The sequence below is a fragment of the Ranitomeya imitator genome, chromosome 1 (assembly GCF_032444005.1).
Source record: "Ranitomeya imitator isolate aRanImi1 chromosome 1, aRanImi1.pri, whole genome shotgun sequence".
Classification (NCBI taxonomy): domain Eukaryota; kingdom Metazoa; phylum Chordata; class Amphibia; order Anura; family Dendrobatidae; genus Ranitomeya; species Ranitomeya imitator.
Genome location: NC_091282.1, coordinates 737,008,911 through 737,070,182, shown reverse-complemented (window position 1 = coordinate 737,070,182; position 61,272 = coordinate 737,008,911). Strand labels below are relative to the sequence as shown.

Here is a 61,272-nt window from a genome sequence, read left to right as displayed (position 1 = left end):
CGGTCAGTATTAAAAATCCTTCCAAAAATATCCACAGCAGAAAATACAAAAACTCCATCTAACTAAAGATGTGGAGCGTATATCTGCAACTCCAGAGAATCCAACAAGACTGAGAAAACACTGACACAGTCTAAGCTGGACAAGAGAAAAACAAATGAATAGCACAGAATATAAGCACACTGCATGTGTGCCACAGAAAAAGGAACAGACACTTATCTTTGCTGAATTGGCAGCTAAGCAGGAGAAGCCAGAAAGTGATCCAACACTTCACAAGAAACATTGACAACTGGCAAGGACTAAAGAATCCTGCACACCTAAATATCCCAGTCAGAACAGCAATCAGCAGATACACCTGGCCAGGACTGCGACTCAGAGACAACTGCATTCCCACCTACAACCACTGGAGGGAATCCAAAAGCAGAATTCACAACAGGACTACAGGTGTGACTGTTCACCCTGTATCCCTCCAGAAAAAACCTGAAAGAAAACGACATACATTGAGGTAGATAAGGGTCTAATGAAAGACCCGTGTCCACCTCCTACTGACACTAAGCTAAACTGAAGTGCATAATGCCAGTCGGTGGGGTGTACACTGCAGAGGAGGAGCTAACTTTTTGATTTGCATAGTGTCAGCCTCCTAGTGGCAGCAGCATACACCCATGGTTCCTGTGTCCCCCAATGAGAGGCGATAGAGAAAAGTGATTGCGTTCGGCAATCCCGCTAGTACAGATGCACGATCTGCGCTAGCGAGGAACGGACCGTGCACGCTGCAAGCAGCGTTCGAGGTCCGTCCGAAACTAACGGCACATCGCAGACGCATGCCAAAAATGGCATACGTTTGCGATGCGTTAGGGATCCGTTAGCACATTGCAGTCAATGGGTGCGCTAACGGATCCGTTACATAGCGTTGTTACAATTGCGCCATGTAACGGAGTCCGCTAGCGGACACCCATTAACGCAATGAGAACCTAGCCTAATGCAGGCCAGTGCCAGACCTCATGTGGCTGGAGTGTGTCAGCAGTTCCTGCAAGATGAAGGCATTGAAGATATGGACTGGCCCGCCCGTTCCCCAGACCTGAATCCGATTGAACACATCTTGGACATCATGTCTCGCACCATCCACCACAGACTGTCCAGGAGTTGGCGGATGCTTTAGTCCAGGTCTGGGAGGAGATCCCTCAGGAGACCATCCACCGCCTCATCAGGACAATGCCCAGGCGTTGTAGGAAGGTCATACAGGCATGTGGAGGTCACACACTACTGAGCATCATTTCCTTGTCTTGAGGCATTTCCAATGAAGTTGGATCACCCTGTAACTTCATTTTCCACTTTTGATTTTAAGCATCATTCCAACTCCAGAGCTCCGTGGGATATTAGTTGTGATATACGTTGATAATTTTTAGGTTTTATTGTTCTCAACACATTCCACTATGTAATGAATAAAGATTTACAACTGAAATATTTAATTCACTGATATCTAAAATGTGGGATTTTAGTGTTCCCTTTATTTTTTTGAGCAGTGTATAATCCACACATCAGACCCTAAACTAACAGACCGCAGTCCAGACCCCTAAACTAATATAAACTACAGACCAGACCCCTAAACTAATAGACCGCAGACCTGACCCCTGAACTAATATAGACCGCAGACCTGACCCCTAAACTATTATAGACCACAGACCAGACCCTAAACTAATATAATCCGCACATCAGACCCCTAAACTGATAGACTGCAGACCAGACCCCTAAACTAATGTAGACCGCAGACCAGACCCCTAATCTAATGAAGACCGCAGACCAGACCCATTAATATAGACACAAGACCCCTAAACTAATATAATCCACACATCAGACCCTAAACTAACAGGCCGCAGTCCAGACCCCAAAACTAAAACTACAGACCAGACCCCTAAACTAATATAAACCGCAGACGAGAACCCTAAACTAATATAAACTGACCAGACCCCTAAATTATTAGACACAAGACCCCTAAACTAATATAATCTGCACATCAGATTCTAAACATAGGTCGCAGTCCAGACCCCTAATCTAATATAAACCGCAGACAAGACCCCTAAACTAATACAGACTGCAGACCGGATCCCTAAACTATTGTAGACCGCAGACCAGACCCCTAAACTAATGTAGACCGCAGACCAGACCCCTAAACTAATGTAGACTGCAGACCAGACCCCTAAACTTTTATAGACCACAGAACAGACCCTAAACTAATATAATCCCCGTACATCAGACCCCTAAACTGATATAGACTGCAGACCAGAGCCCTAAACTAATATAGACCGCAGACCTGACCCCTGAACGAATATAGACCGCATACTTGACCCCTAAACTAATGTAGACTGCAGACCTGACCCCTAAACGAATACAGGCCACAGATCTGACTGCTAAACTAAAGCCTTAGGCCTCTGTTTCATGGGGTCCATTTCAGATGCCTCCCTTTCTCCCTGGAGTCACTGAGATTCTGGGTGTGTTGGTAAGGATGATTATTAAAGTTGGTGCATGTGTCTCAATACATTTGCGCAGACTATGATTAGTTCCTTGAATTGTATGCAAGATTGGCGATCCAGCAAGTTATTAGCAATAACGCACTGTACACCTCACACTGAACCGACTGATCAACACCCCCGAGTTATTGATCAAGTGTCTATCACTCAATGGCATCGTTCCTACATCTTGTCCTAGCTAATTGGTGTCGCTAGTTTTCTGTGCGCCCACGTAGACAGTGCTGCTCTTGGATGACACTTTGTTTTAGTGGCTCTTTGTTTTGGCTAATAGAGGGGGTTTTATAATCCTAATGTCTCTGTTACATCTGTCTGCCCTTATAGTGTATAGGGCTTGTCCCATATAAAGGGGTGGTCTCATTAAAGACAATACTGTAGTGTGGGAGCCATTGAGACCCCCACCAAACAGTTGATACTGATGGAGAAAGCCATGGCCAGCTGGACATGGGTGCTTGAGTGATGTACAGCCATTAATATCATATATGGACAATTCGTACTGACGAGAGCGGCTGCCCATTAGCAGCGATCTATTCTGGCTCAAAGAGGGGATCTTCCTATATGATGCTCCCCCAATTTATCTCCTCTCTGCACCCATATTCTTCCATCTATGGAGTTGGATCAGTGCTTGTTTTTTTCGTGGTGAGCTGACATTTTTGGGATAGAAGCGATGGGCCCCAGAATTGCAGCTTTTTGTTTTACAGCGTTTGCTGTATAGGTTAGTAATTTTAAATTTGGATCAGAGTTTGGACGGGCGTAACCGTGGATGTTCTGAACTTTAAAAAACAAAAAAGTTTGATTTAGGTACCAGAACGGTACTCAAACTCGAACCCCATTCCAATGAATGGGGTGCCCGAACATCCGGCATTTTACCACGCTGTCATCTGCATCCAGTCATAGCTCTGCGGTTCCCACACTGTCACACAGATGACAGCGTGTGAGCCAGCAACTGTGATCGGTGGGGAAAAGGTTACTGCTGATAGCAGAGAGAAGGCGTACGCTGATGAGTATTCACCAGATGGCACCTGTCTGTTTAGCGAATAAATAGATAAAAGAAAAAAACAGCATGTCGTCCCCTCTATTTTTGATAGCCAGCGCAGGTAAAGCTGCAGTCTGCAAACTTCAGTTGTCTGCTTTATCTTGGCTGGCTATCAAAAGTGGAAGGGTCCCCACGCTGTTTTTAAATTATTGAAATACCGTATATACTCGAGTATAAGCCGACCCGAGTATAAGCTGACCCCCCTAATTTTGCCACAAAAAACTGGGAAAACTTAATGACTCAAGTATAAGCCTAGGGTGGGAAATGCAGCAGCTACCAGTAAATGTCAAAAGTAAAAATAGATACCAATAAAAGTAAAATTGAGACATCAGTAGGTTAAGTGTTTTTGAATATCCATATTGAATCAGGAGCCCCATATAATGATCCATAAAGTTTATGATGGGCCCCATAAGATGCTCCATATTAAAATATGCCCCATATAATCCTGCATAAAGGTTAATAATGGCCCCATAAGATGCTCCATAAAGATATTTGCCCCATATAGTGCTGCACAAACCTTGATTATGGCCCTATAAGATGCTCCAGACACTTGCCCAATATAATGCTGCACAAACGTTAATTATGGCTCCATACAGACACTTGCCCCATATAGTGCTGCACAAACGTTATGGCCCCATATAGTGTTGCACAAATGTTATGGCCCCATAGATGCTCCATACAGACACTTGCCCTATTTGCTGTTGCTGCGATAAAAAAATAAATCACATACTCACCTCTCTGTCGCTCAGGCCCCCAGCACTTTCAATATTTACCTACTCCTTGTTCCGGTGCCGCTCCATCTTCCGCGTCTTCTGCACTGACGTTCAGGCAGACAGCGTGCACTATCCACGTCACAGCGCCCTCTGACCTGAGCGTCACTGCTGAAGACGGAGCGGCGCTCAGAACGGGGACCAGGTGAATATCGCGCAGCGCTCCCCCTCCCCATTATACTCACCTGCTCCTGGCGCTGTGCAGTCCCTGCTTCCCCGATGCCGCAGCTTCATCCTGTACTGAGCGGTCACTGTTACCGCTCATTACAGTAATGAACATGCCGCATATTCATTACTGTAATGAGCGGTACCATGTGACCGCTCAGTACAGGAAAAAGCTGCCGGCGCTGGGGAAGCCAGGGACCGCGCCAGGAGTAGGTGAGTATAATTACACAGCCCCCGCTCCCCCTCCCCTGCCGACCCCTGGATATGACTCGAGTAAAAGCCGAGAGGGGGACTTTCAGCCCAAAATAGTGGTCCAAAAATCCCGGCTTATACTCGAGTATATACGGTAATTTAAAAAAGGTTGTTTCGGTCCCCCCCCCCCATTTTTGATAACCAGCCAAGCTAAAGCAGACAGCTGGGGCTGGTATTCTCAGACTGGGAAGGAGTCTGTGTGTTTATTTAAATTAATTTAATCTGTCTTTATTACATTCAACTATGGGGTTAGTAATGGAGATCTCTAATAGATGCCTTTCCATTACTAATCCTTGGGCAGAAGAAAAAAAAAAACCTGACATCAACCCCAACCCCCTTGGCTGGTTACCAGCCATGTCAAGTATTGACATGGTTGTGATTGGCAGCAACACTGAGTAAAAACAAGAAAAAAATACGTGGTGCCTCGCTGATTTTTGAGAACTAGCACAGTCCCCAGCTGTCAGCCTGATGTTGGCTGGTTATCAAAAATGGGGGGGACCCCAAACCATTTTTTTAAATTAAATCATTTTTTAAAAACGGCGTGGGGACCCCTTAATTTTTGATAACCAGCCAAGATCAGGCTGACAGCTGGAGACTGTGCTAGTTCTCAAAAATCGTCGAGGCCCCACATCTTTTTTCTTGTTTTTACTCAGTGTGGCTGCCAATCACAACCATGCCAATACTTGACATGGCTGTGATTTAACCACAAGTGCTTGCACAGGAAAGCTTGTTGATTGGCTGCGCTGCCGCCTTTCAACAAGCTTTGTTCGCTCTGCCGAAAACTAACAGTAACAAGGACTTCCAGGAGAAGTCCTCTTTCAGTGTCTGTGCACGGACATTTGGTGTCAGGTACGGACCCCGAACATTATCAATCCTTTTCGCATATCTCTACAGACAAGTTGAGACCAAATATGCTATTTTTTTATTTTTAAATCTAACAAGTGCATATGCCACCTATTTATAAAGACTCTTTCAGCAGCTTTTTGCTATGTGAGAGCAGCATGATGTAGGGGCAGAGATTCCGATTCCAGCGATATGTCACTTACTGGGATGCTTGCTGAATTTTGAAGCAATCACACGTTTTTCTGCTAGAGATCTTGTAGTTTCCAATGATAAGGAAACATTAGTGACTCCTAGCGCCTCTCGAAGGTGCCGCGTTTGCCAATATGCCTGTCTAGCAAACAGTTGACTAAAATGTAACAACCCTTTTATATGTAAACCCCCCCCCCCATTTTTTTTAATTAATTCAAAATATCTTTCCAACAAGCATATGCAGCTCCTATGCAGTCCCATGGGTCTCCATGGTTAGAAAACATTGTAGTTTCCTGCTGCAGTCATGTGTTTCCTTTAGATCGCAGAGACAGGAATAAAAAGGGGTAGACATAGGAAAGTAACATAAGACTTTGTAGGACTCCCTGACGAAGCGGTAGCAAAACGCGCGTTGGAGTGCAGTGAGGGGGCAGTGTGTGCCGTCTAGGTCAGTATTTCAATATGTATTGATTTTTTATCATCTCTCTATTCTTTTGTGGTTATTGTTGCTTACATCTAATGATATTACATCATGTATACTATGCACTTTTACTTCTAATCGTTATTTTTTATACAGTTAGGGCCAGAAATATTTGGACAGTGACACAATTTTCGTGAGTTGGGCTCTGCATGCCACCACATTGGATTTGAAATGAAACCTCTACAACAGAATTCAAGTGCAGATTGTAACGTTTAATTTGAAGGGTTGAACAAAAATATCTGATAGAAAATGTAGGAATTGTACACATTTCTTTACAAACACTCCACATTTTAGGAGGTCAAAAGTAATTGGTCAAATAAACATAACCCAAACAAAATATTTTTATTTTCAATATTTTGTTGCAAATCCTTTGGAGGCAATCACTGCCTTAAGTCTGGAACCCATGGACATCACCAAACGCTGGGTTTCCTCCTTCTTAATGCTTTGCCAGGCCTTTACAGCCGCAGCCTTCAGGTCTTGCTTGTTTGTGGGTCTTTCCGTCTTAAGTCTGGATTTGAGCAAGTGAAATGCATGCTCAATTGGGTTTAGATCTGGAGATTGACTTGGCCATTGCAGAATGTTCCACTTTTTGGCACTCATGAACTCCTGGGTAGCTTTGGCTGTATGCTTGGGGTCATTGTCCATCTGTACTATGAAGCGCCGTCCAATCAACTTTGCAGCATTTGGCTGAATCTGGGCTGAAAGTATATCCCGGTACACTTCAGAATTCATCCGGCTACTCTTGTCTGCTCTTATGTCATCAATAAACACAAGTGACCCAGTGCCATTGAAAGCCATGCATGCCCATGCCATCACGTTGCCTCCACCATGTTTTACAGAGGATGTGGTGTGCCTTGGATCATGTGCCGTTCCCTTTCTTCTCCAAACTTTTTTCTTCCCATCATTCTGGTACAGGTTGATCTTTGTCTCATCTGTCCATAGAATACTTTTCCAGAACTGAGCTGGCTTCTTGAGGTGTTTTTCTGCAAATTTAACTCTGGCCTGTCTATTTTTGGTATTGATGAATGGTTTGCATCTAGATGTGAACCCTTTGTATTTACTGTCATGGAGTCTTCTCTTTACTGTTGACTTAGAGACAGATACACCTACTTCACTGAGAGTGTTCTGGACTTCAGTTGATCTTGTGAACGGGTTCTTCTTCACCAAATTAAGTATGCGGCGATCATCCACCACTGTTGTCATCCGTGGACGCCCAGGCCTTTTTGAGTTCCCAAGCTCACCAGTCAATTCCTTTTTTCTCAGAATGTACCCAACTGTTGATTTTGCTACTCCAAGCATGTCTGCTATCTCTCTGATGGATTTTTTCTTTTTTTTCAGCCTCAGGATGTTCTGCTTCACCTCAATTGAGAGTTCCTTTGACCGCATGTTGTCTGCTCACAGCAACAGCTTCCAAATGCAAAACCACACACCTGGAATCCACCCCTGACCTTTTAACTACTTCATTGATTACAGGTTAACGAGGGAGACGCCTTCAGAGTTAATTGCAGCCCTTAGAGTCCATTGTCCAATTACTTTTGGTCCCTTGAAAAAGAGGACGCTATGCATTACAGAGCTATGATTCCTAAACCCTTTCTCCGATTTGGATGTGGAAACTATCATATTGCAGCTGGGAGTGTGCACTTTCAGCCCATAATCTAATATATAATTGCCTAGAATACTACTTCCTGCAATTTGTGCCAACTTCCGTGGCTTTGTCCGGAGCTAATGTCCGGAGCTAATGTCCGGAGATAAGTGACGTCAACAGTGTCCAGTGTCTGATTGGTTGCCGCCTGCTGCGAGCGACCAATCAGAAACGTGCCGTACTGTGACACACTCCGCCCGCCATTTTGGTGTGATTTTTGAATTTTTACCTCACAGCAAGTTTCTACTGCGTGGAGGCGGGCCCAGTGACGTTGCTCTTCAAGCTCCTGCCGAATTTCGTCAAAAAAATGATAATACCATTTACCAAAACTATATATATTTAGTTGTGAAGTGGTTCAGTGACATTTTCACACCAATTTTGAACTTTTGTTTGGTGTTTTCTCCATATACTGCCTATTATTTTTGTTCTTTCTTACTATTATTTATTAATTGTATTATTCTTACATTTGAATAAATAAAGTATATATGGATTCTAGACTCCCGATTCTTTAGAATCGGGCTGCCATCTAGTATATATATAATTGTATTTCTGAACATGTTTTTGTAAACAGCTAAAATAACAAAACTTGTGTCACTGTCCAAATATTTCTGGCCCTAACTGTATAACAAAGATAATTATATATATATATATATATACACATACACACACGTATACACACGTAAACGGATGGATTTTTATAATTAAACTAGATGGCAGCCCGATTCTAAAGAATCGGGAGTCTAGAATCCATATATACTTTTATTTATTAATTGTATTATTCTTACATTTCAATAAATATAGTAAGAAAGAACAAAAATAATAGGCAGTATATGGAGAAAACACCAAACAAAAGTTCAAAATTGGTGTGAAAATGTCACTGAACCACTTCACAACTAAATATATATAGTTTTGGTAAATGGTATTATCATTTTTTTGACGAAATTCGGCAGGAGCTTGAAGAGCAACGTCACTGGGCCCGCCTCCACGCAGTAGAAACTTGCTGTGAGGTAAAAATTCAAAAATCACACCAAAATGGCGGGCGGAGTGTGTCACAGTACGGCACGTTTCTGATTGGTCGCTCGCAGCAGGCGGCAACCAATCAGACACTGGACACTGTTGACGTCACTTATCTCCGGACATTAGCTCCGGACATTATCTCCGGACATTAGCTCCGGACAAAGCCACGGAAGTTGGCACAAATTGCAGGAAGTAGTATTCTAGGCAATTATATATTAGATACCTGTGCTGGCTGCCCCCTCACTTTGTCATCTTTATGTTCTAATCACCTTTGTCTTCTTATGATTTTTTATGTTGTTGTACAATTATGTTTTTAATTGTTACCCAATAAAGTTTATGTATGTGATATTTGGCATGTTGGATACTTTTTTTTTTCTTTTTGGATTTGTCTGTGCTTTGTAGTATCCAATTTTCATAATCATTAGTACATTTGGAATTTCTTTTCTATATAGGTTGGTTTGTAGGACTTTGGTCTGGCCGGTGACCACATCGGTACTAGGGCAGAGCACACTTCCTCGGCTGGCGTCCTACCCCAGCCTCCTGGGCGCCTGCACCAGGCATTATGTGACAAAAGGGACCTTGTAATCGCAGGGGTGCAGGCATTCACGTACTGGCTGAGGAAAGTTGCACTCCGTTTACTTTTTTCTGGTGGTGTTAAATGAGCATAAAAACAAAGCAGACTCGTCCTGCATCCTGGAGCGGTAAATGGCGCTAAGATACAGTACCAGACATGCCCCATTGAGAACAGTGGCCTTATTTTTGTAAGCTCAGACATTTTATGAGCTCCTATTTTGCAGTTCATGATCTTGCTCTTTGTCTCAGTGACCACCATTAACTGCTTGTACAGGAGTGTGTGAGATGCAGCTCTATAACACACTGCCTCTACATGCTGCACAGACTTGTTTTATTACGGAATTGTCTGAATTTTTGAAGATAGTCCAATTATTACTAAATCTTTTCGCTGTTGCTCTGGGAACATGGGATATAATATACAAGTGACTTAATATACAAGTGACTTAGTATTTATTAATAATTAACCTGACAAGATAAACAGTGACAAATATTGTGGAGAGATCAACATGAAATATTACACCTATATACAACTGTCCACGTGTCATCTTGGAGCATTCCTAACTGTATCCGCTTGGCAGCCAAGATGGAGAAGCTTCATCTTTTCTCTGTCTTTTTGAAGCTGGAACATCTGCAAAGGTGAATAAAGAAGAGCAGGGATTTTACTATAACTCCACATCTACCATCACACTACACAATATCAGAACTGATCATCATTATTTCTGGCTTCCTTCACATTGCTGATCCTCAGGATATGTCCTCTATTAGACATTTTAAACTGACAAATGGGCGTTACCATTCAGCTCATCAATAGGGTGTGTTCACAGCTTGTGGGTTAGCTGTGAACACTATCTGTGGAAAAAACAAAAGTATTTTGCAAGGAAAGGAAATAGGGATTTTTGTGTACTCACCGTAAAATCCTTTTCTCCGAGCCATTCATTGGGGGACACAGACCGTGGGTGTATGCTGCTGCCAATAGGAGGCTGACACTAAGTGATACAAAAAAAAGTTAGCTCCTCCCCTGCAGTATATACCCTCCTGCTGGCTCTCAGCTAACCAGTTCGGTGCAAAAGCAGTAGGAGATCAATAACAATATATGAGCGTATAGCATGTCATAGTCTAAAAAACAAGCATAAGCTAATAACAGGGTGGGAGCTGTGTCCCCCAATGAATGGCTCGGAGAAAAGGATTTTACGGTGAGTACACAAAAATCCCTATTTCTCCTTCGCCTCATTGGGGGACACAGACCGTGGGACGTCCCAAAGCAGTTCCTGGGTGGGGACAACAATAGATCAGGCCCTGTGTAACCGCTACTTACAAGTGCGCCACCGCGGCCTGCAGAGTCCGCCTGCCGAGACTCACATCTGTGGAAGTGTGGGAATTATAGTGCTTCAAGAATGCATGCGGACTGGACGAATCCGCAAGCTTGCAGGCGTGCCTTGCTGACGCCTGGCGCCTAGAACCCTTGATAGACAGGGAGATAGGCTGACATCTAGCACGGAAGGACTCCTGGATGGTGAAAAGAATTCACCATGTTATCATGGTCGATGAAACGGCTAAACCCTTCCTGAAAATGTCAGGAAGCCTTCCTCTACCGTCAGGAAGCCCAAATAAAATGTCCAACCTTCAGAAGGACGCTGTCCTCAAGACGTACCTACTCAGAGCACTCACTTCGTCCAGAATAAGGGGGATCTTATTCCATTTTGTGGACTGGAGCCAAAAGAGATGAGGGAAGAACTATGCCCTCATAACAGTGGTAATACAGTACCACCTTGGTAACAAGGGATGGAGATGGCCTGAGGACAACCTTGCCTCGAAGGTAATAAGGGAAAAAAGTCTGAAAGAGCAGAGAAGCTAGCTCCGAAGACTCGTCAGAGTGAGAATATCGCAGAGGAGAACGGGACGACTTTCCCTGATAGTAAAGTCTGCCCGGATGAAAAAGGAGCCTACTGTAAGGCTCCTAGGAATAATAAGATCCCAATGATCTAACGGTATGCGATAGGGAAGAACTACGTGTGAAAACTCCCTGTGAGACAGTCCCTACTTGCAGTTGTGCTGCGATAAGGCGAGAAGATACTAGCTCCGCAAACAAAAAACGGACGTGGTCAGTGCGGATCTCTGAGGATCACTGGGGCCCCTTTCTGCTTCCGAAAGGCTTTCGGAAGCAGTGGAAGCGGAGTTATGGAAACTGGTACCACGGCAGAACCAGAGCATGGAGAGCGATGGCTCTTGGATCTCGAGGCCGAACCACGAACTCGAGTACATTGGCCTTCAGTCTGGATGTCATCCCACCTGCAACTGGAGAGCTCCAGTAAGGACAGATCTGATGGAAGACTTCGGGGTGAAGTTCCCACTGACTTGAGGCGGAACCCTGACGGCTGAATTTGTTTGCCGTTCAGAGTTCTACTTCTGGGATATATACTGCCGAGATCACCGAATAATAGACTTTGCCCATCAGAGAAAGTGAGGTACCTCGGTCATGGCACCTGATCGTGGGTACCTGCTAGATGACTGACGTAAGGCACCGCCGTGGCATTATCCAATTGAATTCGGATAGGGTGACCCGCCAGAAGGCAGTGGACCTGATGTAAGACTACCGTTCGGATCTCCAGAACAATGATGGGGAGAAGAAGACTGGCATTGGTAGTTACTAATAACCATTGAACCTGGAGAAAGGCCCTGGATAAAGAAGAAGGAGCTCAGAGACTATTGTCTGAAAGTCTATTTGACTTGCTGAAAACGAGCGGAGCGAAGGAAACCGCTTCCATTGTCGTCACCATTTTTCCTCAGAACTCTCTTAGCAAATCGAATGAAATGAGGGGTGAGTAATCAAATCCTCAGAACTCTCCTTGCGCGAGCTCCCTGTTGAAGGGCCATGACCTTGTCTCAAGGAAGAATTACCATCCTTCTAGAAGTGTGCAGGATCATCCTCAAAAAGGATATCTGCTGGGCTGGAAATGAGGAGAACTTGTCTAAGTGTAGCTGCAAGCCCAGGAGAGAAGGTATCGCAAGAGATATAGACGACTCAGCGTAGTCCTGGAAGGGCGGCTAGACAGACCAAACAGGGCAGGACGAGCACGCCTCTAGAGTGCAAGAGAAACATGACATCCGCCCTGACCCGAGCGAACACTCTGGGTGCGGAAGCAAGGCCAAAGGACAAGGTTGTGACATGAAAATGCTGTTGACGAATGGAAAGGCGAAGGAATTTTTGTAGAGGGCAAGCAACCTGAATGTCGATGGATGCCGGAAACTGCACCTTTTTCTGTTGAAGTAATGGCTGAGCGGAGGAACTCCATCCAAAGAAGGAGGACCCTGTCAAAGGTTGTTAGAAGTTTGAGGTCCAGGGTCGATCTTACTTTTCGTTCCCCTGTTTGGAACCAAGATCCCTTAGATCTAGACTGTGCTGGACAATCCTTATACAATCCTTTGTCAGTCTCCCGCTCAAAGGATTTGATTGGCCAGTTGTTGCTGGTGTGAATCAAGGTAGTTAAGGTCTCCAGCCAGGAGACCATTGCTCTAGCAATCCATGCGGCCGCTAGGGAGGATAGAGCGCTGGACTCGAAGCCGCAAGACGGAACGAACCAGATTTGCTATCTGACAGTCCGTGGTATTTTTAATTGATGACCCATCAGGTAGGGATACTGGTAGGAATACCACAGGAGATTCTACCCGGTTAATCTGCCCCATGGCAGAATGTGCGGCTGCATCCAGCAGGTCATAGTCTCTTGCCATCTCCTCTTTTCACGGTGCAGAGATAAAAATTAGGCACCCTCGATCCATCAACCTCTTAACAGGGAAGTGGAGAGGAATTGTCCGCCCTCTTGCATCATCCACTAAATAGTGGTGATGCAGAGGGGGGAGCTCGTACGCCAAAAAGGGTGCCTCTATATGTCCACAGAGTACAGGTCTCCAGGTGGACAGGACAGGTTGTCTGGCGTTAGGCCTGGATGCAGAAGAGGAAAAATTGAGACGACACTCCGAGTGCTCATCTGTTGATGGTGTGGGGAGATCGGTGCCCTTTAAAGGACCCGTCGCCCTTAAAAAACAGGCCAGGCATGGCATCCCACGTAGAGGCTTCTGTCCAGTGAATCGCTTATCCGAATTGAATGGCAAATGCTCTCGAGGGAGTTTAGTCTCTGAAGCTCTGGCAAGCTCAGGCAATATCCAATCCATATTCAGAGCCTTGTTGTCATCAAATCATTGGTGAGGGAGCAGGAAACGGAAAAACTTCCGTTTTCTAGATGCCTGTATGTTTCTAGACGCCTGCACGTTTCTAGAATACTTGCGGCCCCTGCTAGTCGACGGCTCCCATGTAGGATAGGGACCATGTATATTGGTCCTGCGAGCACTCCAAACACAGAGGGTACACAAAGGTATTCAATCTCTTGGTCAGAGAACCATGGATTGGTCAGTGAAGAAGTCCACTGAGGGGAACTAGAGGATAAAGCTGGGGTCGGCGGCGGAGGGCTCCTCGGACTGATCAAGCGCCTTTAAGACCAGGAAATATTGGTCATACGCCTTTAAGACCAGGAAATACTGGTCATGCGCCTTTAAGACCAGGAAATACTGGCCATGCGCCTTTAAGACCGGGGAATACTGGTCATGCGCCTTTAAGACCAGAGCATACTGGTCATGCGCCTTTAAGACCAGAGAATACTGGTCATGCGCCTTTAAGACCAGGGAATACTGGTCATGCACCATTAAGACCAGGGAATACTGGTCATGCACCTTTAAGACCAGGGAATACTGGTCATGCACCTTTAAGACCAGGGAATACTGGTCATGCACCTTTAAGACCAGAGAATACTGGTCATGCACCTTTAAGACCAGAGAATACTGGTCATGCACCTTTAAGACCAGGGAATACTGGTCATGCGCCTTTAAGACCAGGGAATACTGGTCATGCGCCTTTAAGACCAGGGAATACTGGTCATGCGCCTTTAAGACCAGGGAATACTGGTCATGCAACTTTAAGACCAGGGAATACTGGTCATGCAACTTTAAGACTGGGAATACTGGCCATATGCTTTTAAGACCAGGCCAGGTACTTCCTTACCCGGGTACTGATGTAGAGTCGATGTGCCCCTTTAATGCAAAAATACTGTCACCCCAGTGTGAGCTGGCCGGGTGGACCAAGATGGCCACCGGGAGCTGCAGAGTTGATAAAATCTCGCAGAGAGCGAGAAGCGCCAATTTGGGGGGCGGAGCCACAGACACGATGTTGAATAGGCCCAAGCCGGGGCCTAAATTTCTGTAGCCGGCGGGCGACACCAGCGGGGCGTTCCAGGCAAGACTTCCAGGATGCGGCCTACAAATCGGCCGAAGCCGGGGACTAAATTTTTGCAGCCATCCAGAGCGTTACCTCAGAGAGGTGGGCCACAGGGAAGTGGCTGAGGCTGCCTGTCAGCATATGGATATCCCACTGAAGATGGATCCACTCACCATCGGTGCGCGTCCCGGCATGGAGCCGCCGCGGATGTGGGTTTCAGCGCTGTTCTGTGCAGCGTGGACGGTGCAGGGATAAGCCTCAATCCATCATCCCTTTGTTAGGGCGGTGGAGAGGAACCGTCCGCCTCCTTGTGCCATCCACTTTCACAGTGGTGGGACAGTGGGGGCTGCTCGGACGCCATAGAGAGGGGCCTCTGTGCAGCCACGGAGTTCAGTCCGGGTGGACAGGGCCAGTTGTCCGGCATTAGGCCTGGCTCCAGGAGAGGATACATGGAGGCGACACTCCATGTGGTCGCCTGCTGCTGGTGTGGGGAGATCGGGACCATGAAAGGAACCGTCGCCCCTGAAGTGAGCTCAGGCATGGCTTCCCACGTCGCAGGAGAGGGTACGGGGAGGTATACTCGCCGTGCTCGCCTGTTGATGGTTCGGGGGAGATCGGAACCTTGAAAGGAACCGTCGCCCCCTTCACTCCGTTAATTAAAAAATAAAAATTTACAGAAAAGTAAACAAAATAAAAACGTTGGGGTCTGAAACAGACCCATGTGCCTCCTACAGACACTAAGCAAGAACTGGTTAGCTGAGAGCCAGCAGGAGGGTGTATACTGCAGGGGAGGAGATCACTTTTTTTTGTATCACTTAGTGTCAGCCTCCTATTGGCAGCAGCATACACCCACGGTCTGTGTCCCCCAATGAGGCGAAGGAGAAAAAAAAAAAAAACATTTATATAGACATTATACTGTGCAAAAGCTTCAGACCGTTCTGGAAAAAAATTTACAAAGTAAGAAAGTTTTCTACCAGAGAAGTGTTAATAGTTTATCTTTTTATAATAAAATGCAATATGACTGAACAAAACAGAAAGCTATATCACATCAATATACAGTGTGACAGCCCGTTGGCCTCATCAGATGGTCTAGGTACTGGTACATGGTTTTTGAAGGAACTCGGCATGGAGGTTCTCCCAAACATTTTGGAGAACTAACCACAGATCTTCTGTGGATGTCACTTGTGTAAATTCTTCTGTGACTTCATGTAATCCCAGACAGACTGGATGATGCTGAGATCAGGGCTCTGTGTGGCCTGGATCATCACTTCAGGACTTCTCATTCTTCTTTATGCTGAAGACAGTTCTTAATGACATTGGTTCCAAATTTATTCTCCAAGACCCCAAACACCCAGCATGTCATTATGAACAAGAAGCCCTGAAAGAGATGATCTGGCCCCCAAAGAGCCCTGATCTCCACATCAACCAGTCTGTCTGGTATGACATGAAGGATTTTCACAAGAAGATCTGTGGTTAGTTCTCCAAGATGTTTGGAACAACCTCACTGCCGAGTTCCTGCAAAAACTGTGTACAAGTACTCCTAGAAGAACTGATAAAGTAAAAAGCAGTCAGCCAATATTTATTTGATTTAGATTTTTAAATTTTTTTTTTCAAAACGCAAACTATTAATAGAACTATTTTTAAAAGTATTTTTAGTTTGCTGATTTTTTTCCACACTTGCATCATACTTTAACCTAGCTCTCTATATATTTCCTTATACTGCTGTTCTAGAAGTGTTTTCATGCTGCTGTCAAGAGCATTATGGCACTGTTATTGCTACAAACCTGTGACTGGCTGCAGCGGTTACATGAGATGGAGGCACTGCTAGAGGTGGATAAATCAGCAGCGGGGAGTATCACGTTTTGTTTACAAAATGTTTCACTTTTATTTTTTTTCTTCTAATGCTGGACTCGTTGATTTTGCTGTGGACATGTAATTAATCCAAAGCAAAATCTGCAAAAAACAAACGTTTATTGCTGATTCTACATTAATCTCCAATTGAGAATTTGTGCAATAAATTCACAGTTAATCAAAAGCACCAATTAAGAAGCTGTGGATGAAAAAAAAAATCCACACTGAAGGTCGATTTCTGCAGGGAAAAAAAAAAGAAGTAACACATGGAGGAGAAATTATCTACTTTGCAACTATTGTAAACTTTTCAGCCCCAAAATTCCGGTTCACAGCCTTACACTGTGGGGCATTATACATCCAACATTAACCTTAAAGATATGGACCCTGATACATGTACCAGGCGTGGATGCTCAGGAGACCCCCGGCCAGTCTGTACATCAGGGTCCGAACTTGGACTGTTGAAGCCGGCTTTATTGACAAATGGATCGGTCATTGTCAATCAGTCGTAGATTTCCAGGAAAAATAACCGACCCACATTGTACATGGATCCCGGTCTCCTGACATGTCTACTTAGGCTGTACCTACCGTTTCTCAAGTTTTCTCTTATGTGGTGTTGGTGCTAACCCATCGGTTCACCCGGACTCCCACTGCTCGGTCAAAAAAACTGGTCATAAGTGCAGAGCTCTGGAATGAGCAGACACACAAAGTGCAATGCTCTCTTGTTAGATCCCCAGATACCAGATGGTCCCTGCTGAACCTGGTTTCCTTGTCTGTAATGGTGATGTTGCATACAAGTATGTGACCGCTGCAGCCAATCACTGGCCTTCGCAGTATCAAGCTGTACATTCCAGCAATAGAGCTAAATAAATAGTTATTGGCTTCAGTGGTCCTACGGATTGATGGCAGGTCATTGTTGAAAAAAAGTCTGGTGGGGATCAACAGAGAGCCAGCACAGATGCAGAGGCGGGTTTAAGAGGTGACTTTTCATCATATTATGCTTTTTCCAACTATAGCCATTTTTTAGCCTCCTGGACAATACCTTTAAATCCAAACACAAAAATGTATTACCCATGGCATCATGGGACCCCCAATATATTGGTGGCACATGGGAGCTAAGCTGACGCACCAGACACAGCCTGGGGACATGGAGGAACGTTGACAGATGCTCCTAGTGCAGTGCAGTCATGCAAATAGCTGAAAATAAAGGAGTAGTCGTATACAGTCAGAGTATATGCCGATGGTCGTACCTTCACTACTGGATGAGGAGTCCTCCTCTGGAATTACTGGCATCTTCTCAGATTTTCGCTGAGGCAATGGTGTCTGGGCTAAAAATCAAAGATATTATTGGGATGTTATTGAGAAGAATCCCATGACTACACACACTGACCAGAGATATGTTTCCTGGGGCAGCTCTAAAAAGGCTTTACGGGGGTCTCTGCACACTATATGGGCATAAACGCTTCCTAATACGATCTGCAATACATCCCAGCTTTACAAGAAGATGAGCAGCCGACAACTGTACAACAGACATGATCAACAGGAGAATGATCGCTGCCATGTGTACATGGGCTAATGATTGAGAATAAACCTTGCCTCGTTATCAGCCCATGTTAAATGGCTGAAAGCAGTAATAGAAAGCAGACGTCCCCCAGCAGATCGGTGACAGAACAAGACCCCTGAGCCTGCAATGATTGTGTATGCAGTCTAACAAGAGTATAGAAATATTTTGATATTTTGTATGCATGTGAAGGGGCTTTGGTGCCTCCGTGGTGTGGCCATGGGCTCAGTGCACCGTTGCGCCCACCCAAGTGCACACCAAGCACTTTGTCATATCTTGATTCACAGTGTTCAAGCTACAACTGCCTGAACTCAATCATCCGCTGTGCAGCTCTCTGGCTTTCTGGCAGCTGAACAGTGCTGAACGGCGGCGGCTGCAGACGGGAGCCAGGACAGTGCTGAGAGGCGGCGGCTGCAGACGGGAGCCAGGACAGTGCTGAGAGGCGGCGGCTGCAGATGGGAGCCAGAACAGTGCTGAGAGGCGGCGGCTGCACATGGGAGCCAGGACAGTGCTGAGAGGCGGCGGCTGCAGATGGGAGCCAGGACAGTGCTGAGAGGCGGCGGCTGCAGACGGGAGCCAGGACAGTGCTGGGAGGCGGCGGCTGCAGACGGGAGCCAGGACAGTGCTGGGAGGCGGCGGCTGCAGACGGGAGCCAGGACAGTGCTGGGAGGCGGCGGCTGCAGATGGGAGCCAGAACAGTGCTGAGAGGCGGCGGCTGCAGATGGGAACCAGGACAGTGCCGAGAGGCGGCGGCTGCAGACAGGAGCCAGGCCAGCGAGGAGCCAGGCCAGCGATGAGAGCCGACGGCTGCAGATGGGAGCCAGAACAGTGCTGAGAGGCGGCGGCTGCAGATGGGAGCCAGAACAGTGCTGAGAGGCGGCGACTGCAGATGGGAGCCAGGACAGTGCTGAGAGGCGGCGGCTGCAGACGGGAGCCAGGACAGTGCTGAGAGGCGGCGGCTGCAGACGGGAGCCAGGACAGTGCTGAAGGGCGGAAGCTGCAGTCGGGAGCCAGAACAGTGCTGAGCAGTGGCAGCTGCAGACGGGAGCCAGGACAGTGCTGAGCGGCGGCGGCTGCAGACGATTGAGTTCAGGCAGATGTGACCGTGCTCATTATGCAAACTGAGGGGGCGTAATGGTGCATTAACCACTCCAAGAGTTCACCGGAGCATATTCAGTTCCATACAGAATAAATATTGTTTTGTTCTGGCAACAAAATACCTATAGAAATCATACCAGTATTATAGATTTTAGTGGTAAGACCCCCTACATACCTGTAGAAGTAGTTTTAACATTTTAGAGGTAACACTAGATTGAAAAAGGAACCCTGGAAATAAGTGGTACAATACTCACCCATGCAGATTGTCAGGAAGGATGAACACCTTGGGAAGCAGTCAGCTAAATTTACTTTTATGGGGCCTCCATTTGTTATTGATTAGTGATGAGTGACTATACTCGTTACTCGAGATTTCTCGAGCACGCTCGGGTGCCCTCCGAGTATTTTTTAATGCTCGGAGATTTAGTTTTTCTTGCCGAAAGCTGAATGTTTTACATCTGACAGCCAGCTTGATTACATGTGGGGATTCCCTAGCAACCAGGCAACCCCCACATGTACTTATGCTGGCTAACAGATGTAAATCATTCAGCTGCGGCAAGAAAAACTAAATCTCCGAGCACTAAAAAATACTCGGAGGGCACCCGAGCGTGCTCGAGAAATCTCGAGTAACGAGTATATTCGCTCATCACTATTATTAATTAATCCAACCAAAACTGGCAGCTTAAGCCCTTCTCAAATCTTCAGGATTTTCTGTTGTCATTAGGCTCGATGCACGTTGGGTAATTGGTTTGCACTTTACATGCAGCTTTTTAGCAGGTAAAACAAGCAAATTGTACTGTACCAGCAAGGCATGAGAGTTTTATCTCCATGTATCTACATGAAAATCACGGCTCACATGTGCAGAAGCATCATTTTTTTTGGTGCCCTTTTTACCCATTAATTTCAAGGGGGACTTTGAAATTCACAGATTTAATTGCTGGTCTGCATTATTTTGTTGCATTTTCCACAACTAAACTGCACATAAAAACATATGATTGAGTGCAGAAATTATAACAAGATTTTTTTGTCGCAGAAGCGCTATAGATTTTTATTTAGGAATCTGCACCAAATCCACTGTTTGTGAACCCAGCCTTAAAAGGAACTTGTATCCTCCAAAACACTATTTACCTACAGATTTAGTGGTGATCTGCAGGTATATTGCATTTACATTGTGACTGACAGGAAGAGAATGAAGTTATACTGTCCCAGCAGCTGCTCACTTCCCCTCATCCAGGGAACACACTATGACTGACAGCTGCTCTGTACACACATGCTGCAGAGTAGGCTGTCAATCCATATACTGAGGAGTGAATCCAGCACGCTCCCTATATAGGAAAGGTGTCTAACGGCTCCCTGCAATGACTGGAAGTGAGCAGCTGCAGGAAGAATAGATCATCATTTTCTCCCTGTACCTACTGTTCTTCTAGTAAACTATTTTAAGCTAAATAAGAAGGAAAACTTTTACCCCAGTATAAACAAATATGTAAAAAATATTAAACAATGATCAAGTACACATAACAGATGAAAGCAAAAAACGGTTTGAAGGTATGAATGAAACCACAATATTGGGAATGATCAATAACATTTTTATTACCTTAGAGAGACCAAAAAATAGACAAACAAGATAAAAAACACAAGACTAAAAGACAGGATATAAAATATACTCAATTAAAAATGGAAACAGAACGGTATACACAGCACTATTAGTTTATAAATATATAACAATCATAGATTTATCACAAACTTAATAGTGCTGTGTATACCGCTCTGCCTCCTTTTTAAATTTTCTGTGTACATTTTATGTAATGTCTTTCAGTCTTGTGTTATCTTGTTTGTCTATTTTTTGGTGTCTCAAATATAATAAAATGTTATTGCTCATTACCAATATTGTGGTTTCATTCATACCTTTCAAGTAGTTTTTGTTATTCTAGTAAGCCTGCCAGGCATGATTACTATGCTATCTACAGGCAAAATATCACATCTGCAGGTAAATAGCGTTTTGGCGGCAACAAGTTCCCTAAAAACCCTTGAAAATAGAGAGGGTTTACTTTTCATCTCTTACATTTTTTGCTAGGAGATGACTGACAGGTGATATTTCACATTCATTTTTCACTACTGCAGATAGAGAAGATGGGGGGAGGCTCCTGCTGCAGACAGAGCAGATGGGGGAAGCTCCTGCTGCAGACCTAGCAGATGGGGTGGAGGTTCCTACTGCAAATAGAGAAGATGGGGAGGATCCTGCTGCAGATAAAGCAGATGGGGGAAGGCTCCGGTGGCAAATAGAACAGATGGGGGGATGCTCCTGTGGCAAATAGAACAGATAAGGGGAGGCTCTTGTGGCAAACAGAGCAGATGGGGGGAGGCTCCTGTGGCAAATAGAACAGATAAAGGGAGACTCTTGTGGCAAAGAGCAGATGGGGGGGAGGCTCCTGTGGCAAAGAGCAGATGGGGGGAGGCTCCTGTGGCAAATAAGGAAGGCTTCTGCTGCAGCCAGTTGTCTTACAGTATCACATAGAGCAATGAAGAAGGACTTAGTTATAAAAGGAAAGAGATAGGGATGGGACATGCACCAAAAAAAAAAAAAAAAAACCCTCAACACTTTAAAAAAAAAGTATATAAAAAGTGATTCTCATTTTGCATGACATACAGTATTAAAGGGGATGTCAACTACATAATTATCATTTGTTAAAGGGTAACTATTAAGCCTACACACTTTTTTTTTGCTAACATACCTATCACACCGGCGTTGCTCCTGTTTTCTGCTACCAGCAACCTATGCTTCTATCATATAGATGGAGTGATGACGCTGCAGTCGATCAGTGGGCGTCAGTTTGCTGCGGCAGTCAAGCAACAATCCTTGCCTAGTGGGGAACACTGGCAGCAGAATAGAGGAGCGATGCCAGTCTGGTAGGTGAATGTGGATGTTATTTAACATTTGCACCACGCGGAGGCCTTTAATAAAAGTGCTTTAACATTGTTGACGACCCTGTTTAACATTTCTCTTTTCCAGTAAAACAGAATTAAATTTTCTGCTATGTTCCCATTACCATGGTAGATGCTCAGATAGTAAGCACAATGCAGCTGGTGAGGAGGCACCAGAGCTGTCACAATCACCGTGGCCATGAATGGAGAAGAAATGGACACATGGCTCAACACCTGCACAGGATAAGTAAGAGGAGCGATTCTATGTCGTGTGATACGCGACCTACAGAACAGAACCAGAAGACGTTTCCGGCAGAGGAAAGTTTACCTTTCTTGGCTGCTTCTCGCTCAGCCCTCTTCCTGGCTCGACTTCGTCTCGTCCTTTCTGCTCTGGTGACCGGCAAACATACTCCAGCCTCGGCAGACGACGTCAGCATCTCCACCTGCCGGTGACGTCTGGATTTGACAGCCTGTATGTACGAAGTTATGGAAATCAAGACTGTGTCTAAACATCTGAAACTCTTGCTTCAACCAAATAAAGATGATTTTTTTTCCCATCAATGAGTCAGTAATTACATTTTTCGTTATGCTTTTCAAAATCTCTGCATGCTGTTATTTAATAGGAATTGTCACTGCTCACTCCCAGGGAATGAAAACCTGTCCAGGTCATGTCTCATGTATGCCTGCCTAATATTCTGTTGATCCTGCTTGTGCCACAAAAAGAGGCGTGGACTCCACAAGACCTTTGAAAATATCCTGTGCTAATGGCACCAAGCCATTAACAGCAGTAATCCTGGAGGTTGCAAGGTTAGGCCTCCCATGGATCAGGTTTGGAGACAAGTCATCACCTTGATCACTTTGTCAGGTTCTTCTAATCCGTCCTGAATAATTTTCAGTGTGACAGAGGCGTTATCCTGCGGAAGGAGGCCGTCACCATTAAGTGATAATGCTGCCATGAAGAGGGGGCACTTGGTCTGTGCAATATTGGGTAGGTGGTATATGTCAAAGTAACATCCACATGATGCCAATACCCAAAAGTTGCCCAGACCATCACACTGCCTCCATCAACTGGTCTTCTTCCCATACAGCCTTGTTGCGATCTCCTCCCCAGGTAAGTGATGCACATGTACCAGGATGTCCACATGATGTAAATGAAAATGAGATTCCCCAAGCCACCTGCTTCCACAGCTCCATGGTCCAGTTCTGCTACTCACGCACTCATCATAAGTGCTTTAGGTGCTGGGCAGGGGTCTATACGGCCTCTCTGTCCCCTGAAATAGAAATGAAAAAACGTGCTGGGATAAGGTGTTATCTGAGCATGCTCGGTCGCTAACAGTCTTCTGCGTGCTTGAGTCCCCGCGGCTGCATGTCTCATGGCTGTTAGATAGCTGCAACACATGCAAGAATTGTCTAACAAACAGGCAATCCCTGCATGTGTGGCACCTGTCGAAGTCGTGAGACATGCAGCCACAGGGAACATAGTATTCGAGCACGCTGAAGATGTTCTATCAGCACCCGAGCATGCTTACATAACTTATCTGAGCACATTAATTTATCCCTATTAATTAGCTCTTGCACAAGCATCGCCTAAGAGAGGCAGATACTAGAGATGAACAAATCTGGTGAGATTGAAATTCGGGAGAATCGCTATAATTAGACAAGTAAATTCAATTTTCCCTGAAACTATTTGATGTGAACTGAATATTCCTCATTGGGCTCTGGGTCCCCCACTGCATAATAAACATAGAATGTGTCATTTTTTTGTATTTATTTTATCCTCAGTTGCGCACATCCTCTTCCATCTGCTTGACTCTGAGCTGGGATTTATGGCACTGATTAGGCCTCTGACCGCTTCTGGAGAATCTGAACTATTGTAAAATTCAAGGAGAATAAATTTCTCTATACGAACAAGTTTTCTCATCTCTAATAGCTACCCAATAGCTCAATATCCATCGCTTTAGCCAGCATTGCAACATGACCGGTGACAAATGCCAAGCCAGAAACTCATCTAAGCAAAGCATGTTTCAGCATGTTTGCCCCTCATCAGCTGGGAGCCGAGTACAATATGGAGAAAGTCTGACTTCTCCATTACTCCTAGAAATAAATAGCTTTTCGAGGAGGGATTAGGAGAGGATCTGCTTTGTAAACACCTCCATGTGAACATCAGCTGACAGGTAATGGTGACACCAGACAGAAAATGATACTATGGTGCGTTGGGGCGTACTAGTGCAATTTCCGACATGGTGCATTAATCTCAGATATTTTCACTTACCTGTGTTACTGCAGAATAGGTTTTGGACTTTATATGTGCCAAATGCCTTGCTCTTTCTGAACCCTAAAATATCAATATAAGAAAAAAAGGGGGAATATTAGATGTTAAGTAAATGGGATAAAGGTCTCATTCAGGCAGCAAAAACAAAGATGGATGGGAACATCCGTATCACAGCCTCATTTCAAGTCTACCGACCTACACACAATATAGATCCCAGTGACGCCCTCAGTTCAGGTAACAACCCTTGCAGACATAATACGCATACTTGAATGCGCCCACATTATTGCCTTCTCAACAACAAAAAAAAAAAGGCTATGGAAAACTCGCACAGAAATTTTGTTTATGTTCAATAGCTACCTAAAAGCAAAGCAGAGCAACTTTTCTAAAGAGTCTTCATTCACATTTTCTACTGCAGTGTCCGTAAGTCCTTTGTCTGGCTGAACAATGTGCAAAAATATAACAAATCCATCAGAACTCCTGCCCCCAACAGCTTTCTCTGCTCTCCTCCTCTCTTGGTCTTAGAAGGGACAGGGAGGAATGAGTGTACAGTGTCAGTAGGGAAAAAGGGCTATACTAAAGGAGGAAAGTAAACAAAGAGGAAATAAGTGCAGGTTAGAAGCTGTGCTGATATGAGCTATTGAAGACAGCAGGACCCTGGATACACACAGTTCTCACATCCAGCCTATATTACATTGAGGGACACTGCCACTGGGAAAAAAAATGAAACTTGGATTGGGTTGCATATCAGAAGATCAGAAAACGAATGAGTATTGCAAACTGAACCTCAGTGGATACCATTAGTTAATAACATTGCAATAGCGTGACAGCGAGATCTGGGAGAGCTCCCCAAGTTGTCAGAACAATCACACAATTGACTGATGATTGATGGACTATGCAATGGCTACTATTGCTGCCAGGCAGGTTGTTGGGTGCTTTTACAGTGAACGTATAGTAAATATATATATCACCACTAGTGATGAGTGAACATGTTCGGATAACGTCTTATACGAGCATCTGGGAGTGCTTGTACATTATGTTCGAGTCCCTGCGGCTGCATGACTTGCAGCTGTTAGACAGCCTGAAAACACAAGGGGACTGCCCAACAGCCGCAAATCATGCAGCCACAGAAACTGGAACATAATAAAGGAGCAAGCCCACATGCTCACTCATCAATAATCATCGCCAATCCTGTATTACAAGCTGATTGGAAGCCCGATACTGGTAACGTTTAGCCTCACGAGGCTTCAGGGGTGCAATTTATAGAGCAAGAGGAAAGAAGCTATTAAATATATATTTAATCCAACAATTAGGCAATGCTTCTAAAAATATACAAGAGATGTTACAACGCGGACAATACAGTATATACAGTCACAAAAATAAAATGGATAAACAAAAGTAAGTTACTAGACCTGTTGTCATAAGAATGGAGCAGATCTATTTATTTCGTTTAGTAAATGGCGCAGTCCTTACAGAACTGAACATGGGTTCTAGAACAGAACCTGCTTTTATCAGGTACCAGCGGTGCCCACCTTTCTCCCCTCATGAACTTCAGATGGGGGCTGGTAAATAAGATGTGAGGTCAGGTACCAAAAATTATGAAATCCCTGATTTTGAAGGATATCTAGCCCCCTCAGGCAAGAGATATAAACGCCATACTTCCTATCAGGATTTTAGTTTTCTATACATAAGAGACATGGCATATACAATTTTATCCACCTGTCTGATATTAATTTTGGCCTAATAGGCAGGCCGCACAGTCATGCCAGTAAATTGCATTTGGTACAGTGTCACGATGCCTTAAAATATCTCTCCCATATCTATAGAACTTATTCCTGTCACAATAAAAAACAATATTCATATCTGGTACAAGGGCTGAGAAAAGTCTTCCTGGCTTCAAAAGGGACATAAAGTGTCACACAAACCTATTTCATATTCATACTGACCATGCTGGGATATAGGGATTTTTGTGTACTCACCGTAAAATCCTTTTCTCCGAGCCATTCATTGGGGGACACAGACCATGGGGTGTATGCTGCTGCCACCAGGAGGCTGACACTAAGTAATACAAAGAAAGTTAGCTCCTCCCCTGCAGTATACACCCTCCTGCTGGATCCCAGCTAACCAGTTCGGTGCAAAAGCAGTAGGAGATCAATAGCAACATATAAGCGTATAGCATGTCACATTATATATGAGAGTATAACATATCAAAAGATAAAAACAAAGCATAAGCTAATAACAGGGTGGGAGCTGTGTCCCCCAATGAATGGCTCGGAGAAAAGGATTTTACGGTGAGTACACAAAAATCCCTATTTCTCCTTCGCCTCATTGGGGGACACAGACCATGGGACGTCCCAAAGCAGTCCCTGGATGGGGACAACATCAGATCAGGCCGTGTAACCGCTACTTACAGGTACGCCACCGCGGCCTGCAAAGTCCGCCTGCCCAGACTCACATCTGTGGAAGTATGTGAATAATAGTGCTTCAAGAATGCATGCGGACTGGAGGAATTTGCAAGCTTGCGGTCGTGCTTGCCGACGTCTGGTGCCTAGAGCCCTCAGACAGGGAAATAGGCTGACATCTAGCCTGGAAGGACTCCTGGATGGAGAAAAGAATCCACCAGGCTAACATGGTCGAAGAAACGGCTAAACCCTTCCTGCGACCGTCAGGAAGCCTACTTACCATCGAGAAACCCAAGTAAAGTGTCCAACCTTTGGAAGGACACCGTCCTCGATACGTACCCACTCGGAGCACTCACTTCTTTCAGATTTTGGAGAACCCATTCCGTTTTGTGGACTGGAGCCGAAAGAGATGAGAGGACGATGCCCCTGCAACAGTGGGAATACAATACCACCTTGGCAACGAGGGAAGGGGATGGCTTGAGGGCAACCTTGCCTTGATGGTAATAAGGAAAAAAGACAAAGAACAGAACGTCGAGTTCTGAAGACTCATCAGGAGGACAAGAACGCAGAGAAAGAAGGGAAGTGACCTTCCCTGATAGTAAAGTCTGTCCGGAACAAAAAAGGAGTCCACTGTAAGATGCCCAGGACCATTAAGGTCCCACGGATCTAACGGTACGCGGTAGGGAAGAACTACAGGTTAAGGCTCCCTGCGAGAAAGACCATATTTCCAGTTTTGTCGCAATAAGACGGAAAAATACTAGAACCGCAAGCGAGAAAACCTGACATGGTCAGTGCGGGTCTCCCGGGATCACTGGGGCCCTTCCTGCTTCCGAAAAGATCTCAGACGTAGTGGAAGAGGGGTTATAGAAAATTGGTACCATGGAAGAACAGAGCATGCACTGCGATGGTCCTGGATCTCGAGGCCAAACCATGAACTGGAGTACATTGGCGTTCAGCTTGGACGCCATCTGACCTACATCTGGAGTACTCCAGTGAAGGCAGATCCGATGGAAGACTTCCGAGTGAAGTTCCCACTCACTTGAGGAGAAAACCCTGACGGCTGAATATGTCTGCCGCCCAGTGTTCTACTCCAGGGATATGTACTGTTGAGATCACCGAATGATAGAACTCGGCTCATCAGAGAGTGCGAGGTACCTTGGCCATGGCGCTTGACTGTGGGTACTTGCTAGATGGTTAACGTGTGGCACAGCCGTGGCATTATCCAACTGAAGACCCGCCTAAAGGCAGTGGACCTGCTGTAGGATTAGTCGTACCATTCAGATCTCCAGAGAAATGATCGGGAGAAGAAGACTGGCATTGGTATTCCCTACTAACCATTGGACCAGGAGAAGGCTCTGGACGAGGAAGGAGCTCAGAGACTACCCTTTGAAAGCCTGATTGACTTGCAGAAAACGAGCGCAGCGAAGGAAACTGCTTCCATTGTCGACTTTTTCCTCAGAACCCTCCTAGCGAATTGAATGAACCGAGGGAATGAGTGATCAAGTGCAGAAGCTCTCTGTTGAAGGGCCACGACCTTGACTCGAGAGAGAATAACCATCCTTCTTGGGCAGGATCATCCTCAAAGAGGATCTGCTGGACTGGGAATGAGGAAAAAAACTTGTCTAAGTTTAGCTGCAAGCCCAGTTGAGAGGGTATTGCAAGTGATATAGACGACTCAGCGTAGTCCTTGAAGAGCGGCTACAAAGTCGACCAAATAGGGCAGGACGACCATGCTTCTAGGGTGCAAGAAGCACATGACAACCGTCATGACCCTTGCGACCACTCTGGTGTGGTAGCCAGGCCGGAGGGCAAGGTCGTGACTTGAAAATGCTGTTGTTCGCGAATGGAAAGGCAAAGAGATTATTGTAGAGGGGAGAAATAGGCATGCGAGGGTAAGAATCCCGAATGTCGATGGATGCCAGAAAAGTCCACCTCTTTCTGTTGAAGTAATGGCTGAGCGGAGGAACTCCATCCGAAAAAGGGAGGACCTTGTCAAAGGTTGTTAGAAGTTTGAGGTCCAGGAATGGTGACGCTTTTCATTCCCTCCTTTTTGGAACCAAGATCCCTTAGATCTAGACTGTCCTGGACAATGCTTCCACTGCTGGTTGGGTCTCTAGAGGAGATACGATCCCTTGCTAGTCTCCCGCCCAGAAGATTTGATTGGCCAGCTATACTGTTGAAAATGAAGTAGTTAAGGTCTTTGACCAGGAGACTATTGGTCAAGCAACCCATGTGGCGGCTAAGGAATGGTAGAGCGCTGAACCCGAAACCACAAGACGGAACGAACTAGATTTGCTATCCGACCGTCTGTGGTATCTTAATTGATGATACATCGGGCAGGAATACTGGTAGGTATACCACAAGAAATTCTACCCGGATAGTCTGCCAAGTGGCAGAATGCGGGACTGCAACCAGCAGGTCTCTTGCCATCGTCGTGCAGAGTAGAAAATTAGGAACCCTCAATCCACCATCCTCTTAACAGGGACGTGGAGGGGAATCGTTCGCTTTCTTGCATCATCCGCTAAATAGTGGTGATACAAAGGGGGGGTGCTTGGACGCCAGAAATGTGTGCCTCCGTACATCCTCAGAGTTGAGGTCCCCGAGTGGACAGGGCAGGTTGTCTGGCGTTAGGCCTGGATGCAGAAGAGGATACATGGAGGCGACACTCTGTGTGCTCGTCTGTTGAAGGTGTGGGAGGAAATCGGTGCCCTTTAAAGGACCCATCGCCCATAAAAATCCGACCAGGTATGGCATCCTACTTAGAGGCTTCTGTCCAGTGCATCGCTCGTCAATTTGTTGATGGAGAGTCCCTCTTTCTCAGGAGCTCTGGCAATCCAAGGCAATATCCGATCCATATTCAGCATTGTTCTCAACAAATCATGGGGGAGAGATCAGGAAAAGAAAACTTCCATTTTCTAGAACCTGTACATTTTTCTAGAATACTGGCGGCCCCTGCTAGCCGACGGCTCCCATTATAGGAGAGGGAGCATGTTGAGTGCTCCAGAGTTCAGTTAGGGTGACCAGCTTAGGATTGATGATGTGCCCTTAAGACCAGTCAATACTGGTCATGCGCCTTTAAGACTAGGGAATACTGGTTATGTGCCTTAAAGACCAGGGAATACTGGCCTTGTGCCTTTAAGAGGAGGACATACTGTTCATGTGCCTTTAAAAGCAGGGCATGCTGGTCATGTGCCTTTAAGAACCAGGACATACTGGTCATGTGCCCTTAAAACCAGGGCATACTGGTCACGTGCCTTTAAGTCCAGGGCATACTGATCACGTGCCTCTAAGCTCAGGGCATACTTGTCGTGTTCCTTTAACCCTGCTGTTCTGTTGGTCAAAAATGACCGACTTTGAACTTCAATATTCTTTAAAATATTCAAGATGCGGCTCTGAAACCCGTGGCCGGCCGGCCGACCGACCCATCCTCATTTAAGTCAATCAACCACAAGTTTCAGAACCGCATCTTGAACACCCCAAAAAATACCAAAGTTCAAAATAGGTCTCCCCAGACCGAACAGAACAGCAGGGTTAAGACCAGGGCATACTGGTCATGTGCCTTTAAAAACCAGGGCATACTGGTCATGTGCCTTTAAAAACCAGGGCATACTGGACATGTGCCTTTAAGACCAGGGCATACTGGTCATGTGCCTTTAAAAACCAGGGCATACTGGTCATGTGCCTTTAAGACCAGGGAATACTGGTCACGTGCCTTTAACCCCTTCATGACCCAGCCTATTTTGACCTTAAAGACCTTGCCGTTTTTTGCAATTCTGACCAGTGTCCCTTTATGAGGTAATAACTCAGGAACGCTTCAATGGATCCTAGCGGTTCTGAGACTGTTTTTTCGTGACATATTGGGCTTTATGTTAGTGGTAAATTTAGGTCAATAAATTCTGTGTTTATTTGTGATAAAAACGGAAATTTGGCGAAAATTTTGAAAATTTCGCAATTTTCACATTTTGAATTTTTATTCTGTTAAACCAGAGAGTTATGTGACACAAAACATTTCCCACATGTCTACTTTACATCAGCACAATATTGGAAACAAAATTTTTTTTTGCTAGGAAGTTATAAGGGTTAAAATTTGACCAGCGATTTCTCATTTTTACAACGAAATTTACAAAACCATTATTTTTAGGGACCACCTCACATTTGAAGTCAGTTTGAGGGGTCTATATGGCTGAAAATACCCAAAAGTGACACCATTCTAAAAACTGCACCCCTCAAGGTGCACAAAACCACATTCAAGAAGTTTATTAACCCTTCAGGTGCTTCACAGCAGCCGAAGCAACATGGAAGGAAAAAATGAACATTTAACTTTTTAGTCACAAAAATGATTTTTCAGCAACAATTTTTTTATTTTCCCAATGGTAAAAGGAGAAACTGAACCACGAAAGTTGTTGTCCAATTTGTCCTGAGTACGCTGATAACTCATATGTGGGGGTAAACCACTGTTTGGGCGCACGGCAGGGCTTGGAAGGGAAGGAGCGCCATTTGACTTTTTGAATGAAAAATTGGCTGCACTCTTTAGCGGACACCATGTCACGTTTGGAGAGCCCCCGTGTGCCTAAAAATTGGAGCTCCCCCACAAGTGACCCCATTTTGGAAACTAGACGCCCCAAGGAGCTTATCTACATGCATAGTGAGCCCTTTAAACCCCCAGGTGCTTCACAAATTGATCCGTAAAAATGAAAAAGTACTTTTTTTTCACACAAAAATTCTTTTAGCCTCAATTTTTTCATTTTCACATGGACAACAGGATAAAATGGATCCTAAAATTTGTTGGGCAATTTCTCCTGAGTACATTGATACCTCACATGTGGAGGTAAACCACTGCTTGGGCACATGGTAAGGCTCAGAAGGGAAGGAGCGCCATTTGACTTTCTGAATGAAAAATTATCTCCATCGTTAGTGGACACCATGTCGCATTTGGAGAGACCCTGTGTGCCTAAACATTGGAGCTCCCCCACAAGTGACCCCATTTTGGAAACTGGACCCCCCAAGGAACTTATCTAGATGCCTAGTGAGCACTTTAAACCCTCAGGTGCTTCACAAATTGATCCGTAAAAATGAAAAAGTACTTTTTTTTCACAAAAAATTTATTTTCGCCTCAATTTTTTCATTTTCACATGGGCAATAGGATAAAATGGATCCTAAAATTTATTGAGCAATTTCTCCCGAGTACGCCGATACCTCATATGTGGGGGTAAACCACTGTTTGGGCACACGGCAGGGCTCGGAAGGGAAGGCGCGCCTTTTGACTTTTTGAATGGAAAATTAGCTCCAATTGTTAGCGGACACCATGTAGCGTTTGGAGAGCCCCTGTGTGCCTATGCATTGGAGCTCCCCCACAAGTGACCCCATTTTGGAAACTAGACCCCCCAAGGAACTTATCTAGATGCATACTGAGCACTTTGAACCCCCAGGTGCTTCACAGAAGTTTATAATGCAGAGCCATGAAAATAAAAAATAATTTTTCTTTTCTCAAAAATGATTTTTTAGCCTGGAATTTCCTATTTTGCCAATGGTAATAGGAGAAATTGGACCACAAATGTTGTTGTCCAGTTTGTCCTGAGTACGCAGATACCCCATATGTGGGGGTAAACCACTGTTTGGGTGCACGGCAGGGCTCGGAAGGGAAGGCACGCCATTTGGCTTTTTAAATGGAAAATTAGCTCCAATCGTTAGCGGACACCATGTCGCGTTTGGAGAGCCCCTGTGTGCCTAAACATTGGAGATCCCCCACAAATGACCCCATTTTGGAAACTAGACCCCCAAAGGAACTAATCTAGATGTGTGGTGAGCACTTTGAACCCTCAAGTGCTTCACTGAAGTTTATAACGCAGAGCCATGAAAATTTAAAAAAAAAATTCTTTTCTCAAAAATGATTTTTTAGCCCGCTATTTTTTATTTTCCCAAGGGTAACAGGAGAAATTTGACCCCAAAAGTTGTTGTCCAGTTTCTCCTGAGTACGCTGATACCCCATGTGTGGGGGTAAACCACTGTTTGGGCACACGTCGGGGCTCAGAAGGGAAGTAGTGACTTTTGAAATGCAGACTTTGATGGAATGCTCTGCGGGCGTCACGTTGCGTTTGCAGAGCCCCTGATGTGGCTAAACAGTAGAAACCCCCTACAAGTGACCCAGTAACACAGAGCCGTGAAAATAATAAATACGTTTTCTTTCCTCAAAAATAATTTTTTAGCCCAGAATTTTTTATTTTCCCAACGGTTACAGGAGAAATTGGACCACAAAAGTTGTTGTCCAGTTTCTCCTGAGGACGCTGATACCCCATGTGTGGGGGTAAACCACTGTTTGGGCACACGTCGGGGCTCAGAAGGGAAGTAGTGACTTTTGAAATGCAGACTTTGATGGAATGGTCTGCGGACGTCACGTTGCGTTTGCAGAGCCCCTGGTGTGCCTAAACAGTAGAAACCCCCCACAAGTGACCCCATTTTAGAAACTAGACCCCGCAAGGAACTTATCTAGATATGTGGTGAGCACTTTGAACCCCCAAGTGCTTCACAGACGTTTACAACGCAGAGCCGTGAAAATAAAAAATAATTTTTCTTTCCTCAAAAATGATGTTTTAGCAAGCATTTTTTTATTTTCACAAGGGTAACAGGAGAAATTGGACCCCAGTAATTGTTGCGCAGTTTGTCCTGAGTATGCTGGTACCCCATATGTGGGGGTAAACCACTGTTTGGGTGCACGTCGGGGCTCGGAATTGAGGGAGCACCATTTGACTTTATGAATACAAGATTGGCTGGAATCAATGGTGGCGCCATGTTGCGTTTGGAGACCCCTGATGTGCCTAAACAGTGGTACCCCCTCAATTCTAACTCCAACACTAACCCCAACACACCCCTAACCCTAATCCCAACTGTAGCCATAACCCTAATCACACCCCTAACCACAACCCTAATTCCAACCCTAACCCTAAGGCTATGTGCCCATGTTGCGGATTCGTGTGAGATTTTTCAGCATCATTTTTGAAAAATCCGCGGGTAAAGGGCACTGCGTTTTACCTGCGGATTTACCGTGGATTTCCAGTGTTTTTTGTGCGGATTTCACCTGTGGATTCCTATTGAGGAACAGGTGTAAAACGCTGCGGAATCCGCACAAAGAATTGACATGCTGCGGAAAATACAACGCAGCATTTCCGCGCGGTATTTTCCGCTCCATGGGCACAGCGGATTTGGTTTTCCATATGTTTACATGGAACTGCAAACCTGATGGAACACTGCTGCGGATCCGCAGCAAAATCCGCACCGTGTGCACATAGCCTAATTCTAAAGGTATGTGCACACGCTGCGGAAAACGCTGCAGATCCGCAGCAGTTTCCCATGAGTTTACAGTTCAATGTAAACCTATGGGAAACAAAAATCGCTGTGCACATGCTGCAGAAAAACTGCACGGAAACGCAGCGGTTTACATTCCGCAGCATGTCACTTATTTGTGCGGATTCCGCAGCGGTTTTACAACTGCTCCAATAGAAAATCGCAGTTGTAAAACCGCAGTGAAATGCGCAGAAAAACCACGGTAAATCCGCGATAAATCCACAGCGGTTTAGCACTGCGGATTTATCAAATCCGCAGCGGAAAAATCCGCAGAGGAACAGAATACGTGTGCACATACCGAAACCCTAACCCTATTCTAACCTTAGTGTAAAAAAAAAAAAAAAATTCTTTATTTTTTTTTTATTGTCCCTACCTATGGGGGTGACAAAGGGGGGGGGTCATTTACTATTTTTTTTTATTTTGATCACTGAGATATAACCTATCTCAGTGATCAAAACTCACTTTGGAACGAATCTGCCGGCCGGCAGATTCGGCGGGCGCACTGCACATGCGCCCGCCATTTTGGAAGATGGCGGCGCCCAGGAAAGAAGACGGACGGATCCCGGGAGGTAAGTATAAGGGGGGGGGGGGGGGGGAGATCAGGGCACGGGGGGAGCGTCGGAGCACGGGGGGGGGGGGGGGGGTGGATCGGAGCATGGGGGGGTGGATCGGAACACGGGGGGGGTGGATTGGAGCACGGGGTGGGGGATCGCTGTGCAGGGGGGGTGATCGGAGCGCGGGGGGTGTGATTGGAGCACGGGGGGAGCGGACAGGAGGACGGGGGAGCGGAGCACAGGACGGAGGGGAGCGGACCACAGATCGGGGGGCTGGGGGGGCGATCGGTGGGGTGGGGGGGGCACATAAGTGTTTCCAGCCATGGCCTATGATCTTGCAGCATCGGCCATGGCTGGATTGTAATATTTCACCAGTTTTATAGGTGAAATATTACAAATCGCTCTGATTGGCAGTTTCACTTTCAACAGCCAATCAGAGCGATCGTAGCCACGGGGGGGTGAAGCCACCCCCCCTGGGCTAAACTAGCACTCCCCCTGTCCCTGCAGATCGGGTGAAATTGGAATTAACCCTTTCACCCGGCCTGCAGGGACGCGATCTTTCTGTGACACAGCATATGCGTCACAGGTCGGATTGGCACCGACTTTCATGACGCATACGCTGTGTCACAGGTCGGGAAGGGGTTAAGGCCAGGGCATACTGGTCATGTGCCTTTAAGACCAGGAAATACTGGTCTCGTGCCTTTAAGACCAGGGCATACTGGTCACGTGCCTTTAAGACCAGGGCATGCTGGTCACGTGCCCTTAAGACCAGGGCATACTTGTCATGCGCCTTTAAGACCAGGAATACTGGTCATGTGCCTTTAAGACCAGGAATGCTGGTCATGCGCCCTTAAGACCAGGAATACTGGTCATGTGCCTTTAAGACCAGGAATGCTGGTCATGCGCCTTTAAGACCAGGAATGCTGGTCAAGACCGGGGCATTTTTTTAAGGATTATGCCAGAGGTGGAGCCCCTTGAGGGGAACTAGGTACTCTGGGAAGAGCCGGGATCGGCGGCAGCGTAGGCTCCTGAGCTCATTTGATTAAGTACTATGGGAAGTGACCGGCTTCTGCTGGTAATGTGCCCCTTTTAAACTAGGGAACCCTTAAGACCAGGGAATGCTGGTCATGTGTTTATTAAAAAGCCATGGAAAGCTGGGGATGCACCTATAAGCCCAGCGAATACTGGGCATGAGTCTTTAAGACCAGGGAATGAGGTCATGAACCTTTAAGACCCGTGCCTTTAAGACCGGAGCTTGCAGGACAACCAGAGATTGCAGGTCTTAAGTATTTAAAACAAGGAACGCTAGTCCCTTAATGCTGCCGGGGTGCGTGCGGGGGAGGGGTTGCGGGGGAGGGGTGTGATTCACCTTACCGAGATTCTGAGTCCCCCGTCTGGAATAGCGCTGACTTCAGCGCTGAAAACCGCCGGCAGCAGCCCCTTCCAGATGAACTAGGGACCGGAAATGGCAGGAGGAAGAAGATGGCCGCCGAGATCTCGTCTTGAATGAGAAGCGCCTGAATAGGGGGGCGGAGCCGCTAGAATGATGCAAGCGGTGGGCGGGGCTTCCCGGGATGCGGCCTAAACAGGGCCGAAGCCGGGGACTAAATTTATGGATTCGGCTGGCGCGCACCCGCGGACAGTAGAGAAATGTGCCGCGAAGCTCTGTGGGGACCCTGCCGCTGTGGAGCCCTCCTATGACCGCCGGAAAAGACAACTCCTCACGGTGCACTTACCCCGATATGAAGGGGATGGCAGATGCTGCAGGTAGGAGCTGTGCCTGGGGTAGATAAGACGGTGCAGGGTTGGGGAGCCTCCTTCCATCATCCGCTTTTTCAGTGGTGATGCAGTGGGGGCTGCTCGGACGCCACGCTGGAAGGTGCCTCTGTACAGCCGAGGGTAAAACCTGGTGGGCAGGGCTGAATGTCCGGCAATAGGCCTGGCTGCAGAAGAGGATACTGGAGGTGACACTTCAGTGCTCGTCTGATAAGGGAGGGGGGAGATCGGTGCCCTAGAAGGGGCCCGTCGCCCCTAGAATCAGCTCAGGCAGTGGCTTCCCACGTCGCAGGAGAGGATACGGAGAGGTAAAACTCCCGTGCTCGCCTGTTGTTGGTTCGGGGGAGATCGGAACATGAAAGAATCCGTCGCCCCCTTCGTCCGTTGTAAAAGGTTAAAGTAAAAAGAGTCCTTTGGGTCTGAATAGCAGACCCGTCCGTGTGCCTCCTACGGACACTAAGCAAGAACTGGTTAGCTGGGAGCCAGCAGGACAGTGTATACTGCAGGGGAGGAGATCACTTTCTTTGTATTACTTAGTGTCAGCCTCCTAGTGGCAGCAGCATACACCCACGGGCTGTGTCCCCCAATGAGGCGAAGGAGAAAACATGTTATCTGAGCATGCTCGGGTGTTATCCGAGTATTTTGGGCGTGCTCAGATAATATTTTCGAGTCCCTGCAGCTGCGTGTTTTGCAATGCCAGACAGCCAAAAAACATGCGGGCATTGCCTAAGAAACAGGCAATCACTGCATGTGTTGTGGCTGTCATCCGCCAGAGAACACGCAGCTGCAGGGACTAGAAATTATTATCTGAGCACGCCCAAGATACTCGGATAACACCCGAGCATGCTCAGATAACAGGTAATCCAACAAGTTCACTCATCACTAATTATCAGCTCTTCTTTCCACGGCCCCGATTGATAATTCATAGTGAAGCCAAACTCATGGTAGATATGAGGGTGTCAATGTGTAAACATAATTTTTCCAAAGTCAAAAGGTGTCCATAGTCTTGAAGCCCTTTCTTTGAAAAACCTTGTGTAGTATGGATGAAGCAGTACTACTGACCTCGGATTCTTGAGAAGTACCTTCCTGCTCATCATCAGTATGGGTTCTTGGTGCCTTATAAAAAAAAAAAAAAAAAAAAAAAGACCCTGTGAGTCAAACATTCATGGTTCATTTGTGTGGTGGGACCGAAGCAGTGTGTACGCCTCACTGACTAGCAGAATGCACCCTTATCAGATATCTAAGGTGGGCACTCAAAAACACGCGCTCAGCTCGGCGATCGCCATGTAAGGAAGTGAACGTGTCTGCAACTTCTCCTAGTGATTGCAGAAAGCCAATGTCCTTTTCAGGGGGTTCCGGTCTGAAACACACCTGAAAAGGTGCATTAAAAACACTCGAAAGATTGAACATATGCATTTCTATGTCAAAACGACTCGCTGTTCATATGTTCAGTCTTTTAACCGCTTCACAAGTAGCAAAGAGGCTCCTGACCAGTCTTCTGGTGTTTTCCACTTGGAAAGCCTATGGGGAGGCCAGAAAGGAAAATGCTCCAAAAAAAAAAATGCCAGCATTTCCTAAAGGAGGTTCGCCCGGGTTTTAAAGGCATGGTGTGCACATTCCCTTATGTGTAAAGATTTTGCTTTCACAAAAGCCAATTTAAAACAGAAAGATAAACTGCCTCAGACATTCCACCAAACGTTCTACTTTTTTTTGTGGTGGTGGCACGTGCTGTCAGAAGTACTTAGATCCGACAACGTCCATGCAGATAACACTTCAGTGTAGGATGCTGTATTTTCTCGCTCACCCTTTTTTCTTGCTTCCAGAACTGATAACCTTCGAGTAAAGATTGTAGGCTATCCGTAACATCTTCTTTGATCAAATTCAGCGTCTTATTCGGCTGGGATTTACCAGAAGAAAGATTACATTTCGTTTTCTGGTAGTGCTCTTGAATATTCATGATTTCCTAAAAAAAAAAAAAAAACTCCAAACACGTATACACAGCTAAATCCAAACATGTGGGTCACTTACAAGTCTATGGGTGCAAAATAAGCAGCGAAGGGAGCAGCAGATAGCCTGACGAAAATCCCTAAAACTATATGCCATACAGCCAAATAGGAAAGTGCATTGGCATGGAGGGTACCCAAAGGATGCCATGAGGACCCCTGGGGCATACGCTGAAGCTGGGCATTGCATACTACTTTACTGACGCAAACCCAATACAAAAGAGGAAAGGATATTAATATAGAAAAAAACAAAGTTACCTCCAATGATTCGAACGTTATCAAGTCAGCTACTCTGTCGTTTTTCTCCAGAAACTCCTCCTTGCTCACTTCGGGCTGTATGCTCTTCTGTGACTTAAAAGTCAGCTGTAAAAAGGCCATAAAATGGTGTCAATGCCATAAAATGCTGTGCTAAGCTTTCCTATACAGCTCTCTGCTTTCACACTTCCGGACCCTTAGACCGTCTCCGGATTCAAACTCAATAGCCAGGTGCAGAGATGGTCCGCTGGTCTCCTGACCCGATAAATGTGACATATGATGATCAGGTCTGGAAATCGCAGTCCATAGACGTGAACGTGTGAATTCGGCCTTAGGAAAAAGGTAGCCTGGTGCATACCGTCTTGACGGAGCCATAATGGTGCTTCTTATAGTGTGTCAGATAAATGGGGGCCTTGGGCTAAATTGAACTTACGAGCCAAAGTCTTTTCTTGGCGCATAAAAAGAATGTGGTCACATAGCCCCGTGTCACTACAGCCTTGAAATCATGGAAAAAGGAAGGACTTGGTGAGCCACACTAAAGGTACCTTCACACATAACGATTTCTTTAACGATATCGTTGCTTTTTGTGACGTAGCAACGATATCGTTAACTAAACCGTCATGCGTGACAGCGACCAACGATCAGGCCCCTGCTGGGAGATCGTTGGTCGCTGGGAGTGATCAGGACCTTTTTTTTGGTCGCTGATCACCCGCTGTCATCGCTGAATCGGCGTGTGTGACGCCGATCCAGCGATGTGTTCACTGGTAACCAGACGCCGGGGGACGTGACAGACAACGGAATGTGAGTATGTACTATTTTTTTTTTTTTTAACTTTTACAATGGTAACCAGGGTAAATATTTACCCTGGTTACCCGGGGACTTCGGCATCGTTGAAGACAGTTTCAACGATGCCGAAGTCGTTGGTCCCTGGAGAGAGCGGTCTGTGTGACAGCTCCCCAGCGACCACACAACGACTTACCAACGATCACGGCCAGGTCGTATCGCTGGTCGTGATCGTTGGTAAGTCGTTTAGTGTAAAGGTACCTTAATACCTAAAAGGCAGTGGGGTGCTGAATTCCAAATGTTACTACTTGGATAGTAAATGTAGGTAGTACAGAAAGCAGCAATGGACACCAAACGCCCCACAGATCTGCATTATGGTATTGCACTCTGTTCACGCTCATTCTCTCTACCAGTCTTCACTGAAGTACTATCATTATGTCCATTTATTTAAAAAGAAAAAAACGACAGGTAAGGCATCATTACAGAAAAATCAGGACAACCCCCCCCCTCTTTTTATTTTTTTTTAACAAAAGCTATCCCAGCGATTAGACGACTTAAGGGACCAGCTTCCAATATTCCCATAGCAGCATGGTGAATGCGTGCTGGCCAGATACACCATAAAAAGGATCCTGAGAGGGGGACGCAGCCCACAGGATTATGTCCATAGGATGACACAGGTAAAGCATGGTGCCCATTTATATTAATAGCACTAGCTGTAAGACACCCGAGGAGGGGTCTCTATAGCAGGAGACTCTCTGCAGCCACTCTTCACTCTGGCTGTATCCCCCCAGTTAGGGTCTTCATTAGTGATGAGCGAGTATACTCGTTACTCGAGATTTCTCGAGCACGCTCGGGTGTCCTCCGAGTACTTTTTAGTGCTCGGAGATTAATTTTTCTTGCCGCAGCTGAATGATTTACATCTGTTAGCCAGCATAACTACATGTGGGGATTCCCTAGCAACCAGGCAACCCCCACATGTACTTATGCTGGCTAAAAGATGTAATTCATTCAGCTGCGGTGCTAAAAACTAAAACTACGAGCACTAAAAAATACTCAGAGGACCCCCGAGCATGCTCGAGAAATCTCGAGTAACGAGTATATTTGCTCATCACTAGTCTTCATCTAGTACTTTTGGGATCACCTTATTTTCTATACAAAATGTAGGTCAGTAAACCACAAGAAGATGGGGATGGCTCCTTACACTCATTGTGATTTCTCTGGGATTACAGCTGTCAGATGCCTCAATAACTCATTTCCACTGGATCAATAGCCAACCACGAAGAACGCGAGTGTCTAATACAGATGTAATGCGCGATTATACTGATAACACATCCCCCTGCCTCGGACTTACCATGGTGGGCATCGCCGTGAAATAAAAGGCCCGCATGCGACGCATCTGTCTGAAGATGTACACGGCGTCTAAATGCTGCGCGCTGATTAACTCTTGATGAAGATGCTCTACATCCGCCCAGTCCTTCAGGGATAGACGTATCTGCACGAGATCAAAGGGGAAGGTCATACCTTCTGTCTAATCCAAAACAAAAGCTTTATAGTGTACTAGCTGAAGAGCCCAGCATTGCCTGGGCATAGTAAATATCTGTGGTTAGTTATAGCACCTCACTTCTCTTATTTTCCCATCACACCTCTCATTTTCCCAATCACATCTCTCATTTTCTCCCTCACACCTCTCATTTTCTCCCTCACTCCTCTCATTCCCCCCTAACACTTGTCATTTCGACCTCACATCTGTCATTTTCCGATCACTCCACTATTTTCCCTCGCTCCTCTCATTTTGCACTCACACCTTTTCATTTTCACCTCACACCCCTCATTTTCACCTCAGTATATACATGTTTGCATCTCCCTAATATATAGTATACACCTGTATGTCATCTCCTGTATATGGTATATACCTGCTGTGTGTCATCTCCCCTGTATATAGTATATACCTGTATGTCATCTTCTATATATAGTATATACCTGTATGTCATCTTCTATATATAGTATATACCTGTATGTCATCTCTCCTGTATATAGTATATACCTGTGTGTCATCTCCTCCTGTATATAGTATATATCTGTGTGTCATCGTCTCCTGTATATAGTATATACCTGTGTGTCATCTCCTCCTGTATATAGTACATACTTGTAGGTCATCTCCTCCTGTATATAGTATATACCTGTGTGTCATCTCTCCTGTATATAGTATATATCTGTGCGTCATCGCCTCCTGTATATAGTATATATCTGTGTGTCATCGTCTCCTGTATATAGTATATACCTGTGTGTCATCTCCTCCTGTATATAGTATATACGTGTCTCATCTCCTCCTGTATATAGTATATACCGGTGTGTCATCTCCTCCTGTATATAGTATATACCTGTGTCATCTCCTCCTCTATATAGTATATACCTGTGTCATCTCCTCCTCTATATAGTATATACCTGTGTCATCTCCTCCTCTATATAGTATATACCTGTGTGTCATCTCTCCTGTATATAGTATATATCTGTGTGTCATCTCCTCCTGTATTAGACCTCGTTCACACGTTATTTGGTCAGTATTTTTACCTCAGTATTTGTAAGCTAAATTGGCAGCCTGATAAATCCCCAGCCAACAAGAAGCCCTCCCCCTGGCAGTATATATTAGCTCACACATACACACAATAGACAGGTCATGTGACTGACAGCTGCCGTATTTCCTATATGGTACATTTGTTGCTCTTGTAGTTTGTCTGCTTATTAATCAGATTTTTATTTTTGAAGGATAATACCAGACTTGTGTGTGTTTTAGGGCGAGTTTCATGTGTCAAGTTGTGTGTGTTGAGTTGTGTGTGGTGACATGCATGTAGCGACTTTTGTGAGATGAGTTTTGTGTGGCAACATGCGTGTAGCAACTTTTTGTGTGTCGAGTTGCATGTGACAGGTTAGTGTAGCAAGTTGTGTGCAGCAAGTTTTGCGCATGGCGAGTTTTGCGCGTGGTGAGTTTTATGTCTGGTGCCTTTTGAGTATGTGCAAGTTTTGTGTGAGGCAACTTTTGCATGTGTTGCAAATTTTGTGCATGTGACAATTTTTCCACGTGTGCAAGTTTTGCGTGTGGCGAGTTTTCCATGAGGTGAGTTTTGCACTTGTGGCGAGTTTTGCGTGAGCCTAGTTTTTGCATGTGGTGAGTTTTGCGCGTGGCGAGTTTTGAGCGGCGACTTTTGTGTTTCGACTTTTATGTGGCGAGGTTGGTGTATGTGTGGTGAAATGTGTGCTGAGGGTGGTATATGTGTTCAAGCACGTGGTAGTGTGTGGTGCATTTTGTGTGTGTGTTCATATCCCCATGTGTGGCGAGTATCTCATGTCGGGGCCCCACCTTAGCAACTGATCGGTATATACTCTTTTGCGCCATCGCTCTCATTCTTTAAGTCCCCCTTGTTCACATCTGGCAGCTGTCAATTTGCCTCCAACACTTTTCCTTTCACTTTTCCCCATTATGTAGATAGGGGAAAAATAGTTTGGTGAATTGGAAAGCGCGGAGTTAAAATTTCGCCTCACAATATAGCCTACGACGCTCTCGGGGTCCAGACGTGTGACTGTGCAAAATTTTGTGGCTGTAGCTGCGACGGTGCAGATGCCAATCCCGGACATACACACATACATACACACACACACACACACACACATTCAGCTTTATATAGTAGATGTAAAGGGACCCTCCACCCTGATACTGAAGGACTACACATACATAGTCGCCCTGTCTGGTGCCCTCCGATCCGAGTAGGAGGAGCAGCCGATCCGAGCAGGAGGCAAACATAGGGCATCAGATATACATGAGACAATGTATGGTTATGTTCAGCCACAGGGCCGCTTTAACCCTTTGTTGCTACTTAAACCGAAATACAAAATACCACCTCGCATGTTACACTCAAGCGACTTCATGTCATTTTGCAACTGAGCGTCACATTTTGTATATAAATTCATATTTAGAAAGGGGGGATGATCACATGAAGAAAAGCTCCTGTGTCCCGCTTCCCCAGGAATCACTGGAGGATGCAGATGAGGGAGACAGACATACTGTGATATTTCTTCCCGATATCACTTATAGTTCCCCCTCAACTATTTCCACTGGTTGTTCTTAGGAAGGCTTGGTTCCCTGATAAGCTTGCAGTGTCAGCAGGGCTTTTAATCAAAACTTTCAGTCGTTGCTCAAAATTATTTTTAAGCTACCTCGGCAGCACACTGTCCTGCGTAAAGAGCACCAGTGCTGCTGAGAACAATGGCAGCCTAAGGGCACTGAGCCATCTATTATTGATCATTCGGTGAACATGAAAGTGTGATGAGCCTGTGAAAAAAAGCTATAAAACCACAGCCGATTGGCTTGTACATAGCTGGTCAGTGGTCATTTCACGCTGCTGATCGGTAAGTGTGAATGTGCCCATAGAAGCAAAACCTTTCCTCCTGCTCCCTAGCTCCGAATAGGTGTTGTGCCCTTAATTTGGCTCCTTATTCCTGGAAAACATCGCATAGCACTCGGCCCAGTTACTTTATGGGGCAATCCAGATCAGCTTTTATTTTTCTAAAGCGTATTCGGCGTGCATGTAAAATCGAAGCAGGCTGTGATTGTACGCGTATAACGTCCGAGACTCGCCAATGCAAGCCTTTGAGTGCGAGGGAAAAAAAAAGAGAAAAAAAAAAAAGAAGAGGGGAAAAAAAAAAATTTGCACAGAACTCAGACCATGCAAGTGCTGTCCGATTTTTTACACACAGATCTCCTTTGAAAAGCTGGAAATTCATGTACCACATACGGTAAAAAAAAAAAAAAAAAAAAAAAAAAAATCACAGAATGACAGGATAGAATAGATATATACACATAGAATAGATATATATTTAACCTCTACGGGATAGTACGTCCGAGGTCAGATACCGCCCTTTGATGCAGGGCTCCGGCGGTAAACCCGCATCAAAGCCGGGACATGTCAGCCCGATCTATCAATAAAAACAAAGTATTAACCTGATCGCTAAATGGCGTAGTGAGAAAAAAAAAAATTGAAACGCCAGAATTACGTTTTTTTGGTCACCGCGACATTTCATTAAAATGCAATAACGGGCAGTCAAAAGAACATATGTGCACCCAAATGCTATAATTAAAAACGCCAGCTCAGCACGCAAAAAATAAGCCCTCACCCGACCCCAGATCATGAAAAATAGAGATGCTACGGGTATCAGAAAATGGCGTGGTTTTTTTTGTTTTTTTAAGCAAAGTTTGGAATTTTTTTTCACCACTTAGATAAAAGAGAACCTAGACATGCTTGGTGTCTATGAACTCTTAATGACCTGCATAATCATAATGGCAGGTCAGTTTTAGCATTTAGTGAACCTAGTAAAAATGCCTATCAAAAAACAAGTGCGGGATTGCACTTTTTTTGCAATTTCACCGCACTTGGATTTTTTTTCCCGTTTTCTAGTACACCAGGGGTGTCAAACTGCTTTCCTCGAGGGCTGCAAACAGGTCATGTTTTCAGGATTTCCTTGTACTGCACAGGTGATAATTTAAACACCTACACACATAATGATTGGAGCACCTTGTGCAATGCTAAGGAAATCTTGAAAACACGCATGGTTTGTGGCCCTCGAGGAATGCAGTTTGACACCCCTGTAGTACACGACATGCTAAAACCAATGATGTCGTTCAAAAGTACAAATTGTTTCGCAAAAAATAAGCCCTCACATGGCCATATTGACGGAAAAATAAAAAAAGTTATGGCTCTGGGAAGAAGGGGAGCAAAAAACGAACACGGAAAAACGGAAAATCACAAGGTCATGAAGGGGATAAAGATGTTAGTGACATACAATTAGTACAGTGTGCGCAGCTTACTGTACATATATTTTTTTATTAAATGATTTTTCTGGAAAAAAAATGGCATGGACTCCCGTGTAGTTTTCTTAACCATCAGAGGGAAAGTCGATGGCAGGGGGCAGATTTTTATAGCTTGGGAAGGGGGTAATACCTATGGAGCTTCCCAGGCTATTAATATCAGCTCACAACTGTATATTTAGCCTTTACTGGCTATTAAAATGGGGAACCCCCCCCCCCCAAAAAAAAAAAAATGACGTAGGGTCCCTCTCTAATTAATAACCAGCAAAGGTTAGGCAGACAGCTGCAGGCTGATATTAAGAGCCATTAATAGGAAGAAGCCATGGATACTGCCCACCCCCTCAGACTACAAACATCAGCTCTAAGCCGCCCTAGAAAAGGCACATCTTTAAGCTTTCTGACACTTAGCCTCACTCTTCCCAGTTTCCCTGATGCAATGGGAATAGAGAGAGCGAGAATGTTTTAAGGCGTTTTTATTACTTACTGCAAAGTCAAAAGTTTACACACATTTCATTAGTATTTGGTACCATTGCCCTTAAACTGAATGACTTGAGTCAAACGTTTGAGATATCCGTCCAGAAGCTTCTCCCACTTTGGGCCCATTCCTCCTGACAAAACTGGTGTAACTGATCCAGGTTTGTAGGTCACCTTGCTCGCACCTGCCTTTTCAGCTTTGCTCATAAATTTTCAATAGGACTGAGATCAAGGCTTTGTGATGGCCATTCCAAAACACTGACTTTTTTTTATCCTTAAGCCACTTTGCTACCATTTTGGCAGTATGCTTCGGGTTATTATCCATTTGGAAGACCCATTTCCGCCCAAGCTTTAACTTCCTGGCTGATGTATTGAGATGTTGCTTCAGTATTGCCCCATAATCTTCTTTTCTCGTGATGCCATCTATTTTGTGAAGTGCACCAGTCCCTCCAGCTGCAAAATAACCCCACATGATGCTGCCACCACATATTTCAGTCAGAATAGTGTTCTTAGGCTTCCAAGCTTCTCGATTTTTCCTCCAAGTGTAATAGTAACATAGTAACATAGTTAGTAAGGCCGAAAAAAGACATTTGTCCATCCAGTTCAGCCTATATTCCATCATAATACCCAGATCTACGTCCTTCTACAGAACCTAATTGTATGATACAATATTGTTCTGCTCCAGGAAGACATCCAGGCCTCTCTTGAACCCCTCGACTGAGTTCGCCATCACCACCTCCTCAGGCAAGCAATTCCAGATTCTCACTGCCCTAACAGTAAAGAATCCTCTTCTATGTTGGTGGAAAAACCTTCTCTCCTCCAGACGCAAAGAATGCCCCCTTGTGCCCGTCACCTTCCTTGGTATAAACAGATCCTCAGCGAGATATTTGTATTGTCCCCTTATATACTTATACATGGTTATTAGATCGCCCCTCAGTCGTCTTTTTTCTAGACTAAATAATCCTAATTTCGCTAATCTATCTGGGTATTGTAGTTCTCCCATCCCCTTTATTAATTTTGTTGCCCTCCTTTGTACTCTCTCTAGTTCCATTATATCCTTCCTGAGCACCGGTGCCCAAAACTGGACACAGTACTCCATGTGCGGTCTAACTAGGGATTTGTACAGAGGCAGTATAATGCTCTCATCATGTGTATCCAGACCTCTTTTAATGCACCCCATGATCCTGTTTGCCTTGGCAGCTGCTGCCTGGCACTGGCTGCTCCAGGTAAGTTTATCATTAACTAGGATCCCCAAGTCCTTCTCCCTGTCAGATTTACCCAGTGGTTTCCCGTTCAGTGTGTAATGGTGATATTGATTCCCTCTTCCCATGTGTATAACCTTACATTTATCATTGTTAAACCTCATCTGCCACCTTTCAGCCCAAGTTTCCAACTTATCCAGATCCATCTGTAGCAGAATACTATCTTCTCTTGTATTAACTGCTTTACATAGTTTTGTATCATCTGCAAATATCGATATTTTACTGTGTAAACCTTCTACCAGATCATTAATGAATATGTTGAAGAGAACAGGTCCCAATACTGACCCCTGCGGTACCCCACTGGTCACAGCGACCCAGTTAGAGACTATACCATTTATAACCACCCTCTGCTTTCTATCACTAAGCCAGTTACTAACCCATTTACACACATTTTCCCCCAGACCAAGCATTCTCATTTTGTGTACCAACCTCTTGTGCGGCACGGTATCAAACGCTTTGGAAAAATCGAGATATACCACGTCCAATGACTCACCGTGGTCCAGTCTATAGCTTACCTCTTCATAAAAACTGATTAGATTGGTTTGACAGGAGCGATTTCTCATAAACCCATGCTGATATGGAGTTAAACAGTTATTCTCATTGAGATAATCCAGAATAACATCCCTCAGAAACCCTTCAAATATTTTACCAACAATAGAGGTTAGACTTACTGGCCTATAATTTCCAGGTTCACTTTTAGAGCCCTTTTTGAATATTGGCACCACATTTGCTATGCGCCAATCCTGCGGAACAGACCCTGTCGCTATAGAGTCCCTAAAAATAAGAAATAATGGTTTATCTATTACATTACTTAGTTCTCTTAGTACTCGTGGGTGTATGCCATCCGGACCCGGAGATTTATCTATTTTAATCTTATTTAGCCGGTTTCGCACCTCTTCTTGGGTTAGATTGGTGACCCTTAAAATAGGGTTTTCATTGTTTCTTGGGATTTCACCTAGCATTTCATTTTCCACCGTGAATACCGTGGAGAAGAAGGTGTTTAATATATTAGCTTTTTCCTCGTCATCTACAACCATTCTTTCCTCACTATTTTTTAAGGGGCCTACATTTTCAGTTTTTATTCTTTTACTATTGATATAGTTGAAGAACAGTTTGGGATTAGTTTTACTCTCCTTAGCAATGTGCTTCTCTGTTTCCTTTTTGGCAGCTATAATTAGTTTTTTAGATAAAGTATTTTTCTCCCTATAGTTTTTTAGAGCTTCAATGGTGCCATCCTGCTTTAGTAGTGCAAATGCTTTCTTTTTACTGTTAATTGCCTGTCTTACTTCTTTGTTTAGCCACATTGGGTTTTTCCTATTTCTAGTCCTTTTATTCCCACAAGGTATAAACCGCTTACACTGCCTATTTAGGATGTTCTTAAACATTTCCCATTTATTATCTGTATTCTTATTTCTGAGGATATTGTCCCAGTCTACCAGATTAAGGGCATCTCTAAGCTGTTCAAACTTTGCCTTCCTAAAGTTGAATGTTTTTGTGACTCCCTGACAAGTCCCCCTAGTGAAAGACAGGTGAAACTGTACAATATTGTGGTCGCTATTTCCTAGATGCCCGACCACCTGCAGATTTGTTATTCTGTCAGGTCTATTAGATAGTATTAGGTCTAAAAGTGCTGCTCCTCTGGTTGGATTCTGCACCAATTGTGAAAGATAATTTTTCTTGGTTATTAGCAGAAACCTGTTGCCTTTATGGGTTTCACAGGTTTCTGTTTCCCAGTTAATATCCGGGTAGTTAAAGTCCCCCATAACCAGGACCTCATTATGGGTTGCAGCTTCATCTATCTGCTTTAGAAGTAGACTTTCCATGGTTTCTGTTATATTTGGGGGTTTGTAACAGACCCCAATGAGAATTTTGTTACCATTTTTCCCTCCATGAATTTCAACCCATATGGACTCGACATCCTCATTCCCTTCGCTAATATCCTCCCTTAAAGTGGACTTTAGACAAGACTTTACATAGAGACAAACCCCTCCTCCTCTCCGATTTTTACGATCCTTTCTAAACAGACTGTAACCCTGTAAGTTAACTGCCCAGTCATAGCTTTCATCTAACCATGTCTCGGTTATTCCCACTATGTCAAAGTTACCTGTAGATATTTCTGCTTCTAGTTCTTCCATCTTGTTTGTCAGGCTTCTGGCGTTTGCGAGCATGCAGTTTAGAGGATTTTGTTTTGTTCCAATCTCCTCACTGTGGATTGTTTTAGAAATGTTCTTACCTCCCTTCTGAGTATGTTTTCCTGGGTCGTCTTTGTTCGAGTCTAATGTTTTTCTTCCCGTCCCCTCTTCTTCTAGTTTAACGCCCTCCTGATGAGTGTAGCGAGTCTTCTGGCGAATGTGTGTTTCCCAGGTTTGTTGAGGTGTAGTCCGTCTCTGGCGAGGAGTCCATCATACCAGTAATACCAGTAATTCCGTAATGATGGTCATTATGCCCAAAAAGTTCAATTTTAGTTTCATCAGACCACAAGACATGGCTCGAAAAATTAAGGGCTTTTTTATGTTTCTTTTGGAGTAATGACTTCTTCCTGGCAGAGTGACCTTTCAGCCCATGTTGATACAGTACTCGTTTCACTGTGGATATGATATAATCTTACCAGCTTCCACCATCATCTTCACAAGATCTTTTGCTTTTGTCCTTAGGATGATACGCGCATGTCTGACCAAAGCACGTTCATCTCTGGGACACAGAACCAGTCTCCTTCCTGAACGGTATGATGGCTGAACATTCCCATCTGGTTTGTACATCCGTATTGTTGGTATAGATGAACGAGGCACCTTGTGCAAGTCCAAGTCCACAATTCTCTTCCTGATATCTTGATTGATTTCTTTAGACTTTCCCATGATGCTACACAAAGAAGCAGTGTGTTTCAGGTGTGAATTAAAATACATCCACAGGTGTGTCTCTAATTAACTCAGATGTTGCCAAAAAACCTATAAGAAGCTTCCAAACACATGACATCATATTGGCAGTACAAAATAGTTTAAAGGCATAGTAATCTTAGTGTATCTAAACTTTTGACTTTGAAGTAAGTAATAAAAATGACTTAAAACATTCTCTCTCATTAGGCAAATATGAATAACTAGATTGTGGCCCGATTCGAACGCATCGGGTATTCTAGAATATGCATGTCCACGTAGTATATTGCCCAGCCACGTAGTACATTGCCCAGCCACGTAGTACATTGCCCAGCCACGTAGTACATTGCCCAGCCACGTAGTATATTGCCCAGCCACGTAGTATATTGCCCAGCCACGTAGTATATTGCCCAGCCACGTAGTATATTGCCCAGCCACGTAGTATATTGCCCAGCCACGTAGTATATTGCCCAGCCACGTAGTATATTGCCCAGCCACGTAGTATAATAATCTTTATTTTTTATATAGTGCTAACATATTCCGCAGCGCTTTACAGGTTGCACACATTATCATCACTGTCCCCGTTGGGACTCACAATCTAAATTCCCTATCTTGTCTTTGGATTGTGGGAGGAAACCGGAGTACCCGGAGGAAACACACGCTAACACGGAGAGAACATACAAACTCTTTGCAGATGTTGTCCTTGGTGGGGTTTGAACCCAGGACTCCAGCGCTGCAAGGCTGCTGTGCTAACCACTGCGCCACCGTGCTGCCCATTGCCCAGCCACGTAGTATATTGCCCAGCCACGTAGTATATTGCCCAGCCACGTACTATATTGCCCAGCCACGTACTATATTGCCCAGCCACGTAGTATATAACACTGCCCAAGCAGTATTTAACAGTGGCCACGTAATATATAGCACAGCCCACGCAGTACATAGCACAGCCCACGGAGTATATCACACAGCCCACATAGTATATAACACTGCCTACGTAGTATATAGCAGCCACGCGGTATCTAACACAGCCCACGTAGTATACAGCAGTGTGGGCACCATATCCCTGTTAAAAAAAAATAATTAAAATAAAAAAGTTATATACTCACCCCCTGGGATCCACCGAAGCTGCGGCGATATGCGCGGCGCTGCTGCTATCTTCCGTTTCACAGTATGCATTGCGAAATTACCCAGATAACTTAGCGGTCTCGCGAGACCGCCAAGTCTTCTGGGTAATTTCGCAATGCATCGCTGGGAACGGAAGATGGCGGCAGGCGCGAGCGGCTCGGCGGACTACGGAGGGTGAGAATAGCAGGTTTCTTTTTTTTATTATTTTTAACATTACATTTTTTTACTATTGATGCCGCATAGGCAGCATCAATAGTAAAAAGTTGGGGACACACAGGGTTAATAGCTCCCGGTGTCTGCAGCCAATCAGTGAGCTCAGCAGATCTGACCATGTAGATGGCATGATCCACTTGGAGCCGCTGAACTGATTGATCAACTGAATCGCTGTCGGTGTAACATCAGCGCTGCAAACAACAACAGACAACAGTATCAGCAGCGGACCCGGGGAGTGTGAGTAAAAAATAGTTTTTTGCTTTGAAAAAAACAAAAACAAGGATTTTCTAAAACCAGAAAATCCTTTTAATAGTCTTGCCAGAACCCTAGAACAATGCGGCTGCAAAAAGCTGCTTTTCCTCTGGAATATCCAGCACATTATTCCCACAGCCTGTCAACTTCATTGGGCACCGTGCAGACCCGTCAGCCACATCCCGCAAATGATGGACTCGTCGTTAGGATACTTGTTATACTGAGATACTGGTTGCAAAAATCAGACATCCACGTAATGGCCAGGACTACTTGGTTACACTGGGCATAATTCACATTATAAGAAGTCTTGACAGGCAGCAGCAGCTAGCCTGCAAGCTGATGGTTGCCAGATGACAACAGATCCCTTGCGGTTAATAAGATGGCAAACTATTATTATGCTTTCTGACGCTGGCCATGGTGCACAAAAAGCAGTAATACCTTCTGCTTGGGCTGACAGAGTTGCGTGTTGTACAGACCATACAGCAAGTACATGGCCCCCACTCTGATCTGAAATGTGTATGGTGGAAGGAAATAAGTTGAGGCCACTGAGAGTACTTCCCTTGTGAACCGGTTAGACTCCAGACTCCTCATCCCACCGCTGCAAAACAATGAAAATGTCATTAGTATACACAGACAAGAACAGTATGCAGGAAAAGGTCTAGAGGGCTGGATCAACACATCATACGCTCACGGTGCAAAAACGGACCGCCAAGAGAGCTCTGATTCAAATCAATAGCCTCAAATGCCTAAGAGGCTGCCGAGTTCAGGTCCGGACATTGAGGTGCATACTTAGGCCAGGAATGCTGAACGTTTTAGGGTACTTTCACACATCAGTTTTTTGCAGTCAGGCTGAATCTGGCAAAATTTTTAAAAAATGGATCCGTCGCAATTTGTGAAAAACTGATGCAACAGATCCATTTTTTCGCTGGATCTGACAAGCTCCGGAGGAAGAGGGAGACTAGAATGGGAAAAGCATGCTTAGTTTAAAAAAAAAAAAAAAACAGAATCCGTTGCCGGATTCCATCATTGGACAGATCCGGCGCCATAGGCTTCCATTCTAGCAAACGCCGGATCCATCGCTGTCTGTTTTTTTTTCGACGGGCACAAAAACTATATCTAGATTTCACAGATGAAAATCGCTAATACAAGTCTATGAGAAAAAAACTAATCTGCGGCAACTTTTGCCGGATCCGTGTTTTTCAAAATTCGCCGGATTGTGCCTGACGGCAAAAAACGGATGTGTGAAAGTAGCCTTAAGCAGTCTGGAGTTTAATAAACTACAATTAATTTACCAAAATAAGCGAGCGTTTCTCTTCATTAGCATTCTGCCAGCACAATAGGAGCTAAAACAGGATTTTTGGGCTACTCATCATAAAATCTGTTTCTTGGAGCCTTCATTGGGGACACAGGAACCATGGGTGTATGCTGCTGCCACTATGCACAAAAAAAGTTAGCTCCTCCTCCGCAGTGTACACCCCACCGATCGGCACTAGGATATTCAGTTAGTGAGAGAGCAGAAGAAGCAACAAATAAAAGAGAAAGAAAACAATCAAACTCAAACAATATAATACAGTAAACAGAGCTGTTCAACTTGGGAGGGTGCTGTGTCCCCCAATGAAGGCTCCGAGAAACAGATTTTAAGGTGAATAGCCAAAAAAAATCCTGTTTTCTCTATCGCTTTATTGGGGGACACAGGAAAGCATGGAACGTCCCAAAGCAGTACCCAAGGGGAGGGAACAGCAGAAAATTCCATTCAGGTCAGAGAACTCACCGCTGCCGCCTGCAAGGTCTTTCTACTTAAACTGGCATTCACCAAAGGGTAGGCATGGGCCCTGAAAAATTTTGCTATCAAGTGGAAGGTGGACCAATTATTGCTCTGCAGAGCTGCAGGGCGGAGGTCCTACGAGTACCTCCAGGAGGCACCACTGCCCAGGTAGAGTGTGCCTTAAACCAAGGAGAAGGTGCTCTGCTCTGACCCGGTAAGCCTCCGATTGCCGTTCAGATCCAGCGAGCAATCGTTGACCTGGAGGCCGGAGGACCTCTATAAGAACGAGTCTGTGCTCCGAAAAGGAAGGGGGGCGGCCTTAGCCGGATAGACGCACGTCGTCCTGACCAGGTAACCTGATGAGAGAACACTACGGAGGATGAGTCCGAGCCAGACGAAAAGGAGGGGAACCAAGAATGACGGGTAGAAGCCTGATGAGAACGTTCGCGAGGTACAAGAAGAGCACTGAACCGGTGATCCACAGAATGTGCAAAGACTACGGTCACAGTCTCGGCGAAGACTCTGGGAGTGGTCGAGAGCCCGAAAGGAAAGGAGACAAATTGAAAAAGGACCCGCCCATCGCAAAACGTAAGAAACTCCGATGCCCTGAAGACATAAGGACATGGATAAAGGCTTCCATGGAACAAAAAAAACAAAAAAAAAAAAAAACACCTGCGGTTCCCACGAAGCAATTACTGAACAAAGAGACTCCATCCTGAGAAGACTAAGACGGGCTCCTCCATTCAGTAATCTTGGATCCATGACGAGTCACATGGAGGAAAATCTACCAGGACTGTTCCTGGGTGATCTACCCCTCGCGGCATGGAAACGCCCGGAGGACGATTGAAAGGAAACCTTTTTCATATCCTTGTCCATGGCTTCTCTTGGTGAGACAACTCCTCCGTTGAAGGGAAACGTTGGAAGTATCGAAACTCACGTGATGAAGACGAAAGGCAAGGCTTGGCCTGAGGAAGTAGAGAGCTCGTCACTCCAGTCGCCTCAATAATATTTTGGTCAAACTTGGAGCCACTATATTGCTGGAACCCCGAGCAGCACATGCAGCCGAGTTCAGGGAGGCAGATACCATGTACTTCCCTACATGAGCAATTTGGTCAGCGAGGTCGGCCAATTCCTCCGGTTGGGCTCCAGAAAGAATGCCCTGACAGATCTGATTAGCTCATGCCGTTATCGACTTTGCCATCCCAGTGGAGGCAAAGGCAGGGAACAATGAAGAGGCGGCCGCTTCAAAAGCTGACCTTGGAAAGGACTCTATGAGCCCGTCATTGGTGTCCTTGAGAGATGTTCCATTGTATTGGTGGATAGTCTGGAAACTGGAGGGTCCACAGTCGGAGAAGTGGTCTAGTTAGCAGTAAGCTCAGGGGAGCAGGGATAGAGGGGGGGGGGAGAGGGAGGAGGAGGGAGGAGGGAGGAGAAGGGAGGAAGAGCAAGAGTGCTCTCCTTTAGGATTTCCTTGTACTGCACAGGTGATTAAATTATCACGTGTGCAGTACAAGGAAATCCTGAAAACATGACCTGTTTGCAGCCCTCGAGGAATGCAGTTTGACACCCCTGCTGTAGAGGGCTCCAGGAGACAACCAGGGCTGCCAGATAATTGTGTAAACATCAAACTTGGAGCACAATAACCACATAAGAGTAGCAATAAAATTACATATAAATGTTTAATCCCAAATCAAAAATATAAAAACAAACATATTCCATAAACAATTATGTCATTACAGAGATATTAAGCCTATCCTCTAAAAGGAGCCTGATATATCCTGGACCTCTATATGCCTCCCTACCCCACCCCCTATTTTTACTATATGCTTTGGCAATGCTAACATGTACTTAGTCCTGCCAATAAAGCTCATTTGAATTGAATGGAGTCTGGTCAAAAAGGTGCACTGACATCTGGTGTCACACCACACATACCAAACATAGGACAAGCTATAGAACCAAAGTATTCAATATAATAACAATGTAAAGTAAGGGTATGTGCACACGTTCAGGTTTTTTCGCGTTTTTTTGCAATAAAAATGCTATAAAAACTCATTTAAAACGCATGTATTATGCATCCTATCATTTAGAATGCATTCTGCAATTTTTATGCACATGATGCGTTTTTTTCCGCAATTCTATGCATTTGGAAAAAACACATCAAAAACGTGAAAAAAACGCATGCGGATTTCTGGCAGAAATGTCAGGTTTTTGTCAGGAAAATTTCTGCCAGAAATCCTGACGTGTGCACATACCCTAACAGTGCAAGTAATAAATCATTCAAGTAATAACAGATTCAGAATCATCAGTAAATAGGCATCATAAAGTGCCATACATTTCATAAGGTCAGTGACCATTTAAATCAATTGCATCCCAATAGTAGTGAAACAAATCCCATCATTATAGGTTTTTACCCATATCTGTGAGTATGAGTGTGACAAGTGCCCCTACGCGCGTTTTGCGATGGCTTCCTCAGGGGGCCGGATAACTGTGGAGGAGAAAACAGAGTCCCTTGCAGAGATGCCAGGACCAATGTTAGGCATCACCTAAACACTCTTCATGTGCTAGGGGTTGGGGTCCTGCCAGCCAGACATATGAGGATACAGGGTGGCAGTACACGCCGTACTTAGTCTCTACGTGGAGTACAGTTGTGACTTCACACTGTATCCCTTCAGACGTAAAGGAGAAGATCCATCTGAAAAGAAACGACGCACACTAAGGTAAATATGGGTCTAGTGAAAGACCCGTGTCCACCTCCTACTGACACCAAGCTAAACTGAATATCCTAGTGGCGGTTGGTGGGGTGTACACTGTGAAGGAGCAGCTAACTATTTTGTGCATTGTGTCAGCCTCCTAGTGGCAGCAGCATACACCCATGGTTTCCTGTGTCCCCCAATGAAGCGATAGAGAAAACTTAATTTCCTTTAATTCATAGCATGCATTGCACCTGCCCAAGTAGCCCTTGGAGAATCTGTTTAAAAGTGTCCTTGTGCCAAACCTTCCTCCATGACTTACTAGAATATGGTGTGGAATTTGAGTCCTTGCCATATCGATAAAAATTCTTCAAAACGCACAGTGTCTGTGGCCTGGAAGAATCCCAGTAAGCTCTCACAGTCTTCTTTAATGCCTGCAAAATTCATTCTATGGGCTTTTCAAAATGGGAGAAAAAGGAAAATAAATGAGTTGAACATTAATTTATTCACTTTATCTTCTTTCTGATGGTAAAATATAAAGTAACATTTCAGCAGTGATATCTATAACTAATGTTCAGATCTGATCGCTGAAGTCACAGGCCACAGCCTGAGCCTTCAAAAGGGCTTTTTGCTCCTACATCGATGACCCATCCAAATGAGCGGGAGCTGTAGTCGGCAGCGGCGTTGCACTTTACATCTAAAGCCGGTGACAGCTGATCAAGGGAAAAAAAACAGAACCAAAAGGGTTAAACTGCGCTGCCTGCAAAAGATGATGGGAAGACAGGAATCCAAGTCATGCGGTTTATTTGTCAACTGAATCCAAAGCACTGCTACTTCTGGATTGTGTGTACCTGGGCTTACACATCAAATCCGGAAGGAGCCGCAGGAAATCTGTTGGTGCAGCACCTAAAATAGTATAGTAAAACCGAACACTCAGTTTTCCTGGGGCTCCTGTACAAAAAAATTTCTGTAGTGTGTGAATAAGATTTGTTTTGTTTATAGCACGTTGCCTAAGAGACCGACCACTGCTCCAGTCTCTATCCTGATTTGATTTTTTCTTCGCCTGCATAAAAGATCTGATCACCGGACGAATGAGCATTTGGCTCAGTTGTCAGGTGATTGCCAGTAAATTTACACAGGCGTTTAATAGAAAAGAGCTTTCCTACCAATGCTCGTCTGCAGAATAACTAGGGCTGTAAATGGAGCATTGGTATTAGTAGGAAAGAGTCCACCAATCATCCAGTATAGATATAGTTACTAACCTGATGAAGCTGCTCAACTGGTAATGAATGAGACCATCACGGCAGACACAAAACTATTCCCCAAATTCAGCTGCAAAGAAAATAAAGAAATACAAAAAAAAAAAAACTTAATGACAAAAAAAATCCAAGCAGTCGACAAGTGTCTGGTAAGCATCTTTGCAGAAATTTATATGGAGCTTCTTGCAAATAAAACTCTCTAAAAAGTAAAGAAATGACCAATCACAAACCCCTGTGCTTCTTCAGCTCTGTATACACGGCGATAGAGAAGGCAGAGTCGGCTGTGGCTAATGACCGGCTCCTGGCTCACATGATCACGTACAGCTGCTCTACTTTGCAGTAACAATGCGGACTGCCCAGACGGTTAAAGAGTCTGGAAATAGTTAAATGGGTTGGTTACTTTTGGGATCAAATTCTTTGATAAAAAATGCTTTTTTTTATTATTTTGAGTCCATTTCCATTCCAAATTTCTTGATGCAGAATGAGTTAACTGGGAATCTGCCAGTGAGCCCACTTTGATAAGGAGTTCATAATTCTTGGTTTATATTAGCGAAGAACATAACCTCAGTGGAAGAGTATGCTTTATATGCACCTTAATGCCCTTTCTCCAGCAACACTCAGGCGAATCACAAAAAAGGGGCGACCTCACATACCCCCGGGAGAGTTGACTCAATTTCACAGCTACTTCAGGACTGGCACAGCAACAACTGCCCTAACAGATGGTCACTGCAGCCAATACTAAACATTAGCAGCTTCGTGACCACCCCCAGCCATGACAAGGGGCTTTGTATCAAGGTAGTGTAGCAGTCAGTGCAATAGGTGGCGCTGTGCATGGCGTTGTCTTGGGTTATTATGGCACTGGCTATTATGGGGGTGTACTGTGAGGTCTGAGGCTTGACAAAGAGGACATGATCATTAGGACGCGCCACAGGATTGCTCAACACATCGGGGGAACTACTATAATATGTGAAGGGCAGTGTGGGGGACATCATAATGTAAGAGGGGGCACCCTGAAGGCATTACACTATGTGAGGGGTATTATAAAATGCAAGGGAACAGTGAGTTGGCAGAAGAATGTAAGCCCGCAAGGGCAGGGTCCTCTCCCCTCTGTACCAGTCCGTCACTGTAAACCTGTTTACTGTAAGTGATATCTATAACCCTGTATGTAACCCCTTCTCATGTACAGCACCATGGAATTAATGGTGCTATATAAATAATAATAATAATATACCTTGTGGGGGCATCAAACTGAAGGAATTTCACTATGTGGGGGGCACTGTGGAGACCTTATACTGTGTGAGGGGGCATCAAACTGTAACTGGGGAAACTGTGGAGGTATAATACCATGTGTGAGCATCATATTGTAAGAGGGGGCATGATATCGTGTGGACATCGTACTGTGTGAGGGGACATCAAATCATACAGGGGGACAGTGAGGCGATGTACCATGTGGGGGACATCATACTGTGGGATGGGATTACGACACATTGGGGCATTGTATAGGCATCATACTGTGTGTGGGGGCATTAGTCCATGTGGGGGGCACCATACTAGGTTAGGGGGTGTTATACTGTAAGTGGAGCATTGCGGGGGGCTTCAAACTGGGTGAGGGGGCATTATACAGTGTGTGGGACACTGTGGGGAGTCATACTGTAAATGAGGGCACTGTGGGGGGCATCATACCATGTGTGAGGCACTGTGAGGGGGCAGTATACTGTAAGGGGGCACTGTATCATACTGTGTGAAGCATTACACTGCATATGGGGGAACTGTGGGGGCATTATACCATGCAGGAGGACCATATGGAGGTCACGAAAGGACTATAGCAGCGAGTAGGATGTGGACCACCCATAGACTTCACTGGGGCCACGGTAAGGATTGGCCAATTGCGCTGCAGCGTGCTACAGAAAGCTGCGGCTGGCAGTGTACGGAGAGGCACACACATCGCTCCACAGTAACGTGACACACCAGCCTTTCCGAGTCCACATACCTGGACTGACACTCACCGGACTCCGTAGCGCCGCAACCTACGCACCCTGATGTCATTCTACTGACCTGACGTGTTTAAAAAAAAAATCCGTACGTGCGCGCCCTTGTCCCACGAAGTACAGGCCGGCGCTGCGTCTGTGCGCGTGCACGTCCTAGCTGGAACCGGAAGTCAATGTTGCGCAACTGTTTCTTCTTTCCCGTGCACTGACTGTCTGACACTACAGTGTGGGCACACGGCACAGTAATGGCTGCGGGGTCACACTGTACCCAGAGCCCGGAATTTAAAAAGCAAACCTAACATTTTTTTTAATTTTTTTTTGCGAGTGGCCTAATTATTACACTGCCAGATAATGGCGACACGTGTGTTTTTCAGAACACTCATTCATAATGACCTTGCAGAGTGAATGCCGCCCTCCTCCATATCACTGAGACTTGGCAGAAGACGCCTCCTGCCGGATATTTCAGGGAACTACTGTGCAATAGATTTGGAGTATTCAAAAATAATAAAAGTCTGCTCCCATTTCGGGGATACGGCCCCGTGCTGCTGGACACGCGCTAGTGGGGGATACGGCCCCGTGCTGCAGGACACTGGCTAGTGGGGGATACGGCCCCATACTGCAGGACACTGGCTAGTGGGGGATACGGCCCTGTGCTGCTGGACACTGGCTAGTGGGGGATACGGCCCTGTGCTGCTGGACACTGGCTAGTGGGGGATACGGCCCCGTGCTGCAGGACACTGGCTAGTGGGGGATACGGCCCCGTGCTGCAGGACACTGGCTAGTGGGGGATACGGCCTGTGCTGCTGGACACTGGCTAGTGGGGGATACGGCCCCGTGCTGCTGGACACTGGCTAGTGGGGGATACGGCCCCGTGCTGCAGGACACTGGCTAGTGGGGGATACGGCCTGTGCTGCTGGACACTGGCTAGTGGGGGATACGGCCCCGTGCTGCTGGACACTGGCTAGTGGGGGATACGGCCCCGTGCTGCAGGACACTGGCTAGTGGGGGATACGGCCCTGTGCTGCAGGACACTGGCTAGTGGGGGATACGGCCCCGTGCTGCTGGACACTGGCTAGTGGGGGATACGGCCTGTGCTGCTGGACACTGGCTAGTGGGGGATACGGCCCCGTGCTGCAGGACACTGGCTAGTGGGGGATACGGCCCTGTGCTGCAGGACACTGGCTAGTGGGGGATACGGCCCTGTGCTGCAGGACACTGGCTAGTGGGGGATACGGCCCTGTGCTGCTGGACACTGGCTAGTGGGGGATACGGCCCCGTGCTGCTGGACACTGGCTAGTGGGGGATACGGCCTGTGCTGCAGGACACTGGCTAGTGGGGGATACGGCCTGTGCTGCTGGACACTGGCTAGTGGGGGATACAGCCCCGTGCTGCTGGACGCTGGCTAGTGGGGGATACAGCCCCGTGCTGCAGGACACTGGCTAGTGGGGGATACGGCCCCGTGCTGCTGGACACTGGCTAGTGGGGGATACGGCCTGTGCTGCAGGACACTGGCTAGTGGGGGATACGGCCTGTGCTGCAGGACACTGGCTAGTGGGGGATACGGCCTGTGCTGCTGGACACTGGCTAGTGGGGGATACGGCCCTGTGCTGCTGGACACGCGCTAGTGGGGGATACGGCCTGTGCTGCAGGACACTGGCTAGTGGGGGATACGGCCCCGTGCTGCAGGACACTGGCTAGTGGGGGATACAGCCCCGTGCTGCAGGACACTGGCTAGTGGGGGATACAGCCCCGTGCTGCTGGACACTGGCTAGTGGGGGATACGGCCTGTGCTGCAGGACACGCGCTAGTGGGGGATACAGCCCCGTGCTGCTGGACACTGGCTAGTGGGGGATACGGCCTGTGCTGCTGGACACTGGCTAGTGGGGGATACGGCCCCGTGCTGCAGGACACTGGCTAGTGGGGGATACGGCCTGTGCTGCAGGACACTGGCT

General features: G+C 45.6%; 1 protein-coding gene across 4 annotated transcripts; it reads right to left on the bottom strand.

Moving 5' to 3' along the window:
• Nucleotides 1-9,924: 9,924 nt before the first annotated feature.
• Nucleotides 9,925-59,474, bottom strand: SNAPC1 (small nuclear RNA activating complex polypeptide 1). Of its 4 annotated transcripts, none has more exons than XM_069733709.1 (12): nt 59,323-59,474; nt 57,336-57,405; nt 56,396-56,528; nt 52,057-52,216; nt 40,914-41,054; nt 38,783-38,887; nt 38,326-38,484; nt 37,584-37,637; nt 24,452-24,514; nt 22,508-22,649; nt 17,852-17,929; nt 9,925-10,115 (listed from the first exon to the last, which is right to left on the bottom strand). In XM_069733709.1, exons 3-12 carry the CDS (start codon nt 56,518-56,520, stop codon nt 10,045-10,047), a joined length of 1,098 nt encoding a protein of 365 aa, XP_069589810.1. In that variant the 5' UTR covers nt 56,521-56,528; nt 57,336-57,405; nt 59,323-59,474; the 3' UTR covers nt 9,925-10,044. The 4 variants fall into 4 exon arrangements, with proteins under 4 accessions (XP_069589810.1, XP_069589838.1, XP_069589820.1 ...); XM_069733737.1 differs by having other exon boundaries at nt 59,388-59,436; XM_069733719.1 differs by having other exon boundaries at nt 59,339-59,417.
• Nucleotides 59,475-61,272: the final 1,798 nt, after the last annotated feature.

What these genes read in the sequence shown, in the direction of transcription:
- SNAPC1 (XM_069733709.1), bottom strand. Translation starts at nt 56,520, where the DNA reads ATGAATTTTGCAGGCATTAAAGAAGACTGTGAGAGCTTACTGGGATTC. An exon ending in TAACGTTCGAATCATTGGAG is followed by an intron (nt 38,485 to 38,782) that starts GTAACTTTGTTT and finishes TTTTTTTTTTAG; the next exon opens with GAAATCATGAATATTCAAGA. An exon ending in CTCCTCATCCAGTAGTGAAG is followed by an intron (nt 10,116 to 17,851) that starts GTACGACCATCG and finishes TCACCTTTGCAG; the next exon opens with ATGTTCCAGCTTCAAAAAGA.